At 41.3% G+C, this 72,089-nt stretch overlaps 2 protein-coding genes across 5 annotated transcripts in view; one reads left to right on the forward strand and one right to left on the reverse strand.

The window, feature by feature from the left end:
• The window catches only part of deaf1 (DEAF1 transcription factor), a 20,948-nt gene extending 13,568 nt beyond the window's left edge, over positions 1-7,380 (forward strand). Inside the window, exons 10-14 of one of the 4 annotated variants that reach the window (XR_002256271.2) lie at positions 3,597-3,865; positions 4,062-4,160; positions 4,281-4,533; positions 4,632-4,721; positions 5,066-5,083. Coding sequence is in view for 2 of the 4 variants with exons in the window: in XM_020492360.2 (XP_020347949.1) it covers positions 3,597-3,865; positions 4,062-4,160; positions 4,632-4,721; positions 5,066-5,170 (563 nt within the window). In the remaining 2 variants the exon portion in view is untranslated. Of the gene's footprint in view, positions 1-3,596; positions 3,866-4,061; positions 4,161-4,280; positions 4,534-4,631; positions 4,722-5,065 lie in introns of all 4 variants that reach the window. The other 3 variants (XR_004211160.1, XM_020492360.2, XM_020492359.2) reach the window with 3 other exon arrangements.
• Positions 7,381-22,743: 15,363 nt separating this feature from the next.
• Positions 22,744-49,735, reverse strand: drd4a (dopamine receptor D4a). The gene is made up of 4 exons (XM_020491945.2): positions 48,790-49,735; positions 45,345-45,457; positions 44,007-44,686; positions 22,744-23,454 (listed from the first exon to the last, which is right to left on the reverse strand). Exons 1-4 carry the CDS (start codon positions 49,060-49,062, stop codon positions 23,243-23,245), a joined length of 1,278 nt encoding a protein of 425 aa, XP_020347534.1. The 5' UTR covers positions 49,063-49,735; the 3' UTR covers positions 22,744-23,242.
• Between the last annotated feature and the right edge of the window lie 22,354 nt (positions 49,736-72,089).

The raw sequence follows: 72,089 nt of genomic DNA on the forward strand, positions 1-72,089 counted from the left end.
AATGTTTTCCTCATCAATCAACACACAATACCTCATAATGACCAAGCGAAAAGTTTTTTTAGAAATGTTTGCACGTTTATTAAACAGATACCTTATTTACAGATGAATTCAGACCCTTTGCTATGAGACTTGAAATTGAGCTCCGGTGCATCCTGTTTCCATTGATCATCCTTGAGATTTTTCTACAACTTGGAGTCCACCTGTGATCAATTAAATTGATTGGACATAATTTGGAAAGGCACACACCTGTCTATATAAGGTCCAACAGTTGACAGTGCATGTCAGAGCAAAAACCAAGCCATGAGGTTGAAGGAATTGTCTGTAGTTCTCAGAGACAGGATTGTGTTGAGGCACAGATCTGGGGAAGGGTACCAAAAAAATGTCTGCAGCGCTGAAGGTCCCCAAGAACACAGTTGTTCTTGAATGGAAGTAGTTTGGAACCACCAAGACTCTTCCTATTGCTGGCCACCCGGCCAAATTGAGCAATCTGAGGAGAATGGCCTTGGTTAGGGAGGTGACCTAGAACCTGCTGGTCACTCTGACAGAGCTCTAGAAGGTCAGCCATCTCTGCAGCACTCCACCAATCAGGCCTTTATTGTAGAGTGGCCAAATGGAAGCCCTCCTCAGTAAAAGGCACATGACTGCCTGCTTGGAGTTGAAAGACTCTCAGACCATGACAAACAAGATTATTGAGTCTGATGAAACCAAGATTGAACTATTTGGCCTGAATGCCAAGCGTCACATCTGGAGGAAACCTGGCACTATTCCTACGGTGAAGCATGGTAGTGGCAGCATCATGCGGTGGGGATGTTTTTCAGCGGCAGGGAGTGGGAGACTACACTGCATAGTGACGCACAAAGTGCATTCGGAAAGAATTCAGACCCCTTGACTTTTTCCACATTTTGTTACATTACAGCCGTATTGTAAAATGGATTAAATAGTTTTCCCCCTCATCAATCTACACACAATACTCCAAAATGACAAAGCAACAACAGGGTTTTAGAAATTTTGCAAATGTATAAATAAAATAAACACATTTTACATAAGTATTCAGACTTTACTCAGTACTTTGTTGAAGCACCTTTGACAGGGATTACAGCCTTGAGTCTTCTTGGGTATGACGCTACAAGCTTCGCACCTGTATTTAAGGAGTTTCTCTCATTCTTCTCTGTAGATCCTCTTGAGCTCTTTCAGGTTGGATGGGGAGCGTATGACTGCATGCAGGGTGTGTGTTTGTGTGTCTTGAGCCTCATCTCATGCGGTGTGTGTGTGTGTTAGGGCTCCTGTGATGTATGTGATGATGCTTGTCGCTCTCTGTCCTTCCATCTCCCTCTCTCCCACCGGAGTAGATGGGGCTTCTTTGTTTAGACTGTTGTTGCTCTTTGTCTGTTCTGCTGTGCTCTCTGGTACAGTTGGTGGAAGATGAAAGCCCACTAGTGATTTATCTCTCCAACGGTGTGCAGCTTGGTGGAACCCTATGATTATTAAACCTTTCCCTGAGCCACAGCCACAGGCCAGTGGAGGCTCCTCAGAGGAGGAAGGAGAGGGCTATCCTCCTCAGTGAATTTCATAAAAAATTTAAATGGTAAAACATTAAAGTTAACCTTTTTAGATAAAACTAAATATAATCACGTGTCACCAAATACTTGTTATTTTGCAAAGGTCTACAGTTGCCTCAAAAGCACTCTGTAGGGTAGCACATGGTGTAGCCGGAGGACATCTTGCTTCCATTCTCCTCTGGGTACATTGACTTCAATTCAAAACCTAGGAGGCTCAGGGTTCTCGCCACCTTCCATAGTAATTATGACAACTTCTGGAGGACGTCCTCCAACCTATCAGAGCTCTTGCAGCATGAACTGACATTTTGTCCACCCAATCACAGGATCAGATAATTCATCTAGTACTAAAAGCATAAGCTACAGCTAGATAGCACTGCAGTGCATAAAATGTGGTCAGTAGTTGACTCAAAGAGAGAGAGACAATAGTTTAAGTTTTTAACAGATTAATTTATTCCAAAATGAAAGAGACTCAAGAGTGTATATTTTTCAGGGTCACTTACTTAGCTAGTAAATGCAGCTAGCTAGTTTAGCCTACTGAAACACCCTGCTCAAAGAGAGGGATGCTATGTTAGCTAGCTGGCTATATTTTTCCAACACAACACTTGAACAGTCAAGGTAAGCTTTTGGTTTTACAAATGTATTGCCACCGGGGCCCGCCGGTGTAACTCTTACTGACTGTACACTGTAACCTTTACTGCTTGATTCTATTTGGTTTACTAACATGTTTTTAAAAATGTATCCTTTATTTAACTAGGTAAGTCAGTTAAGAACAAATTCTTATTTACATTGACGGCCTACACCGACCAAACCCGGATGACGCTGGGCCAATTGTGCGCCGACCTATGGGAATCCCAATCACGGCCGGATGTGATACAGCCTGGATTCAAACCAGGGGGTCTGTAGTGATACCTCAAGCACTTGGGAGCCCCGAGTGGCGCAGCGTTAGTTCTGTTAGCTATGCTAACTATGATGTTACTTTAGCTAATATGGTGAGAACGATGTAGGCTGTTAGTGGTTTTCGTGGAAAGGTTTTTTCGCCTGGTCACATACAGCTGACGTGTTGTGCACTTAAGTCCAAAAGCGAAAGGAAGAGGTGAGAGGAGGAAAGCGCATAGACGCGAGAAGGAATACAACGTGGCTGCTATGAAAGTGAACTGTGTTTAAGTGTGAACGGGTGTATTCATTCTGCCAATTCTGTTGAAAAACTTTTCTTAAACGGAAGCAAAGGGAACAAAACAGGGAAACACATACTTGAATTTATCCAATAGAAACTTTGCAACTGTTGTACTTGTCTCTCGACCTGTCTGCACCTATGTTGTAAATGTTCATTCATATGCTAGGTTGTAGCAACCTCATGATGAGTATAGGGAAAATTTGAGTATCATGAAGTAGTCTAAACCTGTCGCTGTTACATTGAACTGGGTGAATGGAATATGAATGACAGTCATCCAATATGCTGTAATAGAAATAAGGACATGCTCATGAATATTTTTTTTGTCCTCATCTTAAAAGACACTGACCGCCACTGCCACAGACGTATCTCTCCTCCTCCATGATGCTTGGACAATGGGTGGAGCACGCAGGCTTATCTGGCCTAATTTTCTCCCTCGTTCCACCCACGTTTCCCCCCTTTTCCAGTCTTATTTTGGAAGCATAAAATAAGGAGTCATGTCAGGAGTTACTAGGTGTGGGGCGATCAAGGTTTGAGGAAGGGCAGCTATTGTTGGGGTTGACATGATTTCAGAAGGTAGTTTTTGCCCGGATTTAAAAAAAAGTCTGCCTTACATATTAATTGGACGGGCCTAACATTCTTATCAATCGCTATTATCAATAAATACACATTTAAATGCATATTTGTTTTCTGTCAAACAAAATATTGATTGTTTGTATGCATACCAATGCCCTTATTGAGAGTATATTGGTTCATAATCCATATTCTACAATCCTTGCCTCAAATAATTAAAGTATTATTGAATACTCTCATTGTACGTTTTGGAATGGAAAGGTTTAATCTAACCCCTCCCTCTCTCCCTACAGTGTTGACAGCGCTACCGGCACTGGCCATGGCCCCCCAGGCCAAGGTGGAGTCTCCATCCTCATCCCCGGGGCTGGTGAACGGGGGGCTGGAGGTGTCTGGGGTCAGGGAGGGCCAGAGGACATGGCTTTACCTGGAGGAGACGGCCAACAGCCTGCTGAGCACGGTGCAGCAGCTCAAGGCACTGATCGACCAGGCCAAGCAGGCCTGCCACTGCCAGGCAGGCCATGATGCCTTCAGCCAGGACAAGATCCACGGCAGCAGGAAGGAGGTGAGGGGACTGGAGGAGACCCTGGTGGTTAGTCCAGGGTCATGGTCATTATGGCACAATGTAGTGAAAAGTTTTCGCACTGTAGCATTTTCTTCTGTTTTGTGCCTATTGAACATGACCATGGGGAAATGCTGGGTGTCTTGAGGTGTTTAAAATTTTTTAGTTTGACTTCTATTTGCGGTCTTCCCTCCTGCAGTGTACACTCACCCAGCCCTTCCAGAGTCAGATATCATTCCAGCACCCAGATGACCCAGAGGGGAAGAGAGGCTCAGAAATTACAGAGATCATCATCAAGGTACATGGAGAGACCTCTTACTCTCTTTCTCTCATTTTCCCTTTCTCTCTTTCTCTCTTTATTTTTCTCTTGGCTGTGTTCCATTCAGTCCATTAAAGAGAAAAATACTCTTTTATCCAGGTCTCCCCTTGGAGGATAAAACTGTCAGAGCTGGTTGAAATATCATGCCTGATACTTCACACACATAAACAATATAGATACGAGAGAAACAAACAACCTTGAAGCTACATGACTTATCCCACCTGAGAGCATTTGTTAGATAGAATGGGGGAAAGGGAAATGTAACCCTGGTATCATATCAACAAAAAAGCCAGCGGTGACATTTTGTGCCTCTTGGTTCCCCTGGAGAAGCAAACCTCTTCTATCATGCTAAGTATGACCTGCGTTATCTGATTTCCAGTTCATTTTCAAATCAATTCTATCCCTTTTTTAGATTGTAATTCGATTCCATTCTGTGACTTTCTCCCACAGCAAATGTGCGTGAACTGTGGACGGGAGGCCATGAGCCAATGCACGGGATGCCACAAGGTCAACTACTGCTCCACCTTCTGTCAGAGAAAGGTAAGACTTAACCCTCTACAGACCGTGTCACTGAACTAAGTTGTCAGGGGTCGTGTCAGCTCGGCTTCATTTCGTTCTGCAGGGCATAAAAGGTCTCTTAGGACCCATGAACATGTCATCAAGTCTGTTGATTGGATCACAGCCCACCACCCTCCCCACTACTGATCCCTCGTCAGTGGTGGGGGTGTGATTCAATCAAACAGCCTACTCTTAGGAACCAAAAACGGGCAAAATGAGGGAAAAACATTACTACCTGAAATTGTGTCGAGATTGAATCGCCCCCTCAACTCACCCACCACTGACCACTTGTCTCACTCCTTTCGTCTGCCTTATTCTTATTGCAGGACTGGAAGGAGCACCAGCACAACTGCTGCCAGACCAGTGGGGCTGTGGCTGTCCAGGAGGAGGTGCCCATGTCAACCATAGACATGGACAAAGTCAAGGTCTAGCAGGTATAGACACTGAAAACAGATTCTGTAAAAACAGCAAAGTCCTCCTTTCAATACCTTGGAGACTTGAGCACGGCCTCTCATTCAGAACTCAGCCAGCTGGAATTTAAGTGCTGCTGCTGCTCTTTTCAATACATCAAAGATAGTTGCTAGACTTTGTCATGTCCCTAGAGCATGCATTTGATGATAGCTGGGATTTATTTTACACCAAACAGAGGTTTTGCAGTATGCTATTACATTGTCTCCTGTCTGAAGAAATAAATGTGAAGATTTTGACTCCTGAAAACACAACATTACACCCCGGGACCTCTGTCAATGTGTTTCCTCTAACAAATGCAGCCCCGAGGCCTGTGTGCTTCAGATGATCAAGTATTTGAAGAGTAGTGATTGCTTCCCTCAACCCACACTGGTGTCTAGTTAGATTTGTAAATGTATCAATTACTAAATGACTGTACGTTTCAAATGTAGTCCACTACCAGGGTTTAAAAACACAGAATGCCTGTTGCCGAAAAAAGACTTGCTCTATCAATACATTTATTTTATTTAACATGTTTTATGTATTACATTGCCTCTGTCCTACGTTGAATGGAGCAGGACAGGCTGGTAAACAACTGTAGGTTATACACTGCTCAAAAAAATAAAGGGAACACTTAAACAACACAATGTAACTCCAAGTCAATCACACTTCTGTGAAATCAAACTGTCCACTTAGGACGCAACACTGACAATACATTTCACATGCTGTTGTGCAAATGGAAGACAACAGGTGGAAATTAGTCAATTTTACAAGACACCCCCAATAAAGGAGTGGTTCTGCAGGTGATAACCACAGACCACTTCTCAGTTCCTATGCTTCCTGGCTGATGTTTTGGTCACTTTTGAATGCTGGCGGTGCTTTCACTCTAGTGGTAGCATGAGACGGAGTCTACAACCCACACAAGTGGCTCAGGTAGTGCAGCTCATCCAGGATGGTACATCAATGCGAGCTGTGGAAAGAAGGTTTGCTGTGTCTGTCAGCGTAGTTTCCAGAGCATGAAGGTGCGACCAGGAGACAGGCCAGTACATCAGGAGACGTGGAGGAGGCCGTAGGAGGGCAACAACCCAGCAGCAGGACCGCTACCTCCGCCTTTGTGCAAGGAGGAGCACTGCCAGAGCCCTGCAAAATGACCTCCAGCAGGCTACAAATGTGCATGTGTCTGCTCAAACGGTCAGAAACATACTCCATGAGGTTGGTATGAGGGCCCGACGTCCACAGGTGGGGGTTGTGCTTACAGCCCAACACCTTGCAGGACGTTTGGCATTTGCCAGAGAACACCAAGATTGGCATTGGCCACTGGTGCCCTCTGCCCTTCACAGATGAAAGCAGGTTCACACTGAGCACATGTGACAGACGTGACAGTCTGGAGACGCCGTGGAGAACGTTCTGCTGCCTGCAACATCCTCCAGCATGACCGGTTTGGCGGTGGGTCAGTCATGGTGTGGGGTGGCATTTCTTTGGGGAACCGCACAGCCCTGCATGTTCTCGCCAGAGGTAGCCTGACTGCCATTAGGTACCGAGATGAGATCCTCAGACCCCTTGTGAGACCATATGCTGGTGCGGTTGGCCCTGGGTTCCTCCTAATGCAAGACCATGCTAGACCTCATGTGGCTGGAGTGTGTCAGCAGTTCCTGCAAGAGGAAGGCATTGATGCTATGGACTGGCCCGCCCATTCCCCAGACCTGAATCCCATTGAGCACATCTGGGACATCATGTCTCGCTCCATCCACCAACGCCACGTTGCACCACAGACTGTCCAGGAGTTGGCGGATGCTTTAGTCCAGGTCTGGGAGGAGATCCCTCATGAGGCCATCCGCCACCTCATCAGGAGCATGCCCAGGCATTGTAGGGAGGTCATACAGGCACGTGGAGGCCACACACTACTGAGCCTCAATTTGACTTGTTTTAAGGACATTACATCAAAGTTGGATCAGCCTGTACTGTGGTTTTCCACTTTAATTTTGAGTGTGACTCCAAATCCAGACCTCCATGGGTTGATAAATTTGATTTCCAATGATCATTTTTTGTGATTTTGTTGTCAGCACATTCAACTATGTAAAGAGAAGTATTTAATAAGAATATTTAATTCATTCAGTTATTTTAGTGTTCCCTTTATTTTTTTTGAGGAGTGTATATAAAACACAATGACAAATAAATGACCTTGTTGATTGTCCTCTTGCTTGTTCCCAATGACTGCCTGCTGTGAGAGATTATGGGATGTAATAACCTAAATAATTCTGCAAAGTCACATTGATAGGTAATGACTACTGAGAATTTCACACGGCTTGTCATTTTAACATATTTTCTATGTAACTTGCAACAAACCTGCAAACTGCTTTTCAAACCAGCTTGCTTTGAGTTTGACTGGGTGAAAATATGTTTTGATTACATTGCAACACAGCAATACAGTCAATGCATTTTCAACACATTTTTCATTTGTACATTTCCACAAGGATATTGACTTGAGATGGTGAATGAACTTTGCCCTGAGTCAGGAGTTCATGCAGGGCAAGAGTTGTCTGACACATAGGCAACTGCCATCCACCCACCCACTGTCTCTGGACATCATCGTTAAGTGTGTTACTGCCATGGTTATTATTTAATGGATGGTGGACATGATTGAGATTATCTTAGTTTTTCTCAGTGATAGCTGTCAACTGCCACACAGCTGCACTGATGTGGATGAATCCAATGGATTAAAGCTGTCAGGTGACTGGAGGAGGGGAGGATGTGTGTGCTGCATACAGTACGACCCGCTATCTTTCTGTGACGACCAACAACATCAATACTCACCGGAGAACTAGAATGAAAAATGAGGGTCAATTTGAGCAACAGCTACCCGTCCAAAAGAGGGTCGATTACATTGATAAATTAAGACTGCTGTTCAGGGATTGGAAGAGTTTTGAGACCCACAATGACCTACCCAACTTTCTGGGGGAGTCCTCCTGACTTCCTGTGGCCTCAGGAGGCAGTAATCACAGTAAGCCCAACAACCAGATTTTGGGAATGAAAGGTTAACGTTATTCAGTATATTAATTTGACAGGTATGTCCGTTTCAATGTTTCAGATACAGAGGTCAGTCATGTTCTCTTGTGAGGTCACCTCGACACATGCTGTTGTCACCAATGAGTTCTCTCACTCTCCCCTTCTGTTCCTCGTTTAGTTAGATTAGAGAACTAACCAAATAGAATGACTCGTGGAAGAAAAATGTTCCTTATGCAATGGAGCACTGCACAATGACCCCGGCCTCAGCTCTCCAACACTGAGCACACAGCCTTGTCTTGTCTGGTGTTGTAATCCCCTGCATCTGTCAAACTCACGCGTCACTCTCCGTATCAGGCATGAAATGACTGCTGCTGTACCGCACCGTGGCTGCCCAACCACCACAGTTTTATTTTTTTATTTTACCTTTATTTAACCAGGCAAGTCAGTTAAGAACACATTCTTATTTTCAATGACGGCCTGGGAACAGTGGTTTAACTGCCTGTTCAGGGGCAGAACGACAGATTTGTACCATGTCAGCTCGGGGGTTTGAACTCGCAACCTTCCGGTTACTAGTCCAACGCTCTAACCACTAGGCTACGCTGCCGCCCCACTGTGCTTAGCCTGTGTCCACCACACAGGGAGGGAGAGTGGAAGGAAATTAACAGTGGTTCTAATCTGATGCCCTGGACTGAGAGCCACTCTGTTCAGTTTGTCCCATTTGGTATATTTGACAAGTACTTCAGCTGCAAGGAAGGGGAGAGGGTGAAGGTAGAGGAGAAAGGGGGAGGAAATTTGCAAATGGGCCCATATGGATGTGGTGAGACAATTACCCTCTACCACTTTCCACCTCCATGGAGGATGTGTAAGCCCTCTACAATGTTTTCCCTTCTCCCCTCTAACCCCTAATGCTTTTCTCAAGGTAGATTTTTTTTTTCTTTCGTGGAATGTTGCACACCTCAAAAGCACCCAAGCTAGTAGCTTAAATCAAAACGGCCTATGAGAAACCTGACCAGAGGAAATAACCCTGAAAGACACTACTACCATTGGGTCATTTGGCATTGTTATTTGGAGCCTTGTATTAGTCTTTCAAGATGAGGTTCTGGTTGGGGGTTATTTGTCAATTTTCTAGATCTGGGAGCTCCTATGAATTCCCTCTGTCATGTAATGATTCTATTGTATGCGTCAGGTGTTGATCGTTCTTTAAAAGAAGAAAAAAAATAATTGTTTATTTGCATTTGTCAATTTCTTGGGGTTGGGTGGGTGGGGGTTACAGGTAAAATATGAATGTGGCAGTGCTGGCAACACTCGCTGCAGTAACCCATGGGGAGGGGGTCACACTCAGACAGTCAACACTGTATATTATTGTGACCTTGGTGGCACAAAATCGAAGTCTGACTGCATGGAGATTTTTGGGAATATGGTCAATACGGGGGACCGTATTGTCGGTGTTTCAGGGAAAAGGTGTACATTTGACCTCCATCATCTAGGATGTGACTGGTTAATAAAATCTCAATTTCTGCCCTTTTTTTGCGCGGTCTTGCAGGCCTTCTCGTGCAACTGTGCATTTGTAAATCAAGTGCATTTGTAAATCGAGACCTTTCTTGAGGTAGGCTCTGGGATGGTGCATTTGTTGAGAATGTGAGCGTATGGTTGTGTGGGAGGAAAGAGTTGAGTGTGTGTATGTGTGTATCCCACAACTGTTGCGAAGGAGTAAAAGATGTTAGGGACAATAGAGGATGATCCACAGCTATATATAATACAAGGTGAGGACGAGGTGAGGGCGATGGAAATGCATTTGGCAGTTGATTTACTTCAATTTGGTAAATGGCACTGCTCTTTTCAAAGGATGGATCCCAGTCGGTTCAGGACTATGGGATACAGGGGGTTGAGGGTGGTCTGCCGGGCATTGGGATGACAACCCAATTCGGGATGAGGAAGGCTTTTAGCGGGTGGAATAGTAGGGACCGATTTGGAGGTTTACTTAGTAGCAATGCAAATATCATGGTACAGCTATATAGACACTCAATCATCATGTTACTTTTTAATGGTACGTTTACAAACATAGATTTTGATAAATAAAAGTGGTGAAATATAAGTATAGCCAGTTACAATTGTAATGGCCTAGCAGATAATAAGAAAAGACGATCAGTATTTACCTGGCTAAAAGAGATGTAATATAATCTCTATTGTTTACAGGAAACCCATTCAACAATTTTAGATCAAGTTTTGTGGAAAAAGAACTGGGGGGGTGAAATATATTTCTCCCAGGGGGCAAAGAACTTCAAAAGGGGTGATGGTTTTAATTAACAATACTTTTGATCCAAATGTGCAAATTGTCCAAACAGATCCTCAAGGTAGGTGGATTATTTTAAATATGTTATTGGACAATAAACAGATATGGCTTATTAACCTATACGGTCCGAATAATGATGATCCAAGCTTCTTTTAAAATATATATAAGAATTTATTAACTCTACAAGCAACACTAGACTCTATTATGGTGGGAGATTTTAATACGGTCTTAAATACCTCTATGGACCGGAAAGGAAATCACACTACAAACTATCACCCTCAGGCACTTAAGGGAATCATGAATGCCATGGATATATTGGAATTAGTGGATATATGGAGACTTAAATACCCTGACCTCGTGAGATATACATAGCAGAGGCTTAATCAAGCTAGTCGTCTTGACTACTTTCTTATGCCATTCTCTCTGGCACCAAACATTTAAAAGTGTTGATAGGGGACAGAATGCGGTCGGATCATCACATAATTGGCATATATATTACTCTTACAGAATTTCCACGTGGGGCGAGGATATTGGAAATTTTATCAAAGCCTACTAGATGATAAATTGTTTAGAACTAAACAGAATAATTTATAACGGACTTTTTCCAGACATAACATAGGTACAACAGATCCCCATATTGTATGGGACACTTTTAAGTGTGCCTTTAGAGGCCATGCAATTCAGTACTCCTCTATATAACAAAAGCAATTTAGATCAAGAGTCCATATTAACAAAGGAACTTGAAGGACTAACAGTACAGTTAAATAGCAATAAAAATGGTACCATATAGGCACAGAATAAGAGAATAAGAGGAAAAACAAAAAGAAATAGGATCTTTCTTGAATAAGTTCCTCCGTGTAATATATTGTAAAAATAAAGCGAACTGGAGGGAATATGGGGAAAAATTTACCAAATTCTTTTTCAATCTTCAATATAGAAATGCTACCAAATAAAATGTATTAAAACTTGTTACAAATGGAGTCACGCATGATTTACCAAATGATATTTTGAAAGAGGAAGTAAAGTACTTTAAGAATATGTTTTTGTTTGTCTCCTCCATCTCCACTAACTGAAACTAATTGTATGGATTTTCCCCCTAATAATAATGTAAAATTAACATCTGTACAGAAAGACTCATGTGAAGGCCAAATTACAGAGGAACTGCTTGAGGCAATTGGGGCCTTTAAGGATGGGAAAACTCCAGGGCTGGATGGCATACCAGTGGAAGTATACAAAACTTTATTTGATATACTCAGAGCACCATTATTAGCATGTTTTAACCACTCCTATATAAATGGTAGATTATCAGACACGCAACAAGAAGGTCTGATATCATTATTACTGAAACAGGACTCAAGTGGTGTATATAAAGATCCAGTCCATTTTAAAAATTGGAGACCTCTTACACTTCAGTGTTGTGATGCAAAAATCCTAGCAAAATGCTTGGCACATAGAATTTAAAAAGTATTGTCAGATATTATTCATCCTAATCAGACAGGTTTTTTTACATGGGCGATACATTGGAGATAATATAAGACAAGTACTGGAAACAATAGAATAGTATGAAATATCGGGGACACCAGGCCTGGTTTTCATAGCTGATTTTGAAAAGGCTTTTGATAAAGTATGACTGGAGTTTATACACTACTCAAAAAAATAAAGGGAACACTAAAATAACACATCCTAGATCTGAATGAATGAAATATTATTGTTAAATAATTTTTTCTTTACATAGTTGAATGTGCTGACAACAAAATCACACAAATTATCAATGGAAATCAAATTTATCAACCTATGGAGGTCTGGATTTGGAGTCACACTCAAAATTAAAGTGGAAAACCACACTACAGGCTGATCCAACTTTGATGTAATGTCCTTAAAACAAGTCAAAATGAGGCTCAGTAGTGTGTGTGGCCTCCACGTGCCTGTATGACCTCCCTACAATGCCTGGGCATGCTCCTGATGAGGTGGCGGATGGTCTCCTGAGGGATCTCCTCCCAGACCTGGACTAAAGCATCCGCTAACTCCTGGCAGTCAGGCTACCTCTGGCGAGCACATGGAGGGGTGTGCGGCCCCCCAAAGAAATGCCACCCCACACCATGACTGACCCACCGCCAAACCGGTCATGCTGGAGGATGTTGCAGGCAGCAGAATGTTCTCCACGGCGTCTCCAGACTCTGTCACGTCTGTCATGTGCTCAGTGTGAACCTGCTTTCATCTGTGAAGAGCACAGTGCGCCAGTGGCGAATTTGGCAATCTTGGTGTTCTCTGGCAAATGCCAAACGTCCTGCACGGTGTTGGGCTGTAAGCACAAACCCCACCTGTGGACGTCAGGCCCTCATACCACCCTCATGGAGTCTGTTTCTGACCGTTTGAGCAGACACATGCACTTTTGTGGCCTGCTGGAGGTCATTTTGCAGGGCTCTGGCAGTGCTCCTCCTGCTCCTCCTTGTACAAAGGCGGAGGTAGCGGTCCTGCTGCTGGGTTGTTGCCCTCCTACGGCCTCCTCCACATCTCCTGATGTACTGGCCTGTCTCCTGGTAGCGCATCCATGCTCTGGACACTACGCTGACAGACACAGCTAACCTTCTTGCCACAGCTCGCATTGATGTGCCATCCTTGATGAGCTGCACTACCTGAGCCACTTGTGTGGGTTGTAGAATCTGTCTCATGCTACCACTAGAGTGAAAGCACCACCAGCATTCAAAAGTGACCAAAACATCAACCAGGAAGCATAGGAACTGAGAAGTGGACTGTGGTCACCACCTGCAGAACCACTCCTTTATTGGGGTTGTCTTGCTAATTGCCTATAATCTCCACCTGTTGTCTATTCCATTTGCACAACAGCATGTGCAATTTATTGTCAATCAGTGTTGCTTCCTAAGTGGACAGTTTGATTTCACAGAAGTGTGATTGACTTGGAGTTACATTGTGTTGTTTAAGTGTTCCCTTTATTTTTTTGAGCAGTGTATATAAATGCCTAGAATATTTCAATTTTGGGGAATCTCTTGTAAAATGGGTTAAAGTTATGTGTAGTAACCCTAGGTGTAAAATAGTAAATAATGGCTACATCTCAGAAAATTTAAACTATCTAGAGGAGTAAAACAAGGTTGTCCACTCTCAGCATATCTATTTATTATTGCCATCGAAATGTTAGCTGTTAAAATTAGATCAAATAATAATATTTTTTTATTTTATTTAACCAGGTAGGGTAGTTGAGAACAAGTTCTCATTTGCAACTGCGACATGGCCAAGATAAAGCATAGCAATTCGACACATACAACAACACAGAGTTACACATGGATGAAACAAAACTTAGTCAATAATACAGTAGAACAAAATAAAACAAAAAGTTTATATACAGTGAGTGCAAATGAGGTAAGATAAGGGAGTTAAGGCAATAAATAGGCCATGGTGGTGAAGTAATTACAAAATAGCAATTAAATACTGGAATGGTAGATGTGCAGAAGATGAATGTGCAAGTAGAGATACTGGGGTGCAAAGGAGCAAGATAAATAAATAAATACTGGATGAGGTAGGTAGATAGATGGGCTAGGTACAGTGATCTGTGAGCTGCTCTGACAGCTGGGGATTAAAGCTAGTGAGGGAGATGAGTCTCCAGCTTCAAATATTTTTGCAGTTCGTTCCAATCATTGGCAGCATTGAACTGGAAGGAAAGACGACCAAATAAGGAATTGGCTTTGGGGGTGACCAGTGAGATATACCTGCTGGAGCGCGTGCTACGAGTGGGTGCTGCTATGGTGACCAGTGAGCTGAAATAAGGCGGGAATTTACCTAGCAGAGACTTGTCGATAACCTGTAGCCAGTGGGTTTGGCGACGCGTTTGAAGCGAGGGCCAACCAACGAGAGCATACAGGTCACAATGGTGGGAAGTGTATGGGGCTTTGGTGATAAAACGGATGGCACTGTGATAGACTGCATCCATTTTGTTGAGTAGAGCGTTGGAGACTATTTTATAGATGTGACATCACCGAAGTTGAGGATCGGTAGGATGGTCAGTTTTACGAGGGTATGTTTGGCAGCATGAGTGAAGGATGCTGTGTTGAGATATAGGAAGCCAATTCTAGATTTAATTTTGGATTGGAGATGCTTAATGTGAGTCTGGAAGGAGAGTTTACAGTCTAACCAGACACCTAGGTATTTGTAGTTGTCCATGTATTCTAAGTCAGCCGTCCAGAGTAGTGATGCTGGACAGGCGAGCAGGTGCGGGCAGTGATCGGTTGAATAGCATGCATTTAGTTTCCCCTGCGTTTAAGAGCTTAGTTAACACAGTGTCCAAAGAGGGACCAGAAGTATACAGAATGGTGTCGTCTGCGTAGAGGTGTACCAGAGAATCACCAGCAGCAAGAGCAACATCATTGATGTATACAGAGAAGAGAGTCGGCCTGAGGATTGAACCCTGTGGCACCCCCATAGAGACTGCCAGAGGTCCGGACAACAGGCCCTCCGATTTGACACACTGAACTCTATCAGAGAAGTAGTTGGTAAACCAGGCGAGGCAATCATTTGAGAAACCAAGGCTGTCGAGTCTGCCAATAAGAATGTGGTGATTGACAGAGTCGAAAGCCTTGGCCAGGGTGATGAATACGGCTGCACAGTAATGTCTCTTATCGATGGCGGTTATGATGTCGTTTAGGACCTTGGCTGAGGTACACCCATGACCAGCTCTGAACCAGATTGCATAGCGGAGAAGGTACGGTGGGATTCGAAATGGTCGGTGATCTGTTTGTTAACTTGGCTTTCGAAGACCTTAGAAAGACAGGGTAGCATAGATCTAGGTCTGTAGCAGTTTGGGTCTAGAGTGTCACCTTTGAAAAGGGGAATGACTGCGGCAGCTTTCCAATCTTTGGGAATCTCAGACGATACGAAAGAGAGGTTGAACAGGCTAGTAAAAGGAGATGCAACAATTTCGGCAGATAATTGTAGAAAGAGAGGGTCCAGATTGTCTAGCCCGGCTGATTTGTAGGGGTCCAGATTTTGCAGCTCTTTCAGAACATCAGCTATCTGGATTTGGGTAAAGGAGAAATGGTGGGGGCTTTGGCAGGATTATAAATCCATGGCATAAAAACTAAGTTGTCACACTGATGATTCATGTTTTCTTTTAAAACCACAATTAGTCTCTCCACGGCCTCATAGAGGATCTAGATGCTTTTTGCTATCCTCTCTGGATTAAAACCAAATTATTATATGTGTACTATTTTACGTATTGGATCACAAAAAAAAATGCCAATTTTATATTACCATGTAGTTTACCAATTAAATGTTCTGAACGGAAATGTGGACATATTTTGTATACAAATCCCAAAAAATAGATAAGATCTTGCTACCATGGAAAGGAAAATACCTGTCTATTTGTGGAAAAATCTGCCTGATTTAACTCTTTAGTCACATCACAGTTGACCTATTTGCTTATGGTTTTGCCTACACCTAGTGACCTGCTTTTTAAATTATATGAACAGAAAATATTCAATTTTATTTGGAACGGCAAGCCAGATAAAATTAAAAGGGCCGATTTATATAACGAATATGAATTCGGAGGGCAGAAATGATTACATATTAAAGCATTAGACATCAGTCATACAAAAGTTATACTTAAATCCAAACTGGTTCTCTAGTAAATTAGGATGAGACATTCATACCATGTTCAAGAAGGGCCTTTTTCCCTTTATTCAGTTTACACCTGCTCACTTTCGGTTGTTTGAAAAGGAAATCCTCTCCAAAGCATCTTTATTTTTTTTTAAGCCTTAGAAAGTTGGTTGCATTTTCAGTTTAATCCACCTGAAAAGACAGAACAAATAATACAACAAATATTGTGGTTAAATTAAAATATACTGTATAAACTGTATTTTTTTTGAAAAAAAAAAAAATAGGTATATTTTTTGTGAATGATATCATAAATAGGACTGGTGGCGTTATGTCACATGCAGCTAACACAGACATATGGAAATGTCTGCTCTACCTAAAATTACAACCAATTAATTGCAGCATTACCACAAAAATGGAAGAGGCAAGTAGAAGGGGAAAAAAGTAACGAACTTGTATGTCGGCCCTGTATTACAGAACATAAATGGTTAAAGAAAAGTGTGATAAATAAAAACATATACCAATTTCATTTAAGGACTAAAAAACTGACAGCTGTGCCATATAAATTGCAAAATAGTTGGGAAGAGATTTTCGATGTACCCATTCCATGGCACATGGTTTATGAATTGATACGCAAAACAACTCCGGATTCAAAACTTCAAATTTTTCAATTTAATTTACTATACAAAATTCTTGCAACTAATAGAATGTTATATATATGGGGGATACAATCTTCCCAGCGTTGCAGATTCTTCTGTGAGGAGGCAGTCATTAGATTCTCCATATGTAGCTCGGTTTTGGTCACAGGTCCAGGAATGGCTGAAGAATTGCAACATTTGCCTAGAACTAACGCTGCAGACAGCAATACTGGGTGATTTGAAAAGCCATAATCAATCAATAATATAATTATTTTAGCAAAAATGTTTAATTTTAATTTACAATCTGTAGAAGCTATGAGAATAGAAAGGTTCAATTCTTTTGTGAAGCATCACAGCACAGTTAAAATATATGGCAAATAGAAAACCCGAAATGGATTATGTTGAGAGATAGATATGAGGGGTTGAATGGAGCTGAAGGGTGGGACTAATAACAAGATAAACAATGTAAAACATATGGGATTTCTAAAATGTATATAGGTTCGGAACTTCTGTGAAATAGCACAGTTACAAACAGAAATCAAACTGGATGGACATCAGAAATAGAGGAAGGACTAAGAACAAACAAGAGAGAACTATTGTAAAGTAGACTGTGTCTGTAAAATGTGTATAAGATGTATACATTGAAGGTAAAATGGTTTATTAGTTTACTCCAATTGGGATCGGTGGTAGGGTTTGCGGGGAATAATAATAAAGGTATATTCTTTAAAAAACTATATATAGGTATGTGTATGTATATATGTGTATGGATATATATATTTACCCAAAAAAATGATCTCAATTTACACACTTACTTTGGGTGATGTAGTGTATAAACTATGTGGAAAACTGCTCGTCGAACATCTCATTCCAAAATCATGGGCATTTAATATGGAGTTGGTCCCCCTTTGCTGCTATTACAGCCTCCTCTCTTCTGGGAAGGCTTTCCACTAGATGTTGGAACATTGCTGCGGGGACTTGTTTCATTCAGCCACAAGAGCATTAGTGAGGTCGGGCACTGATGTTGGAAGTTTAGGGTTGGAACGCAGTCAGCGTTCCAATTCATCCCAAAGGTGTTCGATGGAGTTGAGGTCAGGGCTCTGTACAGGCCTGTCGAGTTCTTCCACACCAATCTTGACAGACCATTTCTGTATGGACCTCGCTTTGTGCACTGGAGCATTGTCATGCTGAAACAGGAAAGGGCCTTCCCTAAATAAACTGTTGCCACAAAGTTAGAAGCACGGAATGGTCTAGAATGTAGTGATAATATTTCCCTTCATTAGAGTTAAGGAGCATAGCCCGAACCATGGAAAAAAGCCCAAGACCATTATTCCTCCTCCACCTAACTTTATAGTTTGCGCTATGCATTGGGGCAGGTAGCGTTCTCCTGGCATCTGCCAAACCCAGATTTGTCTATTGGACTGGCTGATGGTGAAGCGTGATTAATCACTCCAGAGAACAAGTTTCCACTGCTCCAGAGGCCAATGGCAGCAAGCTTTACATCACTCCTGTCGATGCTTGTCATTGCACATGGTGATCTTAGGCTTGTATGTGGCTGCTCGGCCATGGAAACCCATTTCATGAAGCTCCCAACAAACAGTTCTTGTGCTAATGTTGCAACGTCCACGTCCATTTTTACAGATGCGCGCGACTCTTGGCGGCAGTAAGAAAGTCATCGCCATCAGCACGCATTCAACAGCCTAGATTTACATTTTGATTACTTGTAAACAAAATCACTTTTTGGGATTCAACAAACGCTTACAATGATATTCTGATTCTTGCTTGAACCGTTGCTAAGATTTATATTTAGTTGTGATCTTTGCAAAATAACAATTTGGGTGCAGCATTTGTTAGCTAGAATGCTAAACATACATTGATTACGGCTGTAGCAAAAGCTAGCCAAAGAGACATTTTACTAGTTGAAGTGTTTTTTTTGTTTGTTTGTGATGATGACACAAACATTTATATTAAACAGGACATTCATATGAGCCTTAATCCAATTATAATCCAAAAGTAGTGTGAAATGCACTCATAAGCAATATGTAAATATAGGCCGGCGCTCTATAAGAACTCCCCCTTGTTCTGCCACCAACTTGCACGCATCACCCTCGTGCAATGTTTGTAAACACAAAGGGGTTTATTACGGGAAGCCAAGGTCATATTTTTCCATGTTCTCTTCCAGTTAATTAAAGGGTTGTTCAGATCTGTGGACCATACTTTTTTAATGGCTCGCTCAGAATATGAGCTTTCCAAAAGTTGTTTACATATTATAGAGATCAGTCCTGTTGGGAGTCCAGATAATTGAGTTCTAAATCCCATCATTGGATGGTTCAGTAGTTGGGTTTCCCAGGGGACTCCCTAAGCCAGTATAGCTGACCTAAGTAAATATTTTTTTTAAAGAGTTACCTGGTTATGTCTTTCAGATCTTGGAATGTTCTCAAACAATGACTGTCCATGATATCGGCAAGTGTATGGATTCCACATTTGAGCCATGGGGGGATACAAAAGTCCACTCTACATATGTATCGCAAGGCATTATTGTGAAATACTGGAGTATGGGCATGCCATTTTGATTCCCAGAAATACAGTATAAAGTGTGGTGCTCCTACATCTTTTCCTTTTTGCAAGTTTGTTTGTTTTATCCGGGCTCAATTACCTTGCCATATACACTGTGTACAAAACAGTAGCAACACCTGCTCTTTACATAAGACTGACCAGGTGAAAGTCATGATCCCTTATTGATGTCTCTTGTTAAATCACCTTCAATCAGTGGAGATGAAGGGGAGGAGACAAAATATTTAAGTGCCCTTGGTAGTAGGTGCCAGGCGTACCGGTTTGAATGTGTCAAGAACTGCCACGTTGCTGTGTTTTTCACGCTCAACAGTTTCTGTGTGTATCAAGAATGGTCCACCACCCAAAGGACATCCAGCCAACTTGACACAACTGTGGAAAGCATTGGAGTCAACATGGGCCAGCATCCCTGTAGAACGCTTGACACCTTGTGGAGTCCATGCCCCGATGAATTGAGACTGTTCTGAGGGCAAAAGAGGGTGCAACTCAATATTACGAAGGTGTTCCTAATGTTTTGTACACTTGGTGTACATTTTGAAACCGCTATGGATTTTATCCCAATAGCCAAATATTGAAAAAGGGAAACGATTGTGATTCCATAAGAAGAGAGTACTCCATCGGGGGCTTGAGAGGCAGTAGGGCATATTTGGTTAGATCTATTTCATAACTTGAAATGGCGCTGAATTTGTCTATGATCTTCAAAGCTTTTGGGAGGGATTGAGATACTTTATCTAAACAATGTAAGATATCGTCAGTGTATAGTAAGATGATGTAATCCGTAGAATTGAGAGATATTGGTGGAATTTCTATCGATTTTCAAATTGCCTGGACCAGGAGCTCCATAGACAATAAAAATAGGAGGGAAAAATATGGGATCATAGTTACGGAACAGAGTAGTAGTAGCAAGTAGTGCCTTTTAATACTATGGCTGAGGGATTGGCATATAGTATTTTAATCATATTAATGAAATTGGAGCCAAGCCACATATGATGAACACCTATCCTGTACCCCAGGTTATAAGCAACAACAAGTCCCATATGCTGAACACCTATCCTGTACCCCGGGTTAAAAGCAACAACAAGCCCCATATGATGAACACCTATCCTGTACCCCGGGTTATAAGCAACAACAAGCCCCATATGATGAACACCTATCCTGTACCCCAGGTTATAAGCAACAACAAGTCCCATATGATGAACACCTATCCTGTACCCCAGGTTATAAGCAACAGCAAGTCCCATATGATGAACACCTATCCTGTACCCCGGGTTATAAGCAACAACAAGCCCCATATGATGAACACCTATCCTGTACCCCGGGTTATAAGCAACAACAAGCCCCATATGATGAACACCTATCCTGTACCCCAGGTTGTAAGCAACAACATTACAGTGAGTCACTCACGTATTCTCCCAATGTGTTCATCTTTACTGCTGCAATTTGAGCTTTTCTATTTGGGTTGCCAGTAGGGGAGCTGGGGAAGTGTCCGTGGGGAGTAGGCACCTTGCTATCTCAGTGGATGACAAGGGCTGCGTCCCAAATGGTACCCTATTCCCCAAAAGCACTGCTTTTGACTGATAGAACCTGTTGAGACATGACATTTCATATTACTATGTGTGTATGCTATGAATCCCTGTGGTACTGACTGCTTTCAAATCATTGTGCACCCTGTAGGCTAGCACCTGTTCTGAGATTTGTGGTCTATTTGTGACCCAGGCCAGGGGCACCTGAGGAAAGATTTAACCCCAGGAGAACAGGGACACTTCTACCAGGGTGAGGCTTTCCAAACGGTGCTGCTGCTGGTGCTACAGTTTCCTTTCTCATTTTGTGACCGAGTTCCATGAAAAGAGATTTCATTGGAGGGAGTCTGTGTGCAGGAGGATGCACTATTAACTTATCTCATTATGGTTAGATGGCTCACTTCTAACTCCTTTGTCTAGACTTGTTTAGGTTTGGACCCTGTGTGAATCTGTAACCCTTTCAGGAAAAGTACCTCTGGATTTTTTTAAAGAATTTGTCACCATATAGAGTGACTGAGCATTTATCCCAGTTATTAGTGCCTGTAGTCTGGATAAACCCAGCTGGAAAGGGCAATGTGAAGAAAAAAAACATCTGAGACACCTCAGTCTGTCATACAAGCCACACAATGACATTGGAAAATGAACAAAGACAGACAAACTTCCCTCTGAAGTTTGATCTCTGAGAGCCCAGGGATGTGAAGATGAGCTTTGGACTTGGACATCAACTTGTCCGTGCTTGCTAAGCAGGGTGGAGTATCCCAGCTGTCATTTGATGTTATCCTTTATTTTAAGAGTAGCTTCGCCTCCTCATTTCTCGTTATTGCTGACATAAACACTCACCCCACTCCAGTAGTTACTTTGGATCATGGGGAGGTCGGGAGGGAGTTAGAAGAGTTGTCCTTGGCCATCTGTTGGCAGACAGTCCGATGCTTTGTGATTGTAATGAGAGATGACACACTCAGGTCTACTTAAAAGCTTGGGAGTGAGACACCCACTTCCTTCTCTGTCCACCCACCTCCACAATTTCCCCTCCATAATCACATTTTACAGCAGTCCTATCCAAAGATTGTTCTTCTCTGCTTTCTCTACATTCTCCTAGTTGAGATAGACTTGAATATCTTTGAATAAAATACGCATCAGCTGTCTTGGAGGAGAGTGAAGAAGAATGTCATAGTGTAAGCGAGACCTTTTCATGAAGAGGTGTGTGAAAAACAATGTTTATGGAAGGACTGACATTAAACCTTTCAACTCACACAGCTGTTATGTGTTCATAGATATACAGGTCACTCTTCTGAATGCCCTCATTTGGAGTTGACTTTTATGTTAGCACATCAACACTAGTTTACCCTACCCTGATTTTGAAATGGAACTAATGTTTTTGGCCTCTGTCTTCACCTGATGTTGTTGCTAGGCTAACCTCTGTCATCCACCTGTGGCTAATGGACCAATCATCCTGGGGGGGAAGAAGTGTGTGTGGATTTAAATTACTCTCTCAATACCTGTCACACTGCAAGCAGATGGTGTCTGAAATTGCTCCATCATATTTAATCCTCCCTCCCAAAGCTTTCTCCTTGGGTTTGAACCATGACTCTATTTTTTGTTATTTTCGTGTCTTGGATACATGATTTGAGCTGCTAGGCAACACAGAGGAAACTTTCTTTGTTTTTTTGCCCTTTCAGTTGACCGCTTCTCAGTTTGTCAAAGCGTCAATTTCCGTACAGGCGTGAGGGATATTTTTTAAAGAGGTTTCCTTTTGTTGTGACGATCTTTATCAGACGAAGTCAGGAGTCATCTCAGGATTTGCAGTATTGTCGTGGTTGTGTGGATAATTATATTTTTTTTGTTGATGAGAGGTAGGTGTGATGCAGTGGTGGCGTGGAGTATGTTTTTAACCCTGGACCTCAATGTTCAGAAGACAGAAGTCCTCATTTTAAGTGAAAAAACATTTAATCTTAAAGATTCATTTTGTACACATTCAGTTACCTCTAATAACCTCAGAAATGGCTTCTATTTCTGAATATCTTTTTTAGTTGAAGGGATTCAATGCTATTCCTCACCACAAAGATTTCCACAATAAACATTGAATCGGCATATGGCCAGCTGACAAACAAACATTTCTGTCACAGTAAGATAAATCACAAGCTTAAATCAACAGAAGACAACATTATGTACAAAAATAAAATCCCAATTGGGAGAAAAATATGTAATGGCAAGATATACTGTACAACAAAGCTCAGATTTGATATTGTCACATCTATACAATGGTATCGTTTGTGCTTTCTTGTCCATTTATTGGCGGTGGTGGCTTACCCTGGCCTCAGATATGTTTGTGCTGTGCTGCCAACTCACATTGCCATAGGAGTTGACCATAAGAGTTTGCGAGACGGCACAAACAGATCTGGAACCAGGCTAGCTGTGCCGTCTTGTCTACCGGTATGTACAGCAGCTGTGGATGAATTTCTTGAAGTAGTTCCTGAACTCTGTGTTGAAGACCGTGTAGATGATGGGGTTGACGGCGCTGTTGACGTAGCCTAGCCAGGTGACAATACTCATCAGGGCGGGGGGGATGAAGCAGGTGGCACACAGGGCCCGCATGGTGTGGACAACGAAGAACGGGGTCCAGCAGAACAGGAAGACACCTGGGATGGAATAGACACACACATACACAGAGGTAGTCAGGCACATACACACGTGCACAAACGCATGAAGGTACATGGGAACAAGCATAGGAAAACATGCACACAGGTACACACAGGCAGAACGGCACGAATGGGCACAGACACACACACAAAGAGGGAGGTTTAGATTTCGTAGACCACAGGGATTCCAGTAAAATTACACCTCTAAGACTTCTCATTTATGAAAGGATTGTATGTCAGGCTAACACAGGCTTGAAACCTTATTTACTATGCTTGAGTTCCCAATGGCACCCTTTCCCCTTTTATAGTGCTTTACTTTTTGATCAGGGCCCAAAGAGCTTTGGTCAAAAGTAGTGCACTTTATAGGGAACAGGGTGCCATTTGGAACGCATCCCACATTTAATAAAACTGGAATTGCTCAATATATGATGAGTCTTACTTTGAGGACATGAATGAGCGGCCAATGGGAAAAGATATAGCTAGCAATAATGATCAAGTCAAACACAATCAAAATCAAAGACTGAGCCCAGAACTACTGTAAGCCGCCCCCCTCTTAAAGCCCCATCCAGATGAATGTATTTCAGATTGAAGTAGCCTGAAGAGTCACTGCTGAATAGATTCTACACATCACTGAGAGCTCAATTACATATACATCATGAAGTGTGATCATATCCCCATGGTGTGATATAGATGTAATTTTTTTTTAAGTGCAAAAAAAATGTTAGTGTCATTTACTATCAGCGTGACGTGACTATGGTAATAAAACGGAACCGATCTGTATTGTAAGTAGGAAAATTACATTTTAAATCAAACACTGGCCCATACATAAACCAATTGCTCATACAGGAGCAAAGTATATTGGGTGAATACTTCAGATATAAGCAGAACCTTGCCAGATCAAATGATGTTTGTACGTAAAGAAGTATGCCTGCAGAAAAATTAGAAGGGTGTATACAGGTGTAGGGTGTATATATAAGATAAACTGTGCTACAAATGCTCCTCCACCACCGTTCGAACTACACCAGTCAGCCAGCTTCCCTGCCTAGCCCCCGCTCGGCTGAATAATTCAGAAATGCTGATGAGATTTCTATTAATAATCTAGAATGGGGGTTAGGATGAGTGATGGATCAGAAACAAACTGTTCCATCCTGCATGGGGAGGTCTGGGTTCCGTCCCAAATGGCACCCTATTCCCTATATAGTGCACTACTGATCATAGCCATATGGGCCCTGTTTAAATGTAGTGCACTTTATAGGGAATAGGGTGTCATTTGGGACATATCCCTGCTCTGAGCACCAACTCTCTCTGGAAGCTGGGCTTTCCTTTCTCCGACTCATTCACTTACTGTGGAGGGAGGGCTTTGGTTGAACAACTGAATGTGAGGCAGAAATAGCATTTTATTTTTTTCCATCAGTTCAGCATTCCTCAGAGAAGCTCAAGCTGTGAATAAAGTATCCTAGTCATCTAATGTAGGTCCCTCAGGAGCACGAATAAGAGTCTTATCCAATGTAATGTAGAGTTCCTTCCCACCAGAAATCTACCTTGGTTTGTGTTTGAACCATTGAATTATATTAGAGATATCCATCACTCCTGCCCTTCCCCTCTGGCTGGGCCAAGGAGAGACCCTTGTTTTTTTTTCACACACAATACCCCATAATGACAAAGTGAAAACATGTTTTTAGACATTTTTGAACATGTAATGAACATGCAAAAGTTTACATACACTTAGGTTGGAGTCATTAAAACTAATTTTTCAACTTCTCCACAAATTTCTTGTTAACAAACTATAGTTTTGGCAAATTGGTGAGGACATCTACTTCGTGCATGACACAAGTAATTTTTCCAACAATTGTTTAGAGACAGATTATTTCACTGTATCACAATTCCAGTGGGTCAGAAGTTTACATACAGTAAGTTGACTGTGACTTTAAACAGCTTGGAAAATTCCAGAAAATGATGTCATGGCTTTAGAAGCTTCTGATAGGCTAATTGACATAATTTGAGTCAATTGGAGGCATAACTGTGGATGTATTTCAAGGCCTACCTTCAAACTCAGCGCCTCTTTGCTTGACATAATGGGAAATCTAAAGAAATCAAGACTTCAGAAAAAAATTGTAGACCTCCACAAATCTGGTTCATCCTTGGGAGCAATTTCCAAACGCCTGAAGGTACCACGTTCATCTGTACAAACAATAGTACGCAAGTATAAACACCATGGGACCACGCAGCCGTCATACCGCTCAGGAAGGAGACGCGTTCTGTCTCCTAGAGATTAATGTACTTTGGTGCGAAAAGTGAAAATCAATCCCAGAACAACAACAAAGGACCGTGTGAAGATGCTGGAGGAAACAGGTACAAAAGTATCTATATCAACAGTAAAACGAGTCCTATATCGACATAAGCTGAAAGGCTGCTCAGCAAGGAAAAAGCCACTGCTCCAAAACTGCCATTAAAAAAAAGCTACAGTTTGCAACTGCACATGGGGACAAAGATCATACTTTTTGGAGAAATGTCCTCTGGTCTGATGAAACAAAAACAGAACTGTTTGGCCATAATGACCATCGTTATGTTTGGAGGAAAAATGGGGAGGCTTGCAAGCCGAAGAACACCATCCCAACTGTGAAGCACGGGAGTGGTACCATCATCTTGTAGGGGTGCTTTGCTGCAGGAGGGACTGGTGTGCTTCACAAAACAGATGGCAACATCTCAAGACATCAGTCAGGAAGTTAAAGCTTGGTCGCAAATGTGTCTTCCAAATGGACAATAACCCCAAGCATACTTCCAAAGTTGTGGCAAAATGGCTTAAGTACAACAAAGTCAAGGTATTGGAGTGGCCATAACAAAGCCCTGACCTCAATCCTATAGAAAATGTGTGGGCAGAACTGAAAAAGCATGTGCGAGCAAGGAGGCCTACAAACCTGACTCAGTTACACCAGCTCTGTCAGGAGGAATGGGTCAAAATTGGTCCAACTTATTGTGGGAAGCTTGTGGAAGGCTACCTGAAATGTTCTACCGAAGTTAAACATTCTAAAGGCAATGCAACTAAATACTAATTGATTGTATGTAAACTTCTGACCCACTTGGAACGCGATGAAAGAAATAAAAGCTAAATAAATAATTCTCTCAACTATTATTCTGACGTTTCACATTCTTAAAATAAAGTGGTGATCCACTTTTTTACGAAGATTAAATGTCAGGAATTGTGAAAAACTCAATTTAAATGTATTTGGCTAAGGTGTATGTATACTTCCGACTTCAACTGTAAATACAGTACCAGTTAAAAGTTTGGACACCTACTCATTCAAGGATTTTTCTTTATTTTTTACTAGGTAAAGCTGTTTGAGAGAATGCCAAGAATGTGCAAAGCTGTCATCTCGGCAAAGGGTGACTACTTTGAAGAATCTCAAATATAAAATATTTTTTTATTTGTTTAACACTTTTTGGGTTACTACATAACTCCATATGTGTTATGTTGATGTCTTCACTATTATTCTACAATGTAGAAAATAGTCAAAATCAAGAGTAACCTTTTGAATGAGTAGGTGTATCCAAACTTTTGACTGGTACTGTGTGTGTGTGTGTGTGTGTGTGTGTGTATATATTGTAATTCATTATTTTTTTTGCTCAGATAACTTGCGGGACCAAATAAAACCACATGTGAAATCCGTCCCGTGGGCTACCAGTTGGGAAACCTGTCATAGGGCGTCTTATTATAAACCCCTAGGGCCAGGATTAGGAAAGCGTTATCTAATGGAATAATGTGTTTCTGGGTTTCTGAGTCCGTTCTGACCAGACAGCTCCAACACTCCTGCTATTTGGAGTTGTTGTAGATCCATTCTCACCTCCTACTATTAAATAAAGAAAAGGATGGAAGGCTTGAGTGAGGCTGGTTGGAATGGTGTCTTCTCTCCAAGAGTCCCCTATTTTCAGACACCACCTGACTTTGAGGCATCTATTAGTCTTTTCCCCACATAACTATTTATTTACAATGTAGGTTACTACTGCAGTGTAAGTTACTATTTCTGTTAGTATCCCGATTCAGATAAGATCAACCGTTATTTCAAATCTATTTCATTGACTTTAAATCAAATTTTATTAGTCACATGTGCTGAATACAACAGGTACCTTACAGTGAAATGCTTACTTACAAGCCCCTAACCAACAATGCAGTAAAAAAAAAAAAGAAGAATAAGAGATAAAAGTAACAAGTCATTAAAGAGCAGCAGTAAAAATACAATAGCAAGACTATATACAGGGGGTACCGATACAGAGTCAATGTGTGGGGGCACCGGTTAGTCGAGGTAGTATGTACATGTAGGTAGAGTTATTAAAGTGACTATGCATAGATAACAACAGAGAATAGCAGCGGTGTAAAATAGGGGGGTGGGGGGGGCACTGCAAATAGTCTGGGTAGCCATTTGACTAGATGTTCAGGAGTCTTATGTCTTGGGGGTAGAAGCTGTTTAGAAGCCTCTTGGACCTAGACTTGGCGCTCCGGTACCGCTTGCCGTGTGGTAGCAGAGAGAACAGTCTATGACTAGGGTGGCTGGAGTCTTTGACAATTTTTAAGGCCTTCCTCTGACACCGCCAGGTATAGAGGTCTTGGATGGCAGGAAGCTTGTCCCCAGTGATCTACTAGGCCGTTCCCACTACCATCTATAGTGCCTTGCGGTCGGAGACCGAGCAGTTGCCATACCAGGCAGTGATGCGACCAGCTGTAAAACCTTTTGAGGATCTGAGGACCCATGCCAAATATTTTCAGTATCCTGAGGGGGAATAGGTTTTGTTGTTCCCTCTTCACATTGATTCTTGATCACAGGGTTTTAAATACTCCCTGATAGCTCCCTAAAATTCCATACTATAGGCCACGCTTCAGTTCTGACATGCCTTTTCAATGAATTCACCAACTCAATTAATCTACATCATCCCTGGATAGATAGACTCACAGATAGCACAAGGACACAAGGCTAATTGACGGTGACAGAGTTTCTCTCTTTCTCCCCACTCCTTCCCCTCTCCCCTGATCTTTCTCCCCCTTTTTATCTCTCTGTCCTAGTAGACTCATTTAGCTCTGTGTGTGTGTGTGTGTGTGTGTGTGTGTGTGTGTGTGTGTGTGTGTGTGCGTGTGCTGCTCCTTTAGTGTGTGACTTTCCAGTGTGGATGATTGTGGCCTGGGTATTGAAAGGATCATCCAGAACAATTTCCTGCCATGCCCTCTGCCCGTACCCTCCAATAGGTAGGCAACCAGAATATGTGTGTGTGCATCTACTGTGAAAGACTACAGGATTGTCTCTCTGGCTTAAAGCAGGCACAAAACTTCTCAAGGGGGAAAACTGCATTAAAGAATGTGTGCAATGCTAGAAGTGCCCTTGCTCCGGATAATTGTCATTTACATTTGGTAATACATTACTCTGTCTTTTTGTAGCGTAGAATCTTATTTGTTTTCTGAGCTTTAGCATTAAATGTTGACACATCCATTTAACTGGAATTTATTGAAAAGGAAATACAGAAATATCATAAATATTCACACCCCTGAGTAAATACTTTGTAGAAGCACCTACGGCAGTGATTACATCTAACTCTTTCTGAGTCAGTCTCTAAGAACTTTCCTCATCTGGATGGTGCAACATTTGCCCATTTATTGTTTTCTAAATTCTTCAAGAACTGTGAAATTGGTTGTTGTCCATTGCTAGACAACCATTTTCAGGTCGTGCCATAGATTTTCAAGTAGATTTAAGTCAAAACGGTAACTCGGCCACTCAGGAACATTCACTGTCTTCTTGGTCAGCAACTCCAGTGTAGATTTGGCCTTGTGTTTTAGGTTATTGTCCTGCTGAAAGGTGAATTAATCTCCGTCTGGTGGAAAACATATTGAACCAGGTTTTCCAATAGGATTTTGCCTGTGCTTAACTCCATTCTGTTTATTTTTTATCCTGAAAAACTCCCCAGTCCTTAACGATTACAAGCATACCTATAACATGATGCAGCCACCACTATGGGTGTGAATACTTTCTGAAGGCACTGTGTATTTTAGTGAGCATATTTAGCAGTTTTAACCCCTACAGCGTGAATGATTGTTCTAGGTCTCACAGGAGGTTGGTGGCATCTTAATTGGGGGGGACTGGCTCGTGGTAATGGCTAGAGAGGAATAAGTGGATAAGTATCAAACACATGGTTTCTATATGTTTGATGCAATTCCACAGCATAGCCTTCACTCCAGATCAAAACTCCTGGAACTGAGACAGACCAGTCAGACCAGATACAACTTCAATTAGTACTGAAGTGAGAGGTGTCAAAGCCTTGGTAGGCTACACCACCCAAATCCAGAGGCCTTGAAGACCCAACCCGCTGTTCACAGACCATCCACTGACATTTTCTACAAGAAATCTGCCTCCAGAAATAAAAGCTTCTCCCAAGTGGGTGTGGCACCTACTCCCGTTGTCTGCTGCACTGCTGCTTGGATTCCACCTGGCGATCTGTTCACCGTCTGCTGTGGCCTGTCTCCCCCTGTCTGGTATAGGTACCTCCACCACACTCCCACCTCTCTCCCGAGCTTTCGCTCTCCTTCAGCACACAGACACTGTTGGGGCGAGTGACTCTGAACTTACAAATGGCTAGTTATATATTTTTTCTTGTGCATTTTGCTATGTGCCTCATGACTCCTGCATGCTTTGTTGACTATGAACCTTCTTGTTTACCCAACCGTGGGACAGACCATGTTTGTTCCCACACTCGGGACTCTGACTCTATTGGGTACACAGACTTTTCTAACCACCTCTTGCCGGCTTTGTATTCATGTTAACTGATGAAATTGCTGTATAATATGATCCTGTTGCCATTTAATGCACATTCAAATCAAAGCTCCCTGTCCTCTGCCGTGTCTTGATTGTATTACTGTTGATGATATCTAGAAATGTGCATGTACACACTGGCCCATCTACTGTTGCTATCCCCAATTCTGACGGCTCTGATATCTGTTTTCACTGATTTCTGCTCTCGTAAAAGCCTGAGTTTTCTCCACGTTAACACTAGAAGCTTATTACCTAAAATGGATCAATTGAAAGTGTGGGTTCACAGCTCCAATCCAGATGTGTTGGTCAATACTGAGATGTGGTTATGGAAGAGTGTTTTGAACACTGCTGTTAACCTTTCTGGTTCTAACCTTTTTTGGCAAGACCGATCTTCTAAAGGTGGGGGAGTGACAATCTTTACCAAGGATCACCTTCAGAGCGCGGTTGTCTCCACCAAGTCTGTCCCCAAACAATTTGATTTGCTGATTTTAAGCATTAAACTCCCTCTTTTTACCCTGCCCTGCTACAAAGTTTCTCCCTGCTGGCGGTCACTGAGTCCGAAAGGAGGACCTTAAAGGAGCACCTTAAACAGATGGTTTAGATCCTTTCGTCTTTAAGGTTGTGGCCCCTATAATCGGCAAGCCTATCTGTGATCTTTTGAACCTGTCTCTCCTCTCTGGGGAGGTTCCCATTGCTTTGAAGGCAGCCACGTTTAATCCTTTGATCTCCCCGTTTAAATAATCTGATCCTAACTGTTAATAGGCCTATTTCTATTTTGCCCTATTTATCAAAAGTGCTGGAAAAACATTCTTGATGTATATAGTATTCTTTGGTAAGTAATCTGGGTTCCTCTCAAGGGAAATGTCACCATTGCCCTTGATTCTAAGCAATCTTGCACTGCTATTTTAAAGTTTTGATACGGTAGACCATTTCATTCTTGTAGGCCCCTCCCCGGATTTTGTGTTAAACGCTCTACAACAAAGCGTTCTTAGCGTCCAACAAGCTTTCTCTGCCCTTAACTGACTTGCCTAGTTAAGTAAAGGTTACACACATATACACACACCACACTGACCAAAAAGTCATTTTGTTGCCATTTACGTATGTCCCCATTATCAGTAAAACATAATCAAAACCTATTTCTTTCACTTACTTGCTGTGCTGTTTTGTTGTTCATTTGTTCAGTAGTTTCCTTCTCAACCAGGATTTCATCATACATGTCAAGCAGTGAAGTTTCAGCTTTGCACATCGGCGTTATCTTCACCGATAGATTGTGCATCCCTAATTACTACCGCTGAGGGTTTAGCGCTTGAGGTAGTCACCTCATACAAGTACTTGGGAGTATGGGTAGATGGTACACTGTCCTTCTCTCAGAAGATATCAAAACTGCAGGCTAAAGTTAAATCTAGACTTTGTATCCTCTATCGTAATCGCTCCTCTTTCACCTCAGCTGCCAAACTAACCCTGATCCAGATGACCATCCTACCCATGCTAGATTAAGGAGACATAATTTATAGATCGGCAGGTATGGGTTCTCGAGCAGCTAGATGTTCTTTACCATTCAGCCATCAGATTTGCCACCAATGCTCCTTATAGGACACATTACGGCACTCTATACTCTTCTGTAAACGGGTAAACTCTGTATACCTGTCGCAAGACCCACTGGTTGATGCTTATTTATAAAAACCCTCTTAGGCCTCACTCCCCCTATCTGAGATACAGTGGGGCAAAAAAGTATTTAGTCAGCCACCAATTGTGCAAGTTCTCCCACTTAAAAAGATGAGAGGCCTGTAATTTTCATCATAGGTACACTTCAACTATGACAGACATGAGGGAAAAAAATCCTGAAAATCACATTGTAGGATTTTTTATGAATTTATTTGCAAATTATGGTGGAAAATAAGTATTTGGTCAATAACAAAAGTTTATCTCAATACTTTGTTATATACCCTTTGTTGGCAATGACAGAGGTCAAATGTTTTCTGTAAGTCTTCACAAGGTTTTCACACACTGTTGCTGGTATTTTGGCCCATTCCTCCATGCAGATCTTCTCTAGAGCAGTGATGTTTTGGGGCTGTTGCTGGGCAACACGGACTTTCAACTCCCTCCAAAGATTTTCTATGGGGTTGAGATCTGGAGACTGGCTAGGCCACTCCAGGACCTTGAAATGCTTCTTACGAAGCCACTCCTTCGTTGCCTGGGCGGTGTGTTTGGGATCATTGTCATGCTGAAAGACCCAGCCACGTTTCATCTTCAATGCCCTTGCTGATGGAAGGAGGTTTTCACTCAAAATCTCATGATACATGGACCCATTCATTCTTTTCTTTACACGGATCAGTCGTCCTGGTCCCTTTGCAGAAAAGCAGCCCCAAAGCATGATGTTTCCACCGCCATGCTTCACAGTAGGTATGGTGTTCTTTGGATGCAACTCAGCATTCTTTGTCCTCCATACACGACGAGTTGAGTTTTTACCAAAAAGTTATATTTTGGTTTCATCTGACCATATGACATTCTCCCAATCTTCTTCTGGGTCATCCAAATGCTCTCTAGCAAACTTCAGACGGGCCTGGACATGTACTGGCTTTAGCAGGGGGACACGTCTGGCACTGCAGGATTTGAGTCCCTGGCGGCGTAGTGTGTTACTGATGGTAGGCTTTGTTACTTTGGTCCCAGCTCTCTGCAGGTCATTCACTAGGTCCCCCCGTGTGGTTCTGGGATTTTTGCTCAACGTTATTGTGATCATTTTGACCCCACGGGGTGAGATCTTGCGTGGAGCCCCAGATCGAGGGAGATTATTAGTGATCTTGTATGTCTTCCATTTCCTAATAATTGCTCCCACAGTTGATTTCTTCAAACCAAGCTGCTTACCTATTGCAGATTCAGTCTTCCCAGCCTGGTGCAGGTCTACCATTTTGTTTCTGGTGTCCTTTGACAGCTCTTTGGTCTTGGCCATAGTGGAGTTTGGAGTGTGACTGTTTGAGGTTGTGGACAGGTGTCTTTTATACAGATAACAAGTTCAAACAGGTGCCATTAATACAGGTAACGAGTGGAGGACCGAGGAGCCTCTTAAAGAAGAAGTTACAGGTCTGTGAGAGCCAGAAATCTTGCTTGTTTGTAGATTACCAAATACTTGTTTTCCACCATAATTTGCAAATAAATTCATAAAAAAATCTACAATGTGATTTTCTGGATTTTTTTTTCTCATTTTGTCTGTCATAGTTGAAGTGTATCTATGATGACAATTACAGGCCTCTCTCATCTTTTTTAAGTGGGAGAACTTGCACAATTGGTGGCTGACTAAATACTTTTTTGCCCCACTGTATATACTGCAGCCCTCATCCTCCACATACAACACCTGTTCTGCCAGTCACATTCTGTTAAAGGTCCCAAAAGCACACACATCCCTTGGTCGCTCGTCTTTTCAGTTAAACTGGACAGTTTTATCTCAATCTCTTCATTCAAAGCCTCAATCATGGACACTCTTACTGACAGTTGTGGCTGCTTTGCGTGATGTTTTGTATTGCCCTTTGTGCTGTTGTCTGTGTCTAATAATGTTTGTACCCTGTTTTGTGCTGCTACCATGTTGTGTTGCTACAACGTTGTTGTCATGTTGTTGCTACCATGCTGTGTTGTCATGTGTTACTGCCATGCAATGTTGTTTAGTTTTAGTTTATTATTTTTTATTTTTTTACAGGGACAGTGCACATTAATCAACGTTTCAGTAAAAGTGCCGGTTTTAGCCAGCCGGCTAATTTTCAACCGCAGTCCCTGGGCAGGTTATTAAAAACAGGTCTTAGGTTTCTTATGTAGTGTTTTCTCTCTTGTCGTGATGTGTGTGTTGTCCTATATTTTTATTTAATACATTTTTTATTTTTAATCCCCATCCCCATCCCCGCAGGAGGCCTTTTGCCTTTTGGTAAAATAACTCACTTGCCTAGTTAAATAAAGGTTTTTAAAAAATCCATTCGCTCTGTTTCAGGCATTATTATGAGCCATCCTCCCCTCAGCAGCATCCATTGATAGTTGTAGAATACATGAACATTCCAACACATGGCCTACAGTTAGCTTGGATTCTCGTTGACAGCTTTTACACAGGAAGCCCAATTCTGATATTTTTTCACCACTAATTGGTATTTTGACCAATTAGATCAGCTCTAAAAAAGATCTGATGTGAAAAGATCTGAGGTGATTGGGACAAAAGACCAATTAGTGGGAAAAAAATCAGAGTTGTCCACAGTAGTCCACAATGGGGCAAATCTTCCAAGACTCCATACTCCATGATCACTGTCGATGATCATTCATCTGTGTTTACTCAGCTGTGTTTCCAGGTCCATGCAGCCAGTCAGAAGGCTGAGCCCTCTACACAACAATATGCTGATACTGTAGGGATAACTCCCTCTCTAGGTCTTAAGGCCTCAGGCAAACCTTACATAATGATTGGATTGAGGGTGAAGGTAATTCGCCAATGTTGGCTAGGGTATCATAATGACTCATTAGGCCCAATAATGACCCTGTTTATCCTTTTTCCTTAACAAGGTCTTTACACGTAAGAAAGACGTAACTGTTTAGAGAGTAAAAACATTGAAAGGACCACACAAGACTTTAGGCCAGAGGTGAGGTTTTAGAAAGCTTTGTATAGCTAGAGTGGTATGTTAGTTCTCGTGTTGATGACTCAGACCACTCAGTGCACAGAAGATGGACCCTCAAAAATATTTACGACGAATCTCTTGCGGTTGTTGTGTGGCTGGGTTGTTGAGAGAAATACCATGTGGAACTCCAGTTCAATGCTGTAAGACCTGTCACTATGTTGTTGATGAAACCTGTTTTGCTATTTCATGCTTGAAGCCAGCGTTCAACTTGTGCTTGTATTCTTTGTATGACACATCGTTTCCTATACGAAAATAATTACATTTAAAATATATATTTTAGGATGAATGTGAAATATTTAAAATTGGCAAAATAATGTATTTTTTTAAACTATTTTTTACATTCAAACATATTACGGAATGTACTTTAAATGTATATGCATTGAGTTTACCAAACATTAGGAACACCTTCCTAATATTGAGCCTCAATTCATCAGGGCATGGATTCTACACGTGTCGGAAGCGTTCCCCAGAGATGCTGGCCCATGTTGACTTCAATGCTTCCAATAGTTTTACAAGTTGGCTGGATGACCTTTTGGTGGTGGACCATTGTCGATACACTGTTGAGCATGAAAACCCCAGCAGTGCTACAGTTCTTGAAACAAACCTGGCACGTACTACCAATACCCTGTTCAATGGCACTTAAATACTTTTCCTTGCCTATTCACCCTCTGATTGGCACACATACACACAGTCCTTGTCTCAAGGTTTAAAAACCATTCTTTACACATGAAATGAATAATGGATCAGAAAAGAAAGGGCATATGAGCTTAATGTGTTGTAGACTCAATGTATGTTTAATGCATCGGAAATGTATTTTAAAATAGATTTTCACATGTAGAAGCTTAACCTTGACAATGGCATGACAATCCGGTTCATGGGAGGCCAAAAAGCTCTACAAGAAAGCCACACCCCTAACAAGCAACGCCTCCAAGTCTTCTTAATAGGCTGCCAGCGCTACAATATATTTTGTCTTGATGCATTTTTATTGTACTTGACACATACCAGAGGAGACCAAAAACACTAACATGCATTTAAATGGATCTAAATTACTAAAACAATTGTAGTGACCACATTGAGAATTCAATAAATATGAATTTAATATATGAATAAAGACTTGCTAAAGTGCCTAAATTCTGCATTTTGACATGTCCCTCCGTGCAGTCTGTGACTTCTTGGAAGGTTTTAACCCACTAACCCCCAAAATAATCAGTCATTCAGTACATTTACATGCACACTAATAATTCGATATTAAACGGATTATGGCAGTGGGCAGATTATGCAAAAGTCATGTTAACACCTTACTCTGGTCAAAATCGAAGTAAGCATACACCGATTAAAACACTTGATTTTTCTGAGCAATCTTTCAAATTATTACGATATGTAAACACCTTAATCGGCGTTCCAGCGGTGTATTTGATCTGCATTTGCTAGCACCAGCCGAGCGAGCCTCCTGCTTTAGCGCGAGTAAAGTGAGTCCGGAACAACAATGTCTGCATCGTAAAAGTAGTTTTCACATAAAACTTTATATGTCCAAACTCAGAATCAAATATGCTTTCCAAAAATAACATGTTCACTGTGGTAGAACGTTTATTTTCATTGGCGATTTTTTTGAAATTTATCAGAGTGCCATCGGGCAGCCTGATTTCAGATGTGTCCATGTAAACAGGATTATTATGGGATTCGTTCTTATTGCAAAGCATGTAAACGTTTTAATAAAATTATTATATTAATCAAACTATCCAATCTGACTGTGCAGAACCATACTCATTGTAAAGCCCTAGTTATTAAAGTCAACTGTTACGTGAACTGAACTCTCGTTTTAATATGGTGAATACTAGGCGAAAAGGGTCAATATCAAGGGATATCTTTATCTACTGTATATATTTCCGGATATCTGACATTTGATTAGATATAAGTAGTAGACATGTTCCAGAAACGCATGTCATGAATTTCATATACGGAACTAGGATATTCTCCATAAATGGACAGTTTCTACATGCATCCAATCCGGACCTCAGAACTCTCCCTGCTATAGTATGAGTCCAGGGAGATATCTGGGGTGTGAGCGTGCCCCCGTTTACATATTTGTAGAACAGTGGCCACAAACCTTTTCTGAGTCAAGATCAGTAGCGGTGCGTGGGTAAAATCACCGGGGAAGCCAATACAGGAAACAAAAAGCCATATTACAACCTATGTGTTGTGATAATTCCGTTTGCTCTATAATTAGTTCATATTCCTTGACACGTGATGTATAGTGAACTAACCTTCCACGGTGTTGCATTATTTTCCAGAGAACGCATAGAGCCACAAGTTGATTATCTCTTTTATACCATGGCTATGATTTAACACATTTGCCGCTAGAAATGTGTTCAACATCCACTGAAGCTGCTAGCAAGTTTACTAGATTGCGACAGAAGTTGCCTTGGTAACCATACAAACTGATTTGCTAGTTTAGCAACCAAACCTAGCTTGCTATTATGAATATCGAATTCAACCATGCCAATAATGTTTTCAATTTGACTTTTACTTTCAAAAGCAGCTCAAACATAAAACATGTAATAATTCAACATTGAATTATACTGTGAAAATATACCATGCATTAAATTGAAATAATGCACACTCTAGAATGCTGTTCAAGCCAATCAGAAAATAGTATTCAACAATGCCATGTTATTACCATGCATATTGGCTATGCTTGAATTGCTCTGCCAATGTTGTTCTTCTGAAATCATTTTGAAATGATATTTAAAGAATGTGGGTATATTATCACACTGGTAATATATAATTTGTTATTACTTGTGAGGGACAGCTAAGTGAGCATAATGTTTTTTTTATTGGACTTGATGGCCTGCATCAATCTGAGGGGAGGCAGCAGCTGTGAGGCTGCCTCTCACCTGACTCACCATCCCTCCGCTCTACCTCCACTGAGAAAAGGGGCCAGAAACTCAAGACGCACTGCATTATGTATGCCTCAAGCACCAATTCATGTTGTTACTCCTATGACCAAAGAAAGTGAAATATTCAATAACGCAGGCTTGTCGGACAACTTTGCTATACTCATTCATTACAGCTGCAGTGCTAGTTGTAGTGTGAGTGTTGAACAAAGTGTTGACAGTGCTGAATAACAACTTAAACATGAACTTACTCATAAAAACAGTCTCTAGTCATGGTTTTAAATGTTTTTAAATCTCACAGTATCAACTTTACTGTGTATTCAAGGTATCTTTTTAGAGTCAATGGCTCGAGGAAACTGTGCAGACACAGTGATCTGAGCTATCTGATTGGCCAGCGGTAGGCCTATAGGTACACTTGATTTGCACTTTGGGCCTGCCGAGTAGGCGGAGTTCTACCTTCAGACACATGAAAGGGTTAAAAATGGGAACACTTTGCCTTCAACAACAACAAAAAAGGACCGCAAGGCTTTATCGTTGTTTTTTTACAGAAATGTTTGGTGATTGACTAGGAATGCCTTGAAGATCGGCCAGTCGATCAGGATCAACTGGTTGGTAACCACTGTTGTAGAATATTCTAACTCCTCTTTGTTATGTTACAGCCTTATTCTAAAATGGATTAAATAAAAATGATTCCTCATACATTTTTCACATAATGACAATTCGAAAATAGTGATTTAGACATTTTTGGAAATGTATAACATTTTAAAATTAGACATACCTTATTTACATAAGTATTCAGACCCGTTGCTATGAGACTCGAACTTGAGCTCAGGTGCATCCTGTTTCCATTGACCTTCCTTGAGATGTTTCTACAACTTGATTTCGACTCCACCTGTGGTAAATTCAATTGATTGGACATGATTTGGAAAGGCACACACCTGTCTATATAAGTTCCCACCGTTAACAATGCATGTCAGAGCAAAAACCAAAGCATGAGGTCGAAGTAATTGTCTTTAGAGCTCTGAGACGGGATTGTGTCGAGGCACAGATCTGGGGAAGGGTACCAAAGAAATTTTGCAACATTGAAGGTCCCCAAGAAAACAGTGGTCTCCATCATTCTTAAATGGAAGAAGTTTGGAACCCCCAACTCTCTTCCTAGAGCTGGCTGCCCGGCCAAACTGAGCAATTGGGGTAGAAGGTGACTAAGAACCCGATGGTTACTCTGACAGAGCTCCAGAGTTCCTCTGTGGAGATGGGAGAACCTTCCTGAACGACCATCTCTGCAGCACTCCACCAATCAGGATTTTATAGTAAAGTTGCCAGATGGAAGCCACTCGTCAGTAAAAGGCTCAAGACCGCCCACTTGAAGTTTGCCAAAAGGCACCTTATGGACTTTCAGACCATTAGAAACAAGATTCTCTAGTCTGATGAAAACAAGATTGAACTCTTTGGCCTGAATGCCAAGTGTCACATCTGGAAGAAACCTGAGGCCATCCCTGCGGTGAAGCATGGTGGTGGCAGCATCATGCTGTGGGGAGGTTTTTCAGCGGCATGGTCTGGGAAACTAGTCAGGATCGAGGGAATGATGAACGGAGCAAAGTACAGTGAGATCCTTGACAAAAAACCTGCTCCAGACACGACAACAACACTAAGCACACAGCCAAGACAATGCAGGAGTGGCTTCGAGACAAGTCTCTGAATGTCCTTGAGTGACCCGGACTTGAACCCGATCGAACATCACTGGAGAGACCTGAAAACCTGACAGAGAAGGATCTTCAGAGAAGAATGGGAGAAACTCCCCAAATACAGGTGTGCCAAGCTTGTAGCATCATACCCAAGAAGACTCGAGGCTGTAATCGCTGACAAAGTTGCTTCAACTAAGTACTGAGTAAAGGGTCTGAATACTTATGTAAATGTGATATTTCAGTTTTTTTTTAAATATACATTTGGAAAAAATTATAAAAAACAGTTTTTGCTTTGTTATAATGGGGTCATGTGTTTAGATTGATGAGGATTTTTTTTTTTTAATAAGGCTGTAACGTAACAATGTGGAAAAAGTCAAGGAGTCTGAATAGTTTCCGAATGCACAGTATCGAATGCACTGCACTGTATCTAAGCCTTTATAGTTAGGCATGAATGAATCCACATATTATAATTTTTTTATCATATCCGTTGTCATTACCTGATAATTAATGTATCTGTATTTAAAAAAAACAAAAAACATTTCAGTAGATATCGTTACATGATATGTAATATTCATCCTCTTATGACTGATCGAAAATGGGCTAAATCCGACTCATGAAAGGTCCAGTGGCCAAATTATTTTACCTGTTCAGGCACTGAAAATCATCATGCTGCTTCACTTGAAGGTGACATATCTGAGCATACATTTGCACCATATTCAGTAGTAAGCTATACAAGGCACGGAAAGGAAACATTATCATATTTAAGTTGCTATTTCCAAAGAATATCTCTACTATTTCAGTTTTTTTTTTAATGCAGCATAGCTAGAGCTCTAATCACAACAGCAATCACAACAGGCTTTCTGTGAAAATGCAAACGTAAGCCAATCTTTGCTAAACATTTATTTTATTTAATAGAAAATAAAAGGTGCACACCCTCAATACTCCTGCTTGCCCTGTTTCTTATGGACGATGGATGTGATGGGTGCAAATTGGGTCATCAGTGGCAGTCCCTTGCAGTCCAGACCCAACATGGTGGTAGTGCTGGTCTATGATCCACTCCAAACTGTAAATGCATAAATCATGAATCAAAATTGAGTCAATATTGCAAAAAAAAATTTTTTTCACATAACCATACCACAAGGTAGGTACTCTACCTCCTTCATTCATGATGACAAAACTAACTGGAACAAGCTAGCTATCTTATATTAATCGGTAATGCAAAATATGCCTAAATGTTTTAAAACATTAGCTATCACCTTGAGGCTTGATAGGGGGTGAAAAGGTTTTCGTTATTTGTTAGCTAACTAGTCTACCAGGTAGCTTGTACCCCCACATCAAGCCTCAAGCTATTTTATTAGAATTCTAATTAGCTGTTGCAAAAGCAGCAACTACTCTTTCTGGGGTCCACACAAAACATGAAACATGACATAATACAGAACATTAATAGACAAGAACAGCTCAAGGACAGAACTACAGTTGCTAAGATAAATAAAACATCTCAAATTAGATACTCACTTTAGCGTTAACTTCTTGGAGGTATTTTCTGAACAACTTCTCACTTCTTTGTTTCTCCAGTTGTCAGTTCGACCACACACCATTGACACACTCATTTGTGCCGCCCAAATAAAAAAAAATATACTTGGAACTGCACAGCAGAAAATACATGATTCTTGTTGCTAGGCTACCAGTTACAGTGCTTTAGCTTGCGGTTTGCTTGTGCCTTTATCTAGAGGGAATAGAAAAAGTATAGTGTCTGAAAGAATGATATGGATTTAATATTTGTCAAATTATTGAGCATGTCCTCAACTCAAATAAGCATCAGAAATGGTCCTTATTTAGCATATCAAGATCCTGATATGGACCTCAGTCAAGAACATGTGGCTTGTACCGTATGTGCTGAGAACATATACTATGTAGGCCTACTGTCAGTATTTGTCATCAGGACTATATGGACATTTTATTTTCTATCTCAGGATATCTAATGACTCAATATCCAGAGGAAATCCAAAATTCAGAAATGCATCAAATCGTCTTTATTTTCAGCATATCAAGATCCGGATATGGACCTCAGCCAAGAGGAGCATATCTGGAAACAATATAGCTTAATATCTTGAATGTGCTGAGAAAACACAGATATGCGATGTGTACAGTCAGTATTTGTCAACATGAAGAGAGAAAATAGGATGTCTCATATCTCAGGATATAGTCCATATCTGGCCATAGAAATTGTCCATGTGGGATATTCAGGGTAATATACCCTTTTCTTTCAAAAGAAACATTGGACATATAATAGTCAAATCATAATGTAAAAGCTGGTGAGCTGGTTCTACTCTTTTTGGGCAGTTTCTGGTGTTTTGTGGTGAAAAAACAGAGTGGGTCGAGCATAACATGTCAACCCTGTTACCCATAGATAGACACGCTACAAATGTTTTAACAGTAAACCATTTTTGTGAAACTTGCATTAAATTGGCCCTCCCTGTTGCACACAACAAGCTTCCATTCCCTCTGTCATGGCTGATTTAACTATACTGAGCAAAAATGTAAACGCAACATGCAACAATTTCAACGCTTTTAACTGAGTTACAGTTCATATAAGGAAATTAAGTCAATTGAAATAAATAAATGAAGCCCTAATCTATGGATTTCCCATGACTGGCAAGGAGTGCAGCCATGGGTGCACCCACTGGGGGTCCAAGCCCAGCCAATCAGAATGAGTTTTCCTCACAAAAGGGCTTTATTACAGACAGAAATCTTCCTCAGTTTCATCAGCTGTCCAGGTGGCTGGTCTCAGAAGATCTCGCAGGTGAAGAACCCGGATGTGTAGGTCCTGGGCTGGCATGGTAACACGTGGTTGTAAGGCTGGTTGGACATACTACCAAATTCTCTAAAACAACGTTGGAGGCGGCTTATGGTAGAGAAATGAACATTCAATTCTCTGCAAACAGCTCTGGTGGACATTCCTGCAGTCAGCTTGCCAATTGCACACTCCCTCAAAACTGTGTCCAGGCACTCTGCATCTCGGACCACCCAGTTTATAATTATATAACTGCCAATGTTTTGGCTTGGTGGCCCTAAAAATATCTCCATTGATCACTACATAAAGAGTAAATTAATAAGCCGAATTTGGAACCAATTTGTCTACCCTGTAGACTAGATGTCATAGCCATGCATTTCTCGAATATTGTCAGGCTTTACCTGCATTTGAGCAACGCAGTTGATGATGGCATGGATTTTGAGAGTGAAAGCGCAGCCTATCCATCCATGATGCACAGTGCTCATGGAAGGAGAGATGTGCCTTTTGCTCCGGTGAATCCCGTAAAACAGTGATTTGTTTTTCATTTAAGTTGATTAACAGCCGAAATTATTATGTAGAAAGATTCCCCGGCTATGGGTTTATGGTGAGAACATACTTTTCTCAAATGCAATGGAATTCCGTCCGCTATTTCTGGAGAAGTGCATATTTGATTTGTAAGATGGTACCATGATGTTTATAAAACATTACATTTGCGAGTATAATGGTGAGTGGAAATTCTCCTTTTCTCTTTATATTGGATCTTTATCCAGCTCCTATGAAAAATGTGTACAGTATATGTGTGGAAAACTCTCCATAGTCTTAAATTGCCTTGTCTGTATTATACGCCCATGGTGAGCAATTATTGTGGCTGGAACTGTATTTAGACATAGACTATTTAAAACAAGTTGTTTTTTCATTTTTAGTAGAATTTGATTATAATTATACACTGTTTTTTGAAGGCCTTATCAATAGCCTAGTGAGTTGAATCTTCCTTATTGACTATGTTTGGCATTTTCATGTCCAGACTGCTATAGCCTATGTTTAACAATGTAGTTCCATATTGAAGCAATGCAATTTGAACAATGTGGACTGAAAACATGTTCAACATATTTAGCAAATATGGGACAGGGTATTTAACGAATTGGGCTATAATGGACTAACATTAAAATTGGAGTTGATGACAATGCAATTCATAAAAGACCTCAAATACACAACTTGAAGCAACCACATCTAGCCATGGAGTATGTTCTGATTGGCCAGTGAGGGGCCAAGTCACGACACATCCACTTGTTTATTCATCAAAACCCAGCCCTTTCACACCACCACCAGCTACTGCGACAATAATTACAGTTGTGAAAATAGCAAAAAATATTTCTAACACACGCCCGAACCTATAACGCTACCGTCAGTGCCAAGATTTTACATTGCATTAGGTTTATTAAAATAGAGCCCTATATTTTGCATTTAAATCAGAAATGTCTATTTAGCTTTTTTACTACGCAGCGTTAATGGAAATTCAAGAGAACTGCCTGACTCTGAACTTGGGTTTGGGTCGAGGGAGTGTTTTCTGTGAGTGCTGTTTTTTAACAAAGACAGGCACCTTCTTTCTGTAGCATTGACACTGCAACAGTTACACAGTTACATGAACAGTTGCATCAGTGCCCTGGCCAATACTGTTACCACAATAGAGGCTCCGCAAAGTGCAACCAAACAGATAAGAGAACAAAAAGAATTCCACTCACCCACAACGACAGGAAGCACTTTCATGGCCTTCCTCTCTCGGCAATTAATCTTGGCCCTCTTCTTCTTGTGAGAGTCGGGTGTGGGGTGGAGGTTATGCTTAATGTTACAGTAGGCCACCACAGTGGGCACAGGACCGTCCTTGTATTCTGGAGTGGTTGAGGAGTTATAGGGGAAGTCTGGAGTGTCTGGTGAAGAGTTGTTATAGGGGCCGTCTGGAGACTCTAGGGGGTAAGGGTCCAGCTCCTCCAGGTTAATATCCTTTAGTTCCCGCTTCATGTCTGTCAGCTCATCCCGCTTGATAACGGGGGGTGGAGGAGGCAGGGAGGCCAGCGGGGGCAAGGAGGCAGCGGCCTCCTGGAACTTCCTACAGGCCTGGATGCTGTTCCTCAGCTTGGCCTTGCGCGCCTCCTCCCACCTCCTCAAGCCCCGGAACATCCCGCAGTAGAGGAGGAGCATGATGGGGCAAGGGATGAAGAAGGAGCAGACAGAGGAATACACTACGTAGTTGTCATCTTCTAGCTTACACTCTGTTGGGTCCCGCTGGGGGACGTTTTGGATGCCGAACATGACGGGCGAGGCCACCGCCAAGGCCAGGATCCACGTGGCGGAGAGCAGGAAGATCTGTCTCTGGTCCACGTGCTTACGGTTGTAGTTAAGCGGGATGGAGACAGCGATGAACCTGAATGAATCACATCAACCAGAGAAGAGATTGAGAGGAGTTGTATCTATACTCTGTGTAGAAGAGAAATATTTACGAATGAAGTAAATTTATGATTTAGATCTGTCATTCTAGTACGTCATTCTAGTACATCACATTTGACAGAAATGCAGGAAATGTATGTTGGTGTACGTGTTGGATTCTCATTTATTTCAGATTTCCATTTGTTGGAAAGCTAAAAATGTTTGCTTGGCTATAGGCAACATGGAGGCAACAAATACTTCAACAGGCCCTGTACATCTTCATTTCAGTGAGAGACTTTGCAACAGTGAGCAAAGATAAGGATAATCATATCAGGTCAACTAGCTAATGATTCCATGCCAATTCTGGCAGTTGATCAACGTGGATACATATTTTATCCTGAGGTTTCTGTTTTTTGTTCTTTTTTTTCTGTCTGTCTAATTTGTGCTTTCTGTTAAGAGTGAGTGCTTTTAGGGAGAAGGGGGACAAGAGATGACAGGTCATTGCTGGAGGCATGGTCATTTTTCCTAATAAGATGAATTGACTCATGCTTGTAATGCAATGCTGTTTCTGTCATAAAGTGATACTTGACCTCAGAGCTTCGACCACCACCTGAGAAATCGGACAGAATGTTAACAGAGAGTTAAAGGCTGATCACCTGTCGATGCTGATGGCACAGAGGTTGAATATGGAGGCTGTACACAACATCACGTCCATGGTCATCAGGCCATCGCAGATGTGCATGTTCAGTGACCATAGACCATCCTGGAACTGAAACAGATCAGAGCAACAAAACTCACATGGTCAGAGAGCAGCATCAAAGACATCAGTCTCTTTCTCCATTCATCTTTCCCTGATTCCCCACATCCTCTGTCCTTGCCTCCTTCTCAAAACGCATTGAGAAGGTCAGAGGGGAGGCACCTTGTACCGTCTCCTTCAATACAGCTGATAATTAAATTAATTTAGAGACAACTCCTTGCCCCTCCCTGGCCTCTAATCACTTCCACAAGGTATTCCACCAGGCTAGTGTTCTGCACCCACCAGATTGGCTGTGTGAGAAATCTTAATTTCCTCATTAGTATTGCTGCAGCTCTGTCATACAGCTGAGCAGAGTAAAACACACCACTCTCCAGCCCGGCCCCTCTGGCTGATTGGGAAATGCAGGTGTGGTGCACAGTGCCAGGTTATTGCACGTTTTGTTCTCATCAAAATTGAAAGGATTTTAATGGCCTTGTATCACCTGAGGAATAAATGGACAAACCTTTTAATTGTCTTTTTCTTAATGTCTTCTCTCTCTCTGATCAAAATGACCCATATATGGCTGCCAGGTTGGCGGCATGTGTTCACTGCCAGTCTGCCATTTGATGTGATACATGAGCCTCGGTTTCAACACTATAGGCTAAACACTTTCCTAATTCCTTCCTTCTCCTCAGCCTTGAAGTAGCCTAATCACTGTTCCAACTTGGCTGGATTCCACCACTTCCACTGAGTCATGTCAGATCAGCGATCACCCCAAGGACGGGAGGGAGATGGGCTGCTAAATAATTTCATCAGACTGGCCAGTCGGATGCTATTTCAAGCTGTCTTGTCCCCTCTGAAGGCGCCATAACGGTGTCCAGTGTGGCGCTTGGGACAGTGGCCCTGGGAATGGAATGTTCTGTCAGTGACAAACCATTGTTCCTCTGCTGGGTCTCTGGGCTACTAGTGGCTGTCTGGCTTAGGGGAGGAGGAGAGGGGCATAGGGGAGGTGCTAGTCAGCTTCAGTTTCCCGGCCCAGTGATGACTGCCGCTGGGAAAATGTGTGTGTAATGCTGCGGGTGAGGCATGTGCTGTGGCAAAAGGAATGGGGATGCATCTGTGCAGTGACTCGTTTCAGGGGGTTCTGGTACTATTAGTGGCGAGGCAACCCAAGCGTCTGCCCGAGGGGTCAAATAGAGTTTATGCCTACAGCGTAGCTATATCTACATGGTTGAAGTTAGATTCCAATCCTCATACAGTGTATGATTTTTTTTAGAGACAGTGGATGTCAGTGTTATCTGATTATTTCTGAAATACTTACACCGAACAAAAATATAGACGTAACAGTTGCAGTTTATATAAGGAAATCAGTCAATTGAAATAAATTCATTAGGCCCTAATCTATGGATTTCACATGACTGGGAATACAGATGTGCATCGGTTGGTCACAGATATATATATTTTTAAGTAGGGGCATGGATCAGAAAACCAGTCACTATCTGGTGTGACAACCATTTGTCTCATGCAGCGCGACACATCTCCTTCGCATAGAGTTGATCAGGCTGTTAATTGTGGTCTGTGGAATGTTGTCCCACTCCTCTTCAATGGCTGTGCGAAGTTGCAGGATATTGGCGGGAACTGGTACACGCTGTCGTGCACGTTGATTCAGAGTATCCCAAAAATGCTCAATAGGTGACATGTCTGGTGAGTATGCATGCCAGGAATTGTGTACAGATCCTTGCGACATGGGGCTGTGCATTATCATGCTGAAACATGAGATGATGGTAGCAGATGAATGGCAAGACAATGGGCCTCAGGACCTCGTCACGGTATCTCTGTGCATTCAAATTGCCATTGATAAAATGCAAGTGTGTTCGTTGTCCGTAGACCCTACCACCAACATGGGGCACACTGTTTACGACGTTGACATCAGCAAACTGCTCGCCCACACAAAGCCATATACGTTATGCTGTTTGCCATCTGCCCGGTACAGTTGAAACAGGGATTCATCTGTGAAGAGCACACTTCTCCAGCGTGCCAGTGGCCATCGAAGGTGAGCATTTGCCCACTGAAGTTGGTAACGACGCCAAACTGCAGTCAGGTCAAGACCCTGGTGAGGACGACGAGCACACAGATGAACTTCCCTGAGATGGTTTCTGACAGTTTGTCCAGAAATTCTTTGGTTGTGCAAACCCACTTTTTCAGCAGCTGTCCGGGTGGCTGGTCTCAGGCGATCCCGCAGGTGAAGAAGCCAGATGTGGAGGTCCTGGGCTGGCGTGGTTCCACGTAGTCTGCGGTTGTGAGGCCGGTTGAAGTAGAGGCAGCTTATGGTAGAGAAATGATCATTCAATTCTCTGGCAAAAGCTCTGGTGGACATTCCTGTTGCACACTCAAAACATGAGACATCTGTGGCATTGTGTTGTTTTGACCAAACTTCACATTTTAGTGGCCTTTTATTGTCCCCAACACAAAGTGCACCTGTGTAATGATCATGCTGTTTAATCAACTTCTTGCTATGCCACGCCTGTCATTTGGATGAATTATCTTGGCAAATGAGAAATGCTCACTAACAGTGATGTAAAAAAAAAATGTGTGACAACATTTCAGAGAAATAAACTATGTGTGCATTCGGAACATTTCTGGTATATTTCACATATTTCAGTTCATGAAAATGGAACCAACACTTTACATGTTGCGTTTATATATTTTTTCAGTGTAGTTACAGTATTCTTTCATCATTATTGGTCAAGTTGAACATTCAGTATTAAAAACCATGCAGCAGGAATAGATCTTGTGAAGCCATGATAATTTAGCTGGCTCAAATACTTAATGTAGTCGACGAACCATATAGAGAAGGTTGGACAACAGCAATCTAGGTTCACATGCCTTTGCAAACCATTGTATTAATGAGTTAACTGTGTTAATACAGTATGCATGTCATCTATTCTGTGCAGTGTGCATCCTTGCATCAGCTACAACACGTGTAATAAACCTTTCCCCTCAAGACAATAGGTTGTTAGACAATAATCAATTGTGTAAATATTTCATACTATTAACTATGCATAATATCAATTTGAAATGACCATTTATATTATTGATTAAACATGTGGTCTGTTCTGTCATAGTCTATGGTTTGGAGTGACAAATGGCATATTACAATATTACAATGTTACATTATGTGCTCTTATTTGAAATGGCTTCTAAGCATAATTAATTGACCCTTATGAATATCATATTTAGATTTTTTTTTAATCATATTATCATGTGTAATTATTGTAATGATTAATACTATCACTATTAATAATAATCATCATCATCAAGGTATCATAAAGATAGTCAAATATAGTTAAATATATTTTACTCACCTCCACATATATAAACAGTGGCAAAACCAAAACTGCCAACATCAAATCAGCCACAGCCAGACTGACTATGAAGTAGTTGGTTGTAGTTTTCAAAGCTTTTTCCCTGTACACGCTAAGGCATACAAGCAAATTTCCACAAATGATGACCACAATTAGCAATATACCGAGTATCAGAGCAGGGAAGTTATAGTCAGTGTCCCGGGTTTGTGCGGTGTTAATCTCAGCACCCAGAACTAGCACGGTGTTGTTTGAGACAGTGAGGTTGCCTGGCATTTCTGCGGACAGCCGCTCTCGCACGGAAAAGGATCCTCTCTCCCTCTCTTCCAATAGAAAAAGAAGAAGAAGCCGCTCTGTGACGGCCGGTCCGAGCGAAAGCGGCAGTCGTGAAAGGGATTTTCATGTAGGCATCGTTTCAAACAGGTATGCAGGATGGGTTTATTTTGCCATGTTGAAGTTTTCATTCCCGAAAACTGTTGAGACGCCTTGATGTCCTGAATCATGCGCGTCTGTCTTTTCAGTCCTGTGCGCGCTGGACAGAACCACAGAGCGGCATTAGCCTATGCTTTCCAACAAGAAGCTTTCGCGCGCTCTCTTTATGCGGGGTTCCAGTTGATAATAACAGGTAGATATCACCGAAATGAATCAAACTGCTAGTCCACCCAGAAGCGTTAGATTTAATCCCGTTGTGTATTATTTAAAATCGAGTCACTTTGACACCGCACCATCGAAAGGCTATGCACTCTGCTGTGTCTCTCCGCAGCCTAGTTATTTTCAGTTAAACTGATGAGGCTTATCAAGTCCGTCATTCCAAATCCAGGTGCTTAAAGCCGCTTATACCTGTTCTGGCTGTTTTCATGCTCTGTCCTTGAACCCAAGTCCAATACACAATTTAAGAGCTATGTGCATGCATTTGTTAGACTACTTGTCAGTCGCAATGAGTGTTTTTTTGCAGAGGCATCATGCTCATCTGAACATCTACGTTTGGGCCACATGGGGTTGTGGTACCTTAATTGGTAATGGCTGGAGCAGAATAAATGGAATGGTATCAAATCCATTCCATTCGCTCCATTCCAGCCATTACTAGCTCAATGTATGGTAGTTGCAGTATGGTAGCTCAATGTATGGCAGTTGCAGCTACCCCTTCTCTATATGTGGTCATGATGAGTTTACTTTGAATTAAAACACATTCACTTCGGCAGTCACTTTTTTAAAGAAAAAAAGGGCAATTTAAGTCATACAATCAAAATGTTGACACACAGGTCCATACAACTATGAGTCCATGAAACTATGATTGCGTTTGGAAAAGGTCAGAAATACAGTCTTGCAGCAAAGAAAGATCTCAGCACTTCAGAGGCACAGCTCTGATTCAAATCATATACTGATTAATAAAGCCATGATTAGATTTTTTTAATGATCATAACCTATTGTCAATTATGATAATGTGTTTGAATGGTCATGATTTTAATTGATGAGTTAATTCAAATAGATTGCCAATACAGGTAATTACTGGGCTAGTTTCATCTCATATTCCATAAGATATATATATCCCATATTGGAAACTCAATGAAAGTTTAACATACTGTTTCAAATATGTGCCATTTTGAAAACACATATATCAGAAAAAGAAAATTTCTGAAACAAACGTAGGTGTTATGGATTTGCATCCTCTGCCTTATTATGGATTGAGAGTTACCTATCTTAACAAAAATCATTTTTGCTATATAAATACCGTAGAAAAGTGGAAAGCCTACTTGAAGGCACACGCACACATTCTTTTTGCTGCGTCAACCTCTCTCAACCTGGGTGATGCGATGGAAGCTAACAAATCATTCTGAATTGATTGACATCCCAGAAAAGACAGTAAAACATTCCATATGTTCAGCAAGTAAAGCATTGCAACAAAAAATGACCTCTGCAAGCTCCTTGTAGTTTCACTTGTTAGCGGGAACTTTCCCTCTCGTCGTGTCCTCTAAAAGCCAATTCTCGCATGCTGAAAAACGCAGCGGTGTTGATAAGCCGCTTGAGAACATCTCTGTTTCTTCTTATTTTCTAATTGTGTTGCGCAGTTTGAATACACAGACCTTTGTCATGATTGATGCAGCTTCTTCCCAGAAGCTTGAGTCTGATGTGGGCATTTATATGCTCACTGCTTTTGTTTTGCCGTTTAGCTGAACGATCAATGTTCTTCAGGTCACTGTACCTCTCTTTCACCCAAGGCTCAGACTTTCTAAAAAGCAGGGAAGGCCAGCAATACAGGCAGCTTGATGAAATTCTCCCTGTTAACCAGCTATACGTTTGATACCAATTGGTATTGAACCCCTCACCTTTTCATCCTTCTTCATGAAACAGATCTCAGGCAGAGGTCGACCCTCAGTTTTAATTTGCACATTTTTAGTGTACCCTGGAGAATGAAAGGGGTTCTTATAATACTGTTATTGCATCAAATGGTTGTTTTATGCAATAGAATAGGGTTCTATTAGTACTCGCGTATCTGTGTCTGTGTGAACTGAGAGTGGGCCTCTGGGGCTTAATGCTGACAGTGGATTTACGATGCCTTGGTGATAAAACCTAAAGACTGCATTCCATAGCATGAGTTGGTGTTTGTGTATTATGAGGTACCAGGGAGGGGAACCTTGTTTTGGGGGCCAGAACCTGGCTTCTATATAATGAGGACAGTCCTCACAGCAGATTAAAACCTTTTGACACATTCCACACATCTGCTGTTTGTCATGTATTCAGAAGGATGTGTCTTTGCTATAAAGCTGTAACTCAGTTCTGCTCTTCTGAGTTCTCAGTGACCACCTCCAGGGTGGTTACTACCACCTCCAGGGTGGTTACTACCAACTCCAGGGTGGTTACTACCACCTCCAGGGTGGTTACTACCACCTCCAGGGTGGTTACTACCACCTCCAGGGTGGTTACTACCACCTCCAGGGTGGTTACTACCAACTCCAGGGTGGTTACTACCACCTCCAGGGTGGTTACTACCACCTCCAGGGTGGTTACTACCAACTCCATTACTGCAGTCATTTATAAAGTTCAATTGTTTTGAAGAAATCTAAAAGTCCTTTGATTTGATTAGATTTGATTAGGATCTCTTTTAGTCCCCATTTGGACTAATCTTCCAAGAGTCCTTAACATTAAAATACAATTTATAATACAAACACACTTTCACATATAACACACTATTACAAACATACATAATACACTAGCATAATGACCCAATAAATACTCAATCTAAAAAAATATTGATTCTTCATCTACTATAGTCCCACAACATTTCTATATACTATATTTATATTGTTTTAAAAGAATGTTTAACTTATATATGGAAAGTTTCTAGTTTGCTCAGTTAATTTATTCCATTTATTTATTGCTCTAAATCGAAATGTTATTTTGCCCATTTCTTTTTTCTGTCTGGATAACACATAGATGGTGGACAATCTATTCCTAGTATTTACGGAATGTCTGTCTCTTACCAACTGAATACTGTTCTGTCTGGATAACGCATAGATGGTGGACAATCTATTCCTAGTATTTACAGAATGTCTGTCTCTTACCAATTGAATACTGTTCTGTCTGGATAACGCATAGATGGTGGACAATCTATTCCTAGTATTTACAGAATGTCTGTCTCTTACCAACTGAATACTGTTCTGTCTGGATAACGCATAGATGGTGGACAATCTATTCCTAGTATTTACAGAATGTCTGTCTCTTACCAACTGAATACTGTTCTGTCTGGATAACGCATAGATGGTGGACAATCTATTCCTAGTATTTACAGAATGTCTGTCTCTTACCAACTGAATACCGTTGTGAATAGAACTTGGCCGTTTTAAATGATGTATATTATAAAATAAAATAAACATGTTTTTTTCAATTATCTTGTCGATTGATGACCAACCAACAACACTGTGCATGACTGCAACAAAAGAACCATATCTCCACCTTAAAATAATCCTTGCTGCTTTATTCTGTGCATTCTGCAGCCTCCTAACTTCACTAGATGATGCATTTCCCCAGAGCACCAAACAATAGTTCACCTGACTCTCAACCAATGCCTGTGTTATTTGCTGAAGAATTTTCCCTGGTAAATATTTAGCTATCCTTCTGATTATGCATGCTGTTTTAATATATATTTTCTACATAGATTAGTTATTTGAGACGACCATGATAAGCAGTTGTCTAGCTGCACTCCCAATAGTTTGGTTTCTGCCACTTCTTCAATTTGTACTCCTCCCACACTTAATTGTATCCCATGCTGTTTTGGCCTTTTCCTAGTTGAACAGACCAACATAACTTTGGTTTTCTTGGTGTTTAAAGCAAGTTTGTTTTGGCAAACCCATTTCCTGATATTCTCCAAATCTCCCTGTAAAGCTTGCTGTACCTGTTGAACCGATTGTCTTGCTGCATAAATTGTAATATCATCTGAAAATATAGTAGCTTGAGCTTCAACCAAGGCATAGGGAAGGTCGTTGGTGTATATTAAGTCGAGAAGTGGCCCAAGGCAGCTGCCCTGCGGTATTCCACAGTTTAACACATTAGGGGAAGAAAATGAACCATTGATATAGGTGGACTGTTTCCTGACAGTTAGATATGACTGTACCCAATTCAATGCTACCTCCTTAAAACCATAATGCGTTAATATTGTCAAAATAATTTCATGATCCACTAAGTCAAATGCTGCACTGAAATCTAAAAATAGTACACCTACAAACCTGCCATTATCCATAGCATTGACCCACTGGTCAGTCATGTCAACCAATGCAGTGGTAGTGGAATGGTTTTTGCAATAAGCATACTGATTGGCTGTAATCAGATCATTCTTTTCCATATACTCCCACATTTGTCTACTCACAATACCCTCCAATATCTTACTGAGTGTAGGGAGTAGACTAATTGGTCGACTATTGGCAGGAGTAATGGGTTCTTTGCAGTCTTTCTGAATAGGACACAGTTTTGCATGCTTCCATACATTTGCAAACAACCCCTTTTCCAGTGACCAATTAAATATGTATCTCAGTGGAACTGCAATCTGCGGAGCAGCACAGCGAAGCAAATTTTTTTCCATAACACCATAACCTGTAGATTTACTATCAGGTAATGACTTCAATAGGTTTAACACCTCCTCCACTGACACCGCTTGTAGACTAAAAGAGCAGATCTTATTGCTCATAATATGATAATCAATCCATTGGACAATAGCTTGTTTGGAAGAATGTATGTCTACATTGTTGCTTAGTAATTAAATTTTCTGTGTAAAAAAATGATGCAAAATGATTGGCAATATCAACTGGTTTTGTTATTATTCTCCCGTCAACCTCCACACTAGATGGGCATGAGATAGATGTACCAAGTAAGCCCTTAACTGTGTTCCATACCTCTTTAGGATCATTTTTACAATCAGTAAAAGCATTGTTGTAAAATAACTTTTTTTTCCTTCGATTCAATTTAACTGCATAATTACATAATGTTCTATAATTCTGTTCATAATTGTCTAATTTTGACTTGGCTGCTAAGACTTTTGCCATATTTCTTTGAGAAAAAGCTTCACCCAGTTCATCATCAATCCATGGAGATGGACGGGCACCAACTGTTCTCTTTCTTATAGGGACATGATGGTCCATTACCTCAGTGAGCAAATCAATAAAACATTCTGTAGCGTGATTTAAATCATCCTCTAGATAAATCAGCTCCCAGGGTACAGCAGCTAAATCATTTAGAAATAACTCATGATTAAATGTTTTAAAATTTATTTTGACCACAATCCTAGGGGGTTTCTTTGGGACCTTGGTGTTCATGGTTATGGTCATAATATTATGGTCTGTCCAGCCCACTGGCATTGATCTGGCTTTTAAGCATTGCAATGGTATATTACAGAAAATCAGATCAATGCATGTGTCTGAACGATGACCCAACTTAATTGAAGATCTAGTAGTATCATTAACCATTAGCATATCTCATCAATTTTGTTCTATTCGAATTATTGTGATCCTTCCAATTTATATTAAAATCCCCCAAGATAAATACATCTCTGTTGGTATCTGTGGCCTGGTCAAACCCAGTACATAAGTCATCCAGATAGGACACCTTAGAGCTAGGAGGTCTATACACACATCCTACCAATATGGCTGCCTGGTGAGGTAGATGTACTTGAGCCCATAGTGCCTCTATTTGACCTACATTAAGGTCATCCCTCCTCTTAAAAGGTATATGATTCTGAATATACAGTGCAACACCCCCACCATTCCTATTCCTGTCCCTTCTCAGTAGACTATATCCTTGAATGTTCATTTGCCCATCATTTCCAGATGCATCTAAATGCGTTTCGTTCAAAGCCAAAATATGAATATTATTTATGTTGACCAAGTTAAAAACCTCATCTATTTTGTTAGGAAGGTTACATACATTAACCTGAGCTATATGCAGCCCTTTCCTTATCAAGTGGAGATCAATATAGCATGTATTTCTTATAGTTGAAGTTGTCATGATACACTACAACACACAAACTCAGTTTTAAACATTACATTAAAATAACTAGGGAGTCCTGATACAGTTGCCCGTTGATATAAAGTTTATCCATCACCATGGAGACTCGTTGATTCAGGCAACGCTTTTCCTTCATGATGGGATATAGTTTTTTTCTCCTTTCATTGATCTCGGTGGGGAAGTGATCATTCATTCCAAAATCAGTGTTTCTGAGTTCTCTCCCCATGTTCTTCGTCATTTCCTTTTGCTTAAATTTATCAAAACATGCAATAATAGCCCGTGGCCTATTTCCAGAGGCCTTGCCTATTCTATGGACTCTGGAGAAAGTGGCATTGCGCACAACATCGGTGGACAGTTTTAGTTGAGTTGACATAAAGTCTCGGACTGTGTCCTCACAGCCTCTGCTTTTGTCATTCTCCGTATCCCTGAGAATATTAGATTGGACTGTGTCCTCACAGCCTCTGCTGTTTTCATTCTCCGGTATCCCTGAGAATATTAGATTGGACTGTGTCCTCACAGCCTCTGCTGTTGCCATTCTCCGGTATCCCTGAAAAGATTAGATTGTCCCGCATTGATCGACACTGTACATCAAGCAAGGTTTCTTTAAGTTGTTTGTTCTCCCTTTGCACCACCTCCACCTTGCTATGAATAGAGTCTACAGTACCTTTCAGCGCCGTGTTCTCTTTCCTTAGATCATCAATCTGACGTTGGATGAATTCGAGACTGGCACATAATGCATTGATGTCCTCTCGTAATATATCCAAGATATCAAGTTTGGCAAGCCTTTCATTAATGGATTTTAACAAGTCAACATCCATATCAGTAAACCTCTCCCCACTCGCCACACACGCCCTCTTACTAGGGGATGGTTTGGTTCCATCGTTGATACCTATTGGCCAACCTGGTTTTGTTTTGTTTTGTAGATTTGGTTGGTTGTCCTTGACAATGCTTGAATCCTCCGAAACCAGCGACATGTTTCTTTGAGTTCGTAAATATCTCTCGTCAATGAATCGTTCAAGCTCTTCAATGGATTCTAAATCATCCAGTGTGTTTACAGAGTTAACTCCACAACAACACCCTGGCCCATCTACTGTTGATAGCCCCAATTCTGACTTGTGCTCTGATCTGCTTCACTGATTTCTGCTCTCGTAAAAGCCTGGGTTTTCTGCACGTTAACACTAGAAACGTATTACCTAAAATGGATCAATTGAAAGTGTGGGTTCACAGCTCCAATACAGATGTGTTGGTCAATACTGAGATGTGGTTATGGAAGAGTGTTTTGAACACTGCTGTTAACCTTTCTGGTTCTAACCTTTTTTGGCAAGACCGATCTTCTAAAGGTGGGGGAGTGACAATCTTTACCAAGGATCACCTTCAGTGCTCGGTTGTCTCCACCAAGTCTGTCTCCAAACAATTTGATTTGCAGGGACTGTTGCTGGGTGTTATCGTCCACCATCAGCACGGGCCTGTACCCTAACTGCCCTAAGCGCTTTCCTGGCCCCTTACACTAAGTCTGAATTTGTCCTGCTTGGTGACCTAAACTGGGACATGCTTAAACCAACTGACCAAGTCCTAAAGCAATGGGACTCCCTAAATCTTTCTCAGATTATTTCTAATCCCACAAGGTATGACTCCAAACACCCACAAAATGCTACTCCCCTTGATGTTATCCTCACAAATAATCCTGATAGGTATCAGTCTGGTGTTTTCTGTAATGACCTTAGTGATCACTGTTTTACAGCCTGTGTACGTAATGGCTCAGTGAAACGACCTGTCCTGATTTGTCATAGACGCTTGATAAAAAACGTTAATGAGCATGCCTTCCTTCATGAACTGTCCTCTGTAAAATGGTATAGAATCAGCTTGATCCCCTCTGTTGAACACGCTTGGACCTTCTTATTGATATTGTTAACAAACACGCTCCCATAAAGAAAATGGAATTAAAAACAGGTTCAGCCCTGGTGTCACAAGCGTAGAGAGGAGTAGGCAGGAGGCAGTCGCCAGTTCAGAAATACTGAATTTATTAAAGCACCATAATAAAAGCGAGACGAAACCCAAAGTGCAAAATAATAAAGTACTCAGGAAAGAGTAGGAGAGATTCCTCTCAGGAAAGAGTAGGAGAGATTCCTCTCAGGAAAGAGTAGGAGAGATTCCTCTCAGGAAAGAGTAGGAGAGATTCCTCTCAGGAAAGAGTAGGAGAGATTCCTCTCAGGAAAGAGTAGGAGAGATTCCTCTCAGGAAAGAGTAGGAGAGATTCCTCTCAGGAAAGAGTAGGAGAGATTCCTCTCAGGAAAGAGTAGGAGAGATTCCTCTCAGGAAAGAGTAGGAGAGATTCCTCTCAGGAAAGAGTAGGAGAGATTCCTCTCAGGAAAGAGTAGGAGAGATTCCTCTCAGGAAAGAGTAGGAGAGATTCCTCTCAGGAAAGAGTAGGAGAGATTCCTCTCAGGAAATAGTAGGAGAGATTCCTCTCAGGAAAGAGTAGGAGAGATTCCTCTCAGGAAAGAGTAGGAGAGATTCCTCTCAGGAAAGAGTAGGAGAGATTCCTCTCAGGAAAGAGTAGGAGAGATTCCTCTCAGGAAAGAGTAGGAGAGATTCCTCTCAGGAAAGAGTAGGAGAGATTCCTCTCAGGAAAGAGTAGGAGAGATTCCTCTCAGGAAAGAGTAGGAGAGATTCCTCTCAGGAAAGAGTAGGAGAGATTCCTCTCAGGAAAGAGTAGGAGAGATTCCTCTCAGGAAAGAGTAGGAGAGATTCCTCTCAGGAAAGAGTAGGAGAGATTCCTCTCAGGAAAGAGTAGGAGAGATTCCTCTCAGGAAAGAGTAGGAGAGATTCCTCTCAGGAAAGAGTAGGAGAGATTCCTCTCAGGAAATAGTAGGAGAGATTCCTCTCAGGAAAACAAGCAGCATTTACAATGACCGACAAAGACAAATGACAGAGGGAGTAGATATACCGTGAAAAAGTGGGGATTGGAACCAGGTGTGTGTAATGATGACGAGACAAGTCCGGGGTTGATGAGCGAAGGGCGTTTTCCAGCAGCAGGTTTGGCAGCAGCTAGAAGGTCGGCAACGCCAAACACCTGAGCTGAACAAGAGGCTTGATGAAAGACAGTCAATATTTAAATCACCCAGAAAATATACCTCTCTGTTGATATCACATACATTATCAAGTATTTCACACATGTTATCCAGATACTGACTGTTAGCACTTGGTGGTCTATAGCAGCTTCCCAGAATAATGGACTTTAGGTGAGACAGATTAAACTGTAGCCATATTTCTTCAACAGTATTTAACTTGAGATCCTCTCTAATCTTTACAGGAATGTGGTTTTGAATATAAACAGCAAAACCTCCACCACTGGCATTTCAGTCTTTTCTGTAAATGTTATAACCTTTTATTGCTATCACTGTATCATCAAAGGTATTGTCCAAGTGAGTTTGAGATAGTCATAATATGAACGCCGTCCATCCACTAGTGTAGAAAATATGAACATTCCACTCTGCGTTTTCCCCAGTTTCTTACGTAGGCTGGCGACCTGTGTGATCAACGAAGCCACCTCAAGCCTATAATCCTCGCCAAGCAAACAATTGCCGCATTGGAACTCCGAGTGATCCAGTTTGTCCCGAAACAAAGCGTAGTAGATACAGCTCCTACAGAGCTGGAACCGTTCATTTTCTTTCAAGCAGACTTTAACCTGTCAGTTAAGATTCCGGGACAAGAAATAGCCGTCCTCGCTGTTAAAAGCTAACCGTGTCACAGAATCTGAGGAAAATAAGATATTTGTGCATATGGAACATTTCTGGGATCTTTTATTTCAGCTCATGAAACATGGAACCAGAGCTTTACATGTTGCGTTTTTGTTCAGTGTAATAGAACAGAGAGGCTTTTCGTTACTGGAAGCCTCTCATTCAAATTCAGTTGAGTGTGGTGTACCGCAGGGCAGCCCGGCTAGGGACATTTTTGTTTTCTGTTTTTACAAATGACTTTCCACTGACCTTGAATAAAGCCTCTGTGTCTATGTACACTGACGAAATAACTGAGGCACTTAACTTAGATCTCCAGTCAGTTTTACAATGGGTAACTATAGAAACAGTCCGGTGCGAAATATCTCAAAAACTAAAAGCATCATTTTTGGGACAAATCACTCGCTCAACGCAAACCTAATTATATCTATTAATTAACAATGTTGCTATTGAGCAAGTTGAGGAGATTAAACTGCTGCTTGTAACCCTATATAGCAAGCTGTCATAGTACATATCATATTGACTCAATGGTTTCTAAAATGGGAAGAGGTCTGTCTATGATAGGGCGTTGCTCTGCCTTCTTGACATCTCAGTCAACCAGACAGGTTCTACAGGCCCTAGTTTTGTCACATGTGGACTACTGCCCAGCTGTCTGGTCATGTGTGGCAAAGAAGGACATAGGTCAATTGCAGTTGGTTCAGAACAAAGCAGCACGTATCGCACTTATATGTCTACAGGGGGAAAGTGTCAGTAACATGCATGTCAGTCTTTCCTGGCTCAAAGTTGAGGAGAAATTGTCTGCATCACTATTGGTCTTTATGCGAGGCATTGATGTGTTGAAGGTACCTCTGTTCAAGCAGTTAGCGCACAGTTCGGACACTCATCGGTACAACACAAGACATGCAACCAGAGGTCTCTTCACGGTGTCCAGGTCCAGAACAAATTCTGATCGCAAATTTGCTGTGTGAGTGAGAAATGTCATGCGCTGGTTGCAGTGCATTCGTGCAATTAAAACTATCTATGACACACTTCAATGATATTATACATAATCCATAAACTATGACCAAGAAATTGCTTATTAAAACATTGCCTATTGTTCATTTTAGCTCTCATTTAGCACTGGAGCCGGAGCTGGAGTTGAATTAGGCCTACATAAGAATATCTGTAATAATATGGCAACTACTCCTTTCAACAACAGCAGCAATCATACATTCAATGGGTACATCATGAGGTTGGAGTAAGATCTTTAAGATACAAAGACTGACTGGAGTCATTTACCTATAGAAATCAGGGCATCACAGTGAATTTAAGAAAGCACTCTTTCAAATGTTAAGAACAAACTTTGTGTTTTTAGAAACATCACCATGTGAAGATATTTGTAAGTACTATATGTAAGTATGTATATATTATAGGTACTTCGATTTATTAGTCGTTTTAGTAGTTGTAGTAGTAGTTTTTATTAATTGTACAAAACTTTTCATGCTGTACGTTTTTATTTGTATTGTTAATATTATTATTTCCTTGTTGTTATTATTGTTATTAGGCAGTAGTTGCCATAATATGATTGTTATTAAGTATTGTTTCTTTGTTTCGTTTGTCTCATTTGGACACTCTTGAAAACGAGATTGTGCATCTCAAGAGATCCTGCAAAATGTCAAAAATAGAAATCTGTCTGGATAATAGCCGACCAATGTGCATGATGTCCCTGCTGCATGCTTTCACTTGGTTAGTTAGTATAACCACAGAGACCGTCTGGTCCATGAGCCCAATGGCCTGCTGGTCATATTGACCAAGAGCATGACACACAATGCACTGGCATCTTAGACATTACAGTAGGGTACCACTTACCTATTACAATTGAGGTGCCAAGCTCCTGAATTATGAGGGATTGAAGTGACAAAAATGATCAAATAAATAATATGAATATGGGATTAGATGTATTATAGCAACTGACTGTGATGTTGCTGACATGATTCAGTACAGTACCCTAATCACACCCTGCTCTCCTGGTGAATTAGCATGAACAGAAAACTGTCAAGGAATTCAAAGTTTGACCGAACCTAGAACACAGATCTGAAAGGGATCATGCAACCATCACATTAATGTGAATACCTTATGACCTCAAATTATCTTTTTCAAGAAGCTTCATTAATTATATCGACTCGACCATAGCCTAATATGCAACATTATTGATTAAAATCAATAGCAAGGGCACTATGATATTCATGATCTATAGTCTACTGATCAAATAGGTTTCAATTTCCACAAGAGAGTTGTTTTGACATTAGGAATGACATCAATACTAGTTTTAATCTCGTTAAATTCTCTTTAAATGGTAGCAATTTCATTATCCCTCACCCAGAGGAAATATTTGACATGGTTTTGCTCTCTTAAATCAAAACCAATTTTCTCCATGCTCAGAACTGGTGTGAAAATAATAGTATGATATTTGCCATAAATGGTGTGAGTGCTATTAACCTTCCTTGTTTCTTTGGTTTCACACCCAAAACACACTCCTTTAACAATGAATGCTCATTCATGCGCCTTGTTTTATTATTTTCACTTTGCTGTCATCCAATAATCCTCCATTTCAAGCTTAATCTAGATGGGCGAATGTCTTTCAAAGTATAAAAACACATGGGTGCATCGGATACGGGCCCATATGACTGAATGAGCATCAGGTGCACTTTGGATGCACCTGATGCTCGTTCACATGTGAGACCTGATGATTTGATGATTATGTTGATAGACTCCTCAGGGGTTCTACCCTCTGCCCTCGTAGCCTGTGGAAACTTGTAGGTGTACCTTACTAATGACCTCAATAATGCTGAATGTTTTTAACATTATCCAATCAGCATTCTGTGGTGCCCATTGGGGTGCATCTCACAATGTGCAATAACCTTACATACAGGACAGTAACAGAGGCTATATTACATGTGTGTTCCGTTCAGTTCATACACGGTATCATATTATGATATCATAATATGATATTCACGCAGACATTATGGATAGATTCTTTGATAAGCAACAATATTTATTTATTTTTATGAAATTATATACTATATTCATAAATATTCCAGGTAAAAAAAGGTTCTGGATCAGATTGAAGGCGGTTATTACTTCAGTCATATAGTAATCTTTCATTTACTAACGGATGATCTTGATCGATACTGTTTGACCACCTCACAGTTCTTCAGTGTAACACCTGAGCTTACTCTTTGGTCTTTAAAAATGACAGAGGTCAACCTTGCTCTGCGGATCAGTGCTCTTAGCCTCAAATTTGATATTGATCCCAATATTGATCTTCATGGGATTTAGGAGATATTTTGCCCATGTCAGTTTCCATTTTCCTTCTGCCAAAAATACTTTGAAAGTGTCCATATACTGAGCCACATTTCTGTTTCAAGTGGTTTGTGCTTTTGGAATTTGTATTCCACATGTCTAGTAAAAATGAAAAGGTGGCAGTTCAAGATATTTTTCTACTTCATACTGTTTAGGTTTTTATCTAGCACTGCACTCATTACGTTTATATCGGCCACTGCACTCATGCCCTGCTAGAGCTGCCCTGGTCAACTGTAAGTGCTGTTATTGTGAAGTGGAAACATCTAGGAGCAACAAAGTGCTTAGCGCATAAAAATCATCTGTCCTCGGTTGGAAAACTCACTACTGATTTCCAAAATGTTCGTTGGGCGCTTAATGAAATGACAGAAGAATCTGGTTTTGGTGGATGCCAGGAGAACGCTACCTGCCCCAATGCATAGTGCCAACCATAAAGTTTGGTGGAGGAGGAATAATGGCCTGGGGCGGTTTTTCATGGTACGGACTAGGCCCCTTAGTTCCAGTGGAATCAAGTGAAATCTTAACGCTACAGCATACAATGACATGCTAGACAATTCTGTGCTTCCAACTTTGTGGCAACAGTTTTGGGAAGGCCCTTGACAATGCCCCCGTGCACAAAGCAAGGTGTGCACATACCTTTGGTCATGTGGTGTATTTCTCTGACAAATCAGTTATGGCAAGATAGCATGAGCCAGTGTCTGAAATGTACTTTTGTATAACACTTGTTCCACAATGTGTTGCTGCAAAAGTAGCTTGCAACTTAGTTTCAATGTTTCATCACATCATGGATATACAGTGTACACGTTACTGTGGAAACAATATCAACTATTGCAAGTTGAATGCCCGCAGGTCTTCAATCAATCAAATGTATTTATAAAGCCCTTCTTACATCAGTTTCTGCTGTACAGAAACCCAGCCTAAAACCCCAAACAGCAAGCAATGGAGTTGTAGAAGCACGGTGGCTAGGAAAAACTTCCTAGAAAGGCCAGAACCTAGGAAGAAACCTAGAGAGGAACCAGGCTATGAGGGGTGGCCAGTCCTCTTCTGGCTGTGCAGGGTGGAAATTATAACAGAAAATGGCCAAGATGTTCAAATGTTCATAGATGACCAGCAAGGTCAAATAATAATAATCACATTGGTTGTCGAGAGTGCAACAGGTCAGCTCCTCAGTAGTAAATGTCAGTTGGATTTTAATAGCCGCTCATTCAGAGTATCTCTACCACTTCTGCGGTCTCTAGAGAGTTGAAAACAGCAAGTCTGGGACAGGTAGCACGTCAGGGTGAACAGGTCAGGGTTCCATAGCCACAGGCAGAACAGTTGAAACTGGAGCACTAGCACGACCAGGTGGACTGGGGACAGCAAGGAGTTATCAGGCCAGGTAGTCCTGAGGCATGGTCTTTGGGATCAGGTCCCCCGGGAGAGAGAAAGAAAGAAAGAGAGAGAGAATTAGAGAGAGCATACTTAAATTCACACAGGACAAGACAGGAGAAATACTCCAGATATAACAGACTGACCCTAGCCCCCAACACATAAACTATTGCAGCATAAATACTGGAGGCTGAGACAGGTGTCGGGAGACACTGTGACCCCGTCTGACGACATCCCCCAACAGGGCCAAACAGACAGGATATAACCCCACCCACTTTGCCAAAGCACAGCCCCCACACCACTAGAGGGATATCTTCAATCGCCAATTTATCATCCTGAGACAAGGCCGAGTATAGCCTATGAAGATCTCTCCCATGGCACAAACCCAGACAGGAAGATCACCTCAGTGACTCAACCCACTCAAGTGACGCCTCCCCTCCTAGGGACGGCATGGAGGAGCACCAGTGAGCCAGTGACTCAGCACCTGTAATAGGGTTTGAGGCAGAGAATCCCAGTGGAGAGAGGGGAACCGGCCAGGCAGAGACAACAAGGGCGGTTCGTTGCTCCAGAGCCTTTCCGTTCACCTTCACACCCCTGGGCCAGACTACACTCAATCATAGGACCTACTGAAGAGATGAGTCTTCAATAAAGACTTAAAAGTTGTGACCTAGTCTGCGTCTCTCACATGGGTAGGCAGACCATTCCATAAAATTTGAGCTCTATAGGAGAAAGCCCTGCCCCCAGCTGTTTGCTTAGAAATTCTAGGGACAGTAAGGAGGCCTGCGTCTTGTGACGTAGTGTACGTGTAGGTATGTACAGCAGGACCAAATTGGAAAGGTAGGTAGGAGCAAGCCCATGTAATGCTTTGTAGGTTGGCAGTAAAACTTTAAAATCCGCCCTTGCCTTAACAGGAAGCCAGTGTAGAGAGGCTAGCACTGGAGTAATATGATCAAATGTTTTGGTTCTAGTCACGGTTCTAGCAGCCGTGTTTAGCACTAACTGAAGTTTATTTAGTGCTTTATCCAGGTAGCCGGAAAGTGGAGCATTGCAGTAGTCTAACCTAGAAGTGACAAAAAGATGAATGCATTTTTCTGCATCATTTTTGGACAGAATGTTTCTGATTTTTGCAATGTTACTTAGATGGAAAAAGCTGTCCTTGAAACAGTCTTGATATGTTTGTCAAAAGAGAGATCAGGGTCCAGAGTAACGCTGAGGTCCTTCACAGTTTTATTTGAGACGACTGTACAACCATCAAGATTCATTGTCAGATTCAACAGAAGATCTCTTTGTTTCTTGGGACCTAGAACTAGCATCTCTGTTTTGTTCGAGTTTAAAAGTAGACAATTTGCCGCCATCCACTTAATTATGTCAGTCAGCTCAGCTGTCCTACAACACAATATTCTGTCAATATTCTGTTTCACGTGTCTTTGTGCTTGTCTCCACCCTTCTCCTTTTGCCCTCAGAACAGCCTCAATTCATTGGGGCATGGACTCTAGGTGTCGACTCCAATGCTTCCCACAGTTGTGTCAAGTTGCCTCGATGTCCTTTGGCTGGTGGACCATTCTTGATTCACACGGAAAACTGTTGAGCGTGAAAAATCCAGCAATCCTGCAGTTCTTGACACAAACCGGTAAACCTGGCACCTACTACCATACCCTGTTCAAAGGCACTTCAATCTTTTGTCTTGCCCATTCACCCTCTCAATGGCACACACACACAATCCATGTCTCAAGGCTTAAAAATCCTTCTTTAACCTGTCTCTTCCTCTTCATCAACACTGACTGAAGTGGATTTAACAAGTGACATAAATAAGGGATCATAGTTTTCACCTGGATTCACCTGGTCAGTGTATGACATGGAAAGATCAAGTGTTCTTAATGTTTAGTATACTTGGTTTATATTTTGGGATGGTGCGTTACAGATGTCTCTTGAGGTTGATAGTATTTTCCTCAGTCAATTTGTGGGTCAAACGGTCTCTTTTCCTGTGGAAACATTGCATTTGGGTCTGAATTGAATTTTTGAATTAACATGATAAGTAAAGTGTCTCCAAACATTGCGTGTGCCTTATTTAAATCAATGATTTGTTGCCGACAGATTGGAGAACGGTTGATGGCAGACACATGACTCGTGAATGACCCGGGCATTGTATTTATTTTCCAATAACAGCATTGAAACATTGCAGTGAGAAAGCCTTACTATTTTGCTAATTTCATGCATGCTTTTGATTGTACCAAATTAATAACACTGAAAAGCTCTCAATTTCTCAAAAAACTCTTGCACAGTCCACTTACTAGTCAGATTTCGGTTACAGAGATAATTTAGTCTCTTCTCGTTTTTTTCAACTGAAATGAAAAATATTTTTCGTTTAGTTATAGTTTTTTGTGTCTCTATTTAGTCAGTTATTGTCTCATCAACTGCCACTGAAAAATTGGTGTTTAAAAAATATTTTCTTCACTATTTTTGTTTATGAAATTAACACTTTGTTGATGGAGCTGTCTGTGTCATCAGGGCAGTAACTCAGGTCACTATGAGGCCTCATGATGGTGTGTCCTTTTCATAGGAGTCGAGGGAGACTCTCGTATTGCCTGACAAGCTGTAAAATAGCAAGTGTACAGTGAAATAAATTATTTTTGGAGGTTGCTAAACCATTGCAATCACATTGCTGGACATGTTATGATACCCACCTTTGCTCCTTCTGGTAGGTCCCGGCATCCGTTCAGCTATGCTAGCGATGATAGTGATAATGATTAGCAAAATATACTGTACATAATGAGATACAAAGCCAGCAGTATATGGTTTAGCTACCAGTATACTCACTACCATTGGGAACCAACTCCAACCACCTATTCCGCATGGTAGGGTCATTCATCAGGACATGCAAACCATAGCTGGCTGCTCATCCTACTGGAAGTATGCATTGTTGAACCGGAACCAGAGACATTGTCAATCTGTAAAGGCATTTTCAGTCTCAAACGGTCTGATCCTTTGAACGCGATAAAACAATGGAGCCCCATTCAATGAAGAGAACCAAAGTGAGTAGAGGGGCGATTTGCATGTGGAGCTATGCAAAAGGGGAAATTAATTGTAGACATAATTGTCATCCAAACCTAACCTTAATTTACTCGTTGTGACGCACTCAGGTTCCAAACTCCGTTTAAGACGAGACTGACGTTATGAACAAAATGATCTTATTAAGAATAAATCTCTCTGACTCATATCGAAGCCACATAGGCCGTTTTCAAAGAGATTATTAGTTTTTTCGGGGCAGTCGCTCTTTAACAATGGATACATCTGAAATGGCAAACTATACACTATATAGTGCACTACTGTTGTCCAGGGTCCATAGGGAGAATAGGTTGCCATTTTGGCCGCAGACAATATGTGACTGCTCCATTGCCCAGGACCAGGATGTGAACAATGGAGTGTGGTGGTATTCTGGCAGCATTCGAGCATCAGATTTGTGGCCAGTGAAACGCTCAGTCAAAACAAATCATGGCTCCACTCACTCTGCTGGTCAAAGCCAGTAGAGCTCAAGCCACTAGCATTCCATCGGCAGTGGGTCATCAGAGAAAGATGATCCCGTTTACAAGAGTCCTCAGCGGTTCTAGTGCCCTCTCCATCAACCGGCCTGGTACCGCACATTCAATAAGGATAATCCTAATCTGCCTAGATAATTACCTCTACAGCATACAGTAAATTCTATCATTTACCTGACTGATTGTCATGCTTTAGAAGGGCTATTTTGGGGGCTCGGTCGACTGGAATATCTGTCATACAGGGTAGCTGGTACGGGGATAGACATTTATATTACTGTGGCTGTTGTTCTGTAATTTTGTCTCTTCCGCTGTCCCCGCCGCCCCAACCCCATGCCCACCCAACACCCGGCCCCCTCTGCCTGTGGCTTGGAACAGAAGTGTGAGGCAGAAAAATAGCATAATTGGTGCTAATTTAATTGTAATCATATGCATGCTCTTGTTACATTCACATACTCTACAGTATGTTCCTGGTGACAGCTTGGCTAAATTCAGCATTCTGATCAGATTTATTTTGTGTCTCTGTCAACTGAGCTCTCGCCATGCATGCTGTGGGTCAGAATAACTTCTGCTGCTCTGCTGTAAGTCTGTCAGACAGACTCTCATGTCTACAGGGGCATAGGAGAGACTGACATTGTCACATTGGGGTGGGGACATATTAGGGTGAGTATTTTTGGGGGGCAAAACAGGTTTTAAATGCACATTTCCAGTGACTTTTGGTCACTAGAAATACAGACAAATCTTAATTTACAAATTGGCAAAACAAGGCTAATGGGGGGCCTTGTAGAGGGGCACTTACACTGGTACAGTGTAATCAGTCATAGGGCCATGGCCATTCATACCGTACTGAATACCAGTCTAACTGTTAATATGAATATATTCAAATAAACAAACCATTTTGTATTCTTTCTCTGCTACTGTATGATACATTTTCTAGTATTTTTCTCACTTCCCCTGTCAGGTTGTTACTACTGCTGCTCTACATACTGTATGGTTTGAAACTTAACTTAATATTTTCAACTTATAATACCGTTTTTATACTGTAATAACCAGCAACATACACAGTTAAAAACTGTTAAAATATTTTTTTTAAAGATAGGTATGAAAGGTCAAACTGTAATGAATCAATGAATCCAAATATAATCATGGCTGCCTCTCTCCTGCCAACATAATATCATGGGAAAATTTCATCCTGGCACATTTTTGCAAAAAGTTTAAAGCTTTTCTTAATACATTGTAGTCAATGGGAAAAGATGAGTGTCACAGGCTTGACTTTTTTTCCCTCAGTACATTGAAGTCAATGGGAAGTTAACACATGTAATACACCCTCTAGACTCAAGATGCTATAATTTCATCAGAGATCATATATGATCATTCAGATTGATCACACAATGACAGATAATCAGTCTATGAACTCTGTGGGCTTACCTGTTGGTTTGTGGCCACTCTCTCTCTCTGCCTGTCTGTCTGTTCATGGCTTTCACTATCCTGCCATGATCATGATAGCACCAAACAAAGTCTTAACACATGGAACACACCATCATGACCCATAATCACTGTGATGAAGTTAAAGACATCTAAACTGAAAGCACTCACATTTGCCAGCTAGTTTGCCAGGGGTGGTGTGCAGGCAGTTGCCAGCTAGTTTGCCAGGGGTGGTGTGCAGGCAGTTGCCAGCTAGTTTGCCAGGGGTGGTGTGCAGGCAGTTGCCAGCTAGTTTGCCAGGTGTGGTGTGCAGGCAGTTGCCAGCTAGTTTGCCAGGGGTGGTGTGCAGGCAGTTGCCAATAACATTACTTACAGTCCTTACACTCCAATGAGAAAACTTTTGTCCTCTTTTTTTTCTCTTCTTAAGTGGTGACACATCCATTGCTAACTCACTGATCCTATGATGAAGACAGTGATTGTGCAAGTAATTCTGTAGCTAGCAAGTATTCGTGACTTCAAAGAAACATTCCCTATCAGTTTTTCACACAGCCAGAACTACTGCTTTTTCTCTCTCTCACTCACACACTACCACACTGCTTGTTACAACCGAGAGTGAGAACAGTCAGTGGGGACAGGGGGAAGTGACTCATGTTCCAGCAGCAGAGGCCTTCAAATAAAAGTCCCTCAACGAATCTGCATTTTTTTTTTTACATGTATATTTTGATCATATAAAAAATGTCTAATTGACCATTTGACCTACTTCTAACATTGGTGGTGGGGGGGTGGTTCTTGCATAAAACTGCCAGAAGAACTCATAGGCACCAAATGTTAAGTTTGACGTTGCATTAGCGAACATGCATTTTTCCACTCTCTCAGCAAGAGATGCACATGGGAAAGATCATTTTGGGCACCTCTGTTGCTCTACAGCTGCCCCTGAAGACTGTCATATTAATAATGTACCACGTCACTCAGGTTTGTTCACGGTCTCTGATTGTGGTAGGGACATGAGGGTCTGCTGTTTTTCAGCAAGGTGAAGTGTTACAGCAGTGTGCCTCTTTCTTGTATCAGGGTTGCAGGAGAGTTAACAAGGTCATCAGGCTCAGCCATTTCAGACATGAACTTTTACTGATTAGAAATATTTACAGAGAATTTCACTTGAAGGCACAAAGGACATTTGAATCTCATTTCAATAATTGTAGGGGTTGACATTATCAAAGAGGAAGAGGCGAAGCAAGAGGCTTTACTCCGCCCGAAATCACGTTAAGCAGATTTGTCTAATTTAGTCAAGATAAAAATGTATTTTGATTTTGATACGTGAGGCTTATTTGATTTAATATAAGTTTTGCAATGCTTAGGTTGTTACGAGTGTACTGATATGTGTGATGCATGTAATATTCTGGCCACTTTAAGAAAAAACACTTAATATCGGCGGTGTCCCTGTTGAAATCCGAGACCATCTATGCATATACTGTACATGAGGCTTGTAGAATAGCATCTCTCTCCATTGAATACAGGCGGCTGACGTCAATATTTCTCATCAAATATTCAAAAAAGTATTAAAATAACTAGATGTATCCACCGATCCAAAGAGAGGAATAAGCCAGAGCTTGACAGTCCTCCATTCCGCTCTGTGGACAACAAATCCCATTGTTAGGGCGGAGACACAAACACCTCGTCATTATATCCACTATCTCTGACGTTTTTCACAGACTTAATGGGAAGTGCACTGCTAAGCAGTACTTTAATTCCTTTAAGTCTGACTTTTTTTGAGGAAGATCGTCCGGGGAAGAACGATCTCCTCAGAACTTTCAGGAAACATTTAAATAATTGTTGTTCCCTCATCTGAAGTGCACAGGAGCAGGAAGCTCCTGGAAAGCATCCAGGTTCAACTTGTTTTTTGGATGGAAGCCACTGGGTTGTGTGATGTGATATGGGTCAGTAAACAAACCCATCGATTTTGTTATTCCTTCAATTTAGTATTGATCGAGCGAGACTGAGAGTAAATACACTATGATGTTGTCACTTCCTTATTTTAATCAAATCAATACTTTGGGGTGAGAGATCTAAAACTTAGTACTCCTATTATATTTACTACACTCTTAGAATTAGTGGTGACGAGAGGAACCCTGAAGATCCTCAAGGAACCATTGCTAGTCGATGGTTTATATCTGCACCTTCGATTAGTTGAGGGGTTCTTGGAGGAACTTTTAATGGTTCAATGTAGCAAGGAGTTCCTGGAGGTATCCTTTAGTAGAGGCGTGGCTTAATAGCAGTGGTGGAAAAAGTGCCCAATTGTCATATTTGAGTAAAGTAAAGATACCTTAAAAGAAAATTACACAAGTAAAAGTGAGTCACCCAGCAAAATACTACTTGAGTAAGTCTAAAAGTATTTGATTTAAATATACTTAAGTATCAAAAGTAAATGTAATCGCTAAAATATACTTAAGTATCAAAGTAAAAGTAAAAGTATAAACCATTGAAAATTCCTTATGTTAAGAAACCCAGATGGCACAATTTGATTGTTTTTTAAATGTACGTATAGCCAGGGGCACACTTCAACAGTCAGACATAATTTACAAATAAAGCATTTGTGTTTAGTGAGTCTGCCAGATCAGAGGCAGTAGGGATGACCATGGATGTTCTTTTGATAAGTGTGTGAATTAGACAATATTCCTGTCCTGCTAAGCATTCAAAATGTAACAAGTATTTTTGCGTGTCAGGGAAAATGTAAGGAGTAAAATGTACATTATTTTCTTTAGGAATGTAGTGGAATAAAAGTAAAAATTGTCAAAAATATAAATAGTAAAGTACAGATACCCAAAAAATATACTTAAGTAGTACTTTAAAGTATTACTTAAGTATTACTTAAGTACTTTACACCACTGCTTAGTAGGGGTGTGGCTTTAGGATATATTGTTTTTTGGCCACCTGTTAGAGTAAAGGTTGAACACTGACAGTTTTGTAGCTTCAATGAGGCTAACAGAAGTGTATGAGTTCCTCAAGGGCCAAAAGAAACCCCTCCCATCACAAAAAGGTTCCTCAAAGACCCTTTTCAGAGTGGTTCCTCTAGGAACCTTTTTCAACTGGAAAGGTTCCGCTGGTGTGGCAACACAAAAAGCTCTTCCAGTGTGTACTGCATCTATAACTTTGACCATTAGTCCAACAGCCTGTTAGTCAAACAATTTCTTGGTCATCTAGCATGAGCTATAATATGCAATATGATTATTTCTGATTCTCTATAAGGTGTTCTTAGTGTATTTATAGTCTAATGTTTCAAAACAGTGGTTAAGTTAAATTATTGCCTAGGGGTGAATAGAGGTGTGTGGTTGTCTTTTAGAATCCAGCCCAGTAACAGCTGCTGAAGAATCTCCTAGCAGAGCCCATTATAATGAAGTGGAATCTTATG

Source organism: Oncorhynchus kisutch, linkage group LG10, assembly GCF_002021735.2.
Source record: "Oncorhynchus kisutch isolate 150728-3 linkage group LG10, Okis_V2, whole genome shotgun sequence".
Taxonomy (NCBI): domain Eukaryota; kingdom Metazoa; phylum Chordata; class Actinopteri; order Salmoniformes; family Salmonidae; genus Oncorhynchus; species Oncorhynchus kisutch.

Bases quoted from the DNA above. Each gene is read 5' to 3' on its own strand.
- drd4a (XM_020491945.2), bottom strand. From the start codon at position 49,062: ATGCCAGGCAACCTCACTGTCTCAAACAACACCGTGCTAGTTCTGGGT. The intron at 45,458-48,789 runs GTGAGTAAAATA...GATCTGTTTCAG, and splicing joins CACTGTTTATATATGTGGAG to TTCCAGGATGGTCTATGGTC. The intron at 44,687-45,344 runs GTGATCAGCCTT...TGATTCATTCAG, and splicing joins TGTGCCATCAGCATCGACAG to GTTCATCGCTGTCTCCATCC.